The sequence below is a fragment of the Homo sapiens genome, chromosome X (assembly GCF_000001405.40).
Source record: "Homo sapiens chromosome X, GRCh38.p14 Primary Assembly".
Taxonomy (NCBI): domain Eukaryota; kingdom Metazoa; phylum Chordata; class Mammalia; order Primates; family Hominidae; genus Homo; species Homo sapiens.
Genome location: NC_000023.11, coordinates 153,041,371 through 153,112,247, shown reverse-complemented (window position 1 = coordinate 153,112,247; position 70,877 = coordinate 153,041,371). Strand labels below are relative to the sequence as shown.

General features: G+C 50.4%; 2 protein-coding genes, 1 long non-coding RNA gene and 2 pseudogenes across 5 annotated transcripts; 2 read left to right on the top strand and 3 right to left on the bottom strand.

Moving 5' to 3' along the window:
* Positions 1-19,936: 19,936 nt before the first annotated feature.
* Positions 19,937-27,865, bottom strand: LOC124905225 (uncharacterized). The gene is made up of 4 exons (XR_007068349.1): positions 27,776-27,865; positions 22,877-23,027; positions 20,330-22,376; positions 19,937-20,235 (listed from the first exon to the last, which is right to left on the bottom strand). It is a non-coding gene; the product is annotated as an uncharacterized LOC124905225 (long non-coding RNA).
* PNMA6B (PNMA family member 6B (pseudogene)) lies at positions 34,631-36,635 on the top strand (annotated as a pseudogene).
* PNMA6A (PNMA family member 6A) lies at positions 37,229-39,794 on the bottom strand. The gene is made up of 2 exons (NM_032882.6): positions 39,642-39,794; positions 37,229-39,313 (listed from the first exon to the last, which is right to left on the bottom strand). The coding sequence occupies exon 2, from the start codon at positions 39,183-39,185 to the stop codon at positions 37,986-37,988; it is 1,200 nt and encodes a 399-aa protein (NP_116271.3). The 5' UTR covers positions 39,186-39,313; positions 39,642-39,794; the 3' UTR covers positions 37,229-37,985.
* PNMA3 (PNMA family member 3) lies at positions 51,786-55,778 on the bottom strand. 3 transcript variants are annotated; one of them, XR_938508.4, is made up of 3 exons: positions 55,610-55,778; positions 53,477-55,298; positions 51,786-52,964 (listed from the first exon to the last, which is right to left on the bottom strand). XR_938508.4 is itself a non-coding variant. In NM_001282535.2 (3 exons), the coding sequence occupies exons 2-3, from the start codon at positions 55,190-55,192 to the stop codon at positions 53,704-53,706; spliced, it is 1,368 nt and encodes a 455-aa protein (NP_001269464.1). In that variant the 5' UTR covers positions 55,193-55,298; positions 55,610-55,778; the 3' UTR covers positions 51,786-53,703. The 3 variants fall into 3 exon arrangements, 2 of the variants coding, with proteins under 2 accessions (NP_001269464.1, NP_037496.4); NM_001282535.2 differs by having other exon boundaries at positions 51,786-53,766; positions 53,888-55,298; NM_013364.6 differs by having other exon boundaries at positions 51,786-55,298.
* Positions 59,743-60,906, top strand: HMGN2P48 (high mobility group nucleosomal binding domain 2 pseudogene 48; annotated as a pseudogene).

Below are 70,877 nucleotides of genomic sequence, written 5' to 3'. Positions count from 1 at the left end.
TAGAAGTTACTTGAGCACATCCATTCCTTGGCAATCACGGAAAAGAAAGTATTTTCTTCTAGCGTACCCAGAATGCTCAGCTGAGCTATCTGACCTGACCTGGCCCGGCTCACGGCCCCAGCATGTGGATTTGGAACCTACAAGCACACTGGCTCTGTTGGCAGCCCCAACTCGCACACCCAGTCTCGTCTCCCCGGCGGGGCTCACCGCTGCTGCGTGGGCCTGTGGGGACTCCTCTCTGCTCTCCCACTGGCTGCAGCGTTCATAAGTCCCCCTTCCCCCAACACGGTGCTCGGTGCTGAGTAAAAATATACACACGCACGTGGAGCCCAAAACCATATTTGTCCTAGGGATTGGCTCATGCTAGATGGGAAGAATAATCGGAGTGTGCACAAGCAGGAGCATTTGCTATTTCTTTTCCAGTCTACGATGAAGCAGGAACGTAAACTGAGTTACTCTAGTCGGCCACAACATGGAGTTCTGGTGTTTATCTAGCTGAAAGCCTGTGTAATGTGAGCACAGAGACACATTCATTCATTCAAGAAGCACTTTGGGAGCACCCACGCTACGCCAATAAGACGGCTGGGAGCCGGGATTACAAAACACCCCCGGTCAAGGTGTGCCACAAAAGATGACAGCCCCCCAGAGGGGATCCCGAAAGCAGCAGCTGGAAGTCAGTGGGATGTGTGCTAAGATCCCAAACGGGGGAAGCCACGGGACTACAGGAGGCAACGGCAAGGGCGCCTGCCCCTACCGAGTGGGCAGGGAAGGCGTCCCATGGGAACCGTTTAAGCGAGAAAGGCACTACGAGTAGGAGTTACCCAGGCTGAGGACAGGGGTGCGCAGGCAATACCAGGCAGGGACAAGCACTTCCAGACAAAAAGGAGCAGAGTCATTGGAAGGCGGGGGATGGCAAACATTTTCTGGGCAGGGCCGGAGGGTCAATATTTTCAGCTTTGCCACCTCAACTCTGCGGTCGTGGCACGAAAGCCACCCCGCAGGCACAACACAGAGATGAAGGATCATGGCGACTTGATTCCTGGACAGTGGCATCTGCATTTCCCATCACTCTTGCCTGTCCTGAGATAATACCACTCTCCCTTTGGTCATTTAACTACTCTCCCCGGGCTGGACACTTGGAACTTTCCCAGTCTTATGCTGTCACTAGCTATGCTGCACTGAAGAAGATCTTAAACATATTTCTTTCATCTATGAGAGGGTTCATCTGTCGGCTGGATATTCCTCCCACACAGTGGAGGGATCAAAGGTTCTGTGCATCTGAATTTTTAATGGATCTTGCCAAACTGCCCTCCATGGGAGTTGTGCCAATGTCTACTCCTGCCAACAACCAGTGGGGGCATCTATGTCCCATCAGGCTCACCAACACTGTGTGATCTGACATTTAGAATTTAGCCCATTGAATCAGTAAAAACAAACAAACCAACAAACCAAAAGGGATAATCTCAGTGTCTTTTGATGTGCATGTCTGGGGATGTGCATCTTTTCATAGGTTCAAGAGCCTCTTGTATTTCCTTTCTTGTTCACTGTCTGTTCACGTCCTTTACCCATTTTTCCCACTGGGTGCTTCATCCTTTTCTCTGTAAGAGTTCCTTGCGTATTGAGATAGGAGTTGGAGACAGTTTTCCCTAGTGTGTCATTTGTCCTTTGGCTTTGCTGATCGTATTAGTCTGTTCTCACATTGCTATAAAGAAATGCCTGAGACGACTGGGTAATTTATAGAGAAAAGAGGTTTAATTGGCTCACGGTTCCGCAGGCTGTACAGGAAGCATGGTGTTGGCATCTACTCTGCTTCTGGGGAGGCCTCAGGAAGCTTGCAATCATGGCAGAAGGCAAAGGGGGAGCAGGCACGTCACCTGGCCAGAGCGGGAGCAAGAGAGAGAGTGTGAGGTGCCACACACTTTAAAACAGCCCGATCTCACAAGAACTCCTCACTATCACGAGGACAGCACCAGGGGGATGGTGTTAAACCATTCATGGAAAATCCACCCCCAGGATCCAATCACCTCCCACCAGGCCCCACCTCCAATACCGCAGATGATAATTCAATAGGAGATTTGGGAGGGGACACAGATCCAAACTACATCACTGATGATGGATCGCTTTGCCACTCACAAGGTTTGGCTCGGCTTTGTACCTTTCTGTTACAGAAGAGACTTTCTAAATCTCATGAAGGAACAGGTGTCAGCGGTGGCAGAGATCCTCGTTACCCCGAGTTACTGGTGGCGAATCTGTACGCGTCTGCAGTAACTGCAATTCTCGCCTCCTCAGAAGAAAGCATTCAACTGAGGGGTATAGGGCAGAAAGGGGGACCGAGGTGAGTTCCAGAGCAGGAGTGTAAGTTTATTAAAAAAAGGTTTTAGAATAGGAAAGAACCCTTGGAAGAGATCCAAGTGGGCACCTGAAGGTCAAAGAGAAAGAGAAAAAAGGGCCTTTCCCCTTGACCCTGGGACTTTATAGGCTCACATCTTTCCGATGATTCTTCCCTTAGGGTGGGCTTTCTGCACGCACCGTGTCCTCCTTACCCTTGAGAACTGCACCTGCCCAGTGTGTTGTGGGATTTGTACGCATGCCCACCTCAGGCTTTTTCCCTTTTTCCAGTGGCGTGTGTCCGCGAGATCATAAAATACTTCAGCATTTTTGTCTCTTAATGTGCGTGCCCAGGAAGTTGCTTCTCCCTTGGGGCCTGCCTTTAATCAACACTTTAATGTTAACAGGTACGGACCGTCAGGAACTGGCCTCTGTCTGGCGCCGGCACTACTTTTAGAGAGGCGATGCGATAACTGCTGAACCGTCACCCGACATTTCCAGTGGGTAGGGGGAAGAGCCCTCACCTGCCCCACTCATGGCTAGCTACCTGTATAACACAGGGACTTGATCCTAAAGGCAGTGGAGGGCTGACACGGAGGTGTTTTCAGCAAGGAAGTGACCCGGTCATGGGTCCATGTTATTTATGAAGCTCATTCTGGCTACAGGGTGGTGGAGGGACTGGAAAGGGACTGAAATGGCCCCAAAGAGACCAGCTGGTGGCCAGGACCAGGGTGTGGAAGTTGCGGCGGGCCAAGAAGCATTTCTGAGTGGAGCTATGTGATGGGGAGAGGGTGCCGTCCAGGAGCAGGCCAGGCTTTGGGCTTGTCCAGCTGGGTCACTGTGTGGATGTCCATGATGAAGCCATGGAATGTAGAAAGAAGAGCACGGCTTCCTTTTCCTTCCTTCTTTTATTGGGGTGCAGGGGAGACAATGAGTTCTGCATCCTACAGGGACCCTTTTCTTAAACCCCACAAGGAGCTGAGTGCCACACCTCTGTGCTCCAGGGCAATGGCCTGTGCAGTGCCTGTTTCCCTCAAGAGCCTCCCCCAGGGGCAGGGACGATGCTTTAGCCGTAATGTGGATCCCTAGTGCCTAGCACAGTGCCAGGCACTGAAAAAATACTAAAAGAATAATGCTTACACCAGAGGAAGAGAGCTCCCGAGCGGAAGATAAATCTAAGTCATTAACAACAGCTCAGAGGGCAGGATCCATGCTCTGGAGGTGGCACCATAGGCCCACAGGCGGGGCTGGGCCTGGAGAATGAATGAATGGATAAGTGAATGAATGAGGTGCCAGGCAGAGAGGAGGCCTTTCTCCACCCCCTGCCAGTGTCTCTCAGGCTTCCATCCTTCCTTGGCCCTGCTCTTCTCAACAGGCCATGACCCACCCTCAGCTCCAAAGGCCACGTCCCACCCTCAGCTCCAAAGGCCACTTGCCCGTTCTGTGTTCAAACTTGAAGGTCAGTGGTCCACGGAAAGGAATGGTGGGCGGCGCATGGGTGGGGGGCAGGAGAAGAAGGGCCATAGAACCTCCCTTATTCCAACACCACTTTCTGAGTGTCTAGTTTGTGGATGTTTCATGGGATAGTAAGTACCATATTACAGCAGTGACGTGTGTGATTTAGACATATCTAGGTGTGCACTTCTTTGGTGGGGAGGTGTCTGTTGGGTCCTCTAGGGATGCCAAAAGAGCCTTAGGAGTGCCAGTGTCTGCCAGCCCACAGCGGGAGATGGAAGCAAAGACGGCCCCTTGGAGGGGCCCCGTGGTGAGCAGAGATAAGAGGTGCAGGCAGACAGGAGGAGTTTGGCTGGGTTGGGGGGATGTTTTGTGGCGGCAGCATCATTGATATAGGATGAGCTGGGCAAGGAGGAGCTGGGCAAGGAGGAGCTGCCACCACACAGAAGCAGTTACAAATCCGTAAGCTCTGCCTCAAGCAGCAGTAGACTCAGCACCCGTTTCCTGAGCGAGCACAATGTGGCCAGCAGAGTTCAAGAAGGAGAGTGGCATGGCCCCTGCCCCAGGAGGCTTGCAGCAGGGGGTACCCCTCTAAATACATCTGCCTCTGTGTGCTTCCCTCGGCTGCCGTAAGAAAGCACCACAAACCAGTTGACCCAATCACTCCACAGAAACTGATTCTGTCCCAGTTCTGGAGGCCAGAAGTCTAAAACCAAGCTGTCTGCAGGGCCGTGCTCCCTGGGAAGGCTCCAGGGGATGATCCTTCCTCGTCTCTCCCAGCTTCCAGTGGCCCCAGGTGTCCCTTGGCCTGTGGCCTCCTGGCCCTAATCTCCACCTCCTTCTTCATGTGGCTTTCTCCCCTGGGTCTCCATGTCTGCGTTTCTCCTCTGTTTGGTTCCTATAAGGACATTTGTGATTGGATTTAAGGCCCACTCGGGTAATGTAGGATCATCTCCTCTCAAAATGCTCAACTTCATGATCTCTGCAAAGACCCCTTTTCCAAATAAGGTCACATTTGCAAGATCAGAAGGTGAGGATGAGGCCATGTGTGTTTTTTTTTTTGGGGGGGGGGAGGTGCAGGTGGGGGGGGCACAATTCAGCCATGACCCTGGCCCTGTCTCAGCTTGTGCATGGCCGTGCTTCTCAGGGGTTGCCCTCTGCCTTGGAGTCCAGCCCGAGAGGCGGCGGCAGGCTTTGCCACACTCGCTGCATCTGGAGGATTTCCCTCGGCTAGAAAGAATGTGATGGGGATGAAGAGCTGACTGCCTGGAAGTCTTCGCATGCTCAGTGCCCTTGTGGGCACCTCCTGGGTCTGAACTCTCTGATATCCCTGCCCTGCCTTACAGTTCTGGAGGTCAGAAGTCCAAAACGGGAAGTTCTAAGGGACGAATCCTTTTCCTTGCCACTGCAGGGCCAGTGAGCACAGAAGTCAGGGAGAGCAGAGAGGAGAGCTCCTGGCCCAGATTAGCAGAGCCTGGCCTTTGCCTAGGGGCCCCCCCAGAATCAAACAGGGAGCCATAAGGATGCCAGAAGTATCTCCTCACCTCATCTGCAGGACCCAGCCCTTGAGCAGGGTGCACAAGACTCAGCTCGTTACTGCCTGTGGTGGCACAGTAACAGCCCCCAAAGATGTTCGTGGCCTAACCCCTGGGAGCTGCACATATGTTACCTTACATGACAATAGCGATTGGGCAGATGTGAGATGGGTGGGGAGATTATCCTGGATTGGCCAGGTCTTTACACTTGAAGGACAAGGGTCCTTAAGTGAGGGAGAGGGAGGAAGAAGAGTCAGTGTCAGAATGATGCCGCCAGAGAAGGACTCAACCGGATGTTGCTGGCTTTGAAGACGGAAGGAGTCAAGAGCCAAGGAATTCAGGCAGCCTCAAGGTGACAGGAAAGGCAAGGAAAAGGGTTCTTCCCCTAGAACTTCCTATTTTAGACTTCTGACCTCCAGAACTGTAAGACGATAGATCTGTGTTGCTTGAAGCAGCGGGTTTGTGATAATTTGTTACGGCAGCAACGGGGAACGAAAACACCACCTGCCTGCAGGTGCACATCTGCAGCACACTGCGGGGGTGGGGGTTGCTTTCACTGTGGTGAAATAGACATCACATTACATTTACTATTTTAACCACTCTAAAGTGTACAGCTCAGTGTCATTAAGTACATTTGCAATGTTGTGCAACCACCATCTCTACCCAGTTCCAAAAAGAATTTCATCATCCTCACAAAGACTCCTCCTCCCATTAGCAGTCACGCCCCATTTACTCCTCCTCCCAGCCCCTGGAAACCACAAATGCACTTTCTGTCTCTATGGATTTACCTCTCTGGGCGTTTCATAGAAATGGCTTCCTGTTATATGTGAACCTTTGTGACTGACTTCCTTGTCTTTTTTTTTTTAATTGTAGTGAACTACACATAACACAAGATTTACCGTTTTAACCATGTGCACACACACACACATGCACACACAGACACAACTCTAGTGAATATTGTTAACCACGAGTGTCATTTCTTGCTTCCTCATATCTTAGAAGGTTTCATATACTGCTTTACTTTAAGTACCTGCCCGCATGTCACTTACATATAAGGTAAGTATTATTGTTCCTGTTTTACAAATCGAGAGAGAGAGAGAGAGAGACTTAGAAAGGTTATGTGGCCCAGGAAACCAGTTACTGAGAGATTCTTCAAGATTGCAGTTTGCCTCCCTGGGCCACTTAACCCCTGACCTCAAATGATTCGCCTGCCTTGGCCTCCCAAAGTGCTGGGATTACAGGCATGAGCCACTGTGCCTAGCCTGTAGTTCTCTATCTTGAGAGAGATGACCCTCTGTTGTGAATCACAACAGGTGCAGGAGGCATGTGGCAACATGGAAAAAGAGAAATAGAATAGCCAAGAAACTGATATTCAGAAGATCATAGAAGAGGGCTCCAGTTTCATGGTTCCAAAGACTCCCTGAATAGCCCCATGACAATTCAACACCAACATGATGAAAACCAACTCATCCCTCCACCATGTGGTTTCTCCCATAGTCCCTGTCTCTGTTGGTGGCACCTTCCAACCCAAGTGCCAAGCTAGAAACAGTAGGGTAATCTGTAACATTTTCCTTTGCACTGCCATCCACATCCTATCATCCTCACTATCTCCAGTGATGGGAGGGGCTTCCATGAAGACCTCTGACATGCACTGGAGACATATTCCCCCTTGTCTTGGGGATTAACATATGGCTCCTTGTTACTTATGCAAATTTCTGCAGCCAGCTTGAACTTCTCCTCAGAAAATGTGTTTTTCTTTTCTATTGCATCATCAGGCTGCGAATTTTCCAAACTTTTATGCTGTGTTTCCCTTTTAAAACTGAATGCTTTTAACAGCACCCAAGTCACCCCTTGAATGCTTTGCTGCTTAGAAATTTCTTTCAGCAGATACCCTAAATCATCTCCCTCAAGTCCAAAGTTCTACAAATCTCTTGGGTAGGGCAAAATGCCACCAGTCTCTTTGCTAAGATATAGCAAGAGTTACCTTTACTCCAGTTCCCAACAAGTTCCTCATCTCCATCTGAGACCACCCCAGCCCAGATTTCATTGTCCATATCATTATCAGCATTTTGGTCAAAGCCATTCAACAAGTCTCTAGGAAGTTCCCAACTTTCCCACATTTCCCTGTCTTCTTCTGAGCCCTCCAAACTGTTCCAACCTCTGCCTGTTACCCAGTTCCAAAGTCACTTCCACATTTTTGGTTATCTTTACAGCAGCACCCCACTCTACCAGTACCAATTTACTGTCTTCATCTATTTTCACACTGTTAATACAGACATACCTGAGACTGGGTAATTTATAAAGAAGAAGTTTAATGGACTCACAGTTCCATGTAGGTGGGGAGGCCTCACAATCACAGCAGAAGGTGAAAGGCACATCTTACACGGTGGCAGGCAAGAAAGAATGAAAGATCCAAGTGAAAGGGGTTTCCCCTTATAAAACCATCAGATCTCGTGAGACTTATTCACTACCACGAGAACACAATGGGGAAAACTGACCCCATGATTCAATTTTCTCCCAACCAGGTTCCTCCCACAGCACATAAGTGGAACACAACACTTAAATGGAAGCTACAATTTAAGATGAGATTTGGGTGGGGACACAGCCAAACCATATCAGCATCCCATGTTCATGAACTGGAAGAAACACAGACAAGTCAGTGTAGATTCTTTTAATTGCCCCAAGGAACCTCCCAGAATTTACCTTCTCCCACACTAATCCTATTTTCCACCCAACCACTGAGGCTTCAGAAAAGCAAATCTTGTTGACATACAACTGCTTCAAAGCCTTCCAAACATCTACACTGCCTATGGGACACAAGTCCCAAATCTTGAATATAGTCTCCTTAATTCTTTGTGATTTGGAACCGCACTCCTCCACAGCTGTCCCCGGAAGCCACCATGCTCTGTCACTCCTGTAGACCTCTGAAAGCAAGCTATCCTTCATCCTATCCATTTATTTCACAAAGCTCTACTGAGTGCCTACTATGTGACAGGCACTGTGCTAGGTACCATCCTAAAGAGTTTACCAGCTTCTGATGTAGGTAGTGCTCTACAAAGGACAGGATGCCAAGGGGGCACAGAACAAGAAGGCAGTGGTTGGAGATGGGAAAACAGGAAATTCAGGAGAGCTATGTGGACCCTGGTAAAAGCAGGTGGGATGAAAAAGATCCCAGGTAGTGTCCAAGAGAGAGTTTTTCAAGACAAATAAGAGAAATTTGTAGGCTGTAAGTGGGTGATTCACTTCTCCACAGACATAAATACATCCATGGGACCTGCCAGGGATTGTAGATAAGATGCGGAAACACTAGGTGATTACGAAGTGTGGGAGGGAAGAGAGTCAACCATTGAATGGGGTGGATGTGGAGAAAAGCTTAAAGGAAACATCCTGTCCCTGGCATGTGTTACACCAGAATTGAACATGGGGGCATGAGGAGGGAAATCGTGTCCACTTGGGAAAGTTCTTTAAGGGGGTTAAAGAAATGACACCTTCTAAAACTGCAGCAACTTGGTTGGCCCACCTCCCACCCCATAAACGTGTCAGGATGGTCCTGTGTGATGTCTAAGTCCCCTCCCCAGCACTAATGTAGGCCTAGGGTGTGTTTTGCTGACAGAACAGACCCTGGGTGTGTGGCTACTCATTGTCCAGGTGAGGAGTATAGAAAAGGAGGCCATGGGGCCTGGTATAGACCAATGGGAGGGTTTGACATGGCAATGGTGACAGGGAAACCAAAAGCAACTTGCACTGTTACCAGACAACCAACCCTCAACACCAGAAAGGAAAGAAGAGGAACACCCCTACAAGCCAGGTCCATAGATAGGGTCAAGGTAAGACAACCCAAGCCAAGCTCTTCCTCTACTTCCCCATTGACTTCCCTCCCACAAGACTCCTTCCTGTCCTTACCTGGACCAAACCTTCTTCAGCCTACACCCGATCTCATAAAATTTTCCTGATTACCAGAGTAATTCAGGATTGTTAAAAACATGTTCAAACCCCACAGAAGCACACAAAGTTGAAAGTAACCATCTTCTGTCACCTCAGCAATAACTCCAATCAATTATTGGGTACAGGTCATTCAAAAGTTCCTTTTCTCTTTGTACCTGTATTAATGCTGGCACACAGTGCCTCTAGCTAGGTCTACAGCTTTCATCCCTGATACAGCATTAGCTGTCATCCCACACAGGAATTTGGTTTACAAAACCCTTATTTATCTACCCTTTGCCCTTCCTTTTTACACTGGATGTCACTGAAATTCTGCTTCCTGAGATACTGGTAAACAGCAGCATGTATATACAATTTGAGTCAAACAACTGTGGCACTGTGTTACCTCCATGTAACCCTAGGTCTTGCAAAAGTCTGAAGAACACAGCTCTGGTCTGGATAGTCTTTCAGGTCACGTGCTCTAGCCTACTCCTTCTTAGGTCCCCCGTGTGCGGTGCCATAGATATAGTGTTACAATGAGGTGTTGACTTTCTGCTACATACTCTAGGGTGTGGCCAAGCAACCACTGATAAGGAGATTAGTATGGATAGAAGGAATCCAGGTACTATTCATCATGACAATGGGAGAATGACCACAAAGGCATTTCAGAGATTTTCAAAGCTGCCCCTCCAATCACAGGCCCAGAGGACCAGGGCCTCAATTGAGGGCAGAATGGTTTAAAGCAAGGGGCCCCGGGCTCCTGTGGAACCTCAGGGCTCACTGTCCAGAGGTGCCTCAGGTCTCTGCTCCCCAAATTCCAGTGTGGTGCACCTAAGCCACCCCAGCTGTGGCTGAAGCATGTCCATGTATGACTCAGGCCATCACTCTAGAGGGGACAAGTAATGAGCCTTGACAGTGTTGACATGGAAGTGACTCTGCAGGCACACACAGCATAAGAGTTGTGGAGGCATGACGTCCTCCACCTAGATTCCATAGAATGTCTCAAACAGCCTTGGGGCTCAGGCAGGGACCAGCCAAACACATGGAACCACCATAGAGAGCCCCCACTAAGGCAAAGCCTAATGGAGCTGTGGAAGTGGGGTCACCCCTGAGATCTCAGAACTGTAGAGCCACCAGAGTGCAACTCCGGCTTAGGAAAACCACAGGCATGCAACTTCAATACATGAGAGCTGAAACATGCTCTGTTCCCAGCAAAGTCATGGGAACAGGGCTGCTCAGAACCTTGGAGACTGCACCCCCACATCAGTGTGTCCGGAAAGTGGGACATGGAGTCAAAGAATATTATTTTCAAGCCTTAAGATTTATGGTTGTTTTCCCTGTTGGGTTTTGGACTTGCTTGTGGCCTATTACTCCTTTCTTCGCTCCTATTTCTCCCTTTTGGGATGGGAATGTTTATCCTATGCCAGTCCTACCATTGTATATTGGAAGTACATAATTTGCTTGATTTCACAGGCTCATACCTGGAGAGAAATTTACCTAAGGATGAAGCATACCTTAAGTCTCATCTATATTGTCAGGCCTCTGAGCCCAAGCTAAGCCATCATAACCCCTGTGACCTGCACATATACATCCAGATGGCCTGGAGCAACTGAAGAACCACAAAACAAGTGAAACAGTCAGTTCCTGCCTTAACTGATGACATTCCACCATTGTGATTTGTTCCTGCCCCACCTTAACTAATCAATTGACCTTGTGACATTCCTCCCCTGGACAATGAGTCTCAGGAGCTCCCCACTGAGCACCTTGTGACCCCCTCCCCTGCTAACAATAGATAAACACCTTTAACTGTAATTTTCCACTGCCTACCCAAGTCCTTTAAGACTGCCCCTCTCCTATCTTCCTTTGCTGACTCCTTTCTCGGACTCAGCCCACTTGCACCAAAGTGAATAAACAGCCTCACTGCTCACACAAAGCCTGTTTGGTGGTCTGTTCACATGGACGTGTGTAACATTTGGTGCCGAAAAACCCGGAACAGGGGGATTCCTTTGGGAGACCAGTCCCCTGTCCTTGCCCTCACTCCATGAGGAGATCCACCTATGACCTCCAGTCCTCAGACAAGCCCCAGGAACATCTCACCAATTTCAAATTGGGTAAGTGGTCTCTTCACTCTCTTCTCCAGCCTCTCTTGCTACCCTTCAATCTCCTTGTCCTTCCAATTCCAGTTCTTTTTCCTCTCTAGTAGAGACAAAGGAGACACATTTTATCTGTGAATTCAGAAACCCCGACGTCGGTCACAGATTTGGGAAGACAGTCGTCCCTTGGTGTCTGATCTTCACAGGGACACCTGCCTTGATCATTCACCCACACTCCCCTCGTGGCAAGCCAATTATGGGGATGCCTGCTTTGGCTGATCACCCACATTACAGCCCAGGACTCAGCCAGGGACACCTAATGAAAGCCTGGTAGCTGCTCACTTCCCCTTCTCTACATCTCTACCTTTCTCTTCAATTTCACCTCCTTCACTATGGGCAACTTTACACCCTCCATTCCTCCCTCTTCCCCCTTAGCCTGTGTACTTAAAAACTTAAAACCTCTTAAACTAACACCTGATCTAAAACCCAAAAGTCTTATTTTCTTCTGCAATGCCGCTTGGCCCCAATATAAACTTGACAATGGTTCCAAATGGCCAGAAAATGTAACTTTCGATTTCTCCATCCTACAAAACCTAGATAATTTTTGTGAAAAATTGGGCAAATTGTCTGAGGTGCCTTACGTCCAAACATTTTTTACACTTCGCTCCCTCCCTAGTCTCTGCTCCCAGTGCGACTTGTCTCAGATTTTCCTTCTTTCTCTCCCGTCTGCTCCTTCAGTCTCCACCCCAAGCTCAGAGTCCTCTGAATCCTCCTTTTCCACTGACCCTTCTGACCTCTCTCCTCCTCCCCCGGCCGCTCCTCGCCAGGCTGAATCGGGTCCCAATTCTTCCGCAGCCTCTGCTCCCCCACCCTATAACCCTGCTATTACCCCCCCTCCTCACACTCAGTCTTGCTTACAGTTTCATTCCCCGACTAGCTCTCCCCCACCTGCCCAACAATTTCCTCCTAGAGAGGTGGCTGGAGCTAAAGGCATAGTCAGGGTACATGTGACTTTTTCTTTATCTGACCTCTCCCAAATAAGTTAGCGTTTAGGATCTTTTTCATCAAATATAAAAACCCAGCCCAGTTCATGGCCCGTTTGGCAACAACCCTTAGATTCTTTACCACCCTAGACCCAGAGGGACCAGAAGGCCGCCTTATCCTTAATATGCATTTTATCACCCAATCCACTCCTGACATTAAAAAAAAAAAAAACCCAAAAGTTTGATTCTGGCCCTCAAACCCCACAACAGGATTTAATCAACCTTGCCTTCAAGGTGTTCAATAACAGAGAAGAAGCTGCCAAGCAGCAACTTATCTCTGAGTTACAACTACTTGCCTCCGCTGTAAGACAACCCACAACCACGTCTCCAGCATACAAAACCTTCAGAACATCCAAGCCACGGCTCCCAGGGGCTCCTTCAAAACCTCCTCGTGGACCTTGCTTCAAATGCCAAAAGCCTGGCCACTGGGCCTCGGAATGCCCACAGCCCAAGATTCCTCCTAAGACATGCCCTGTCTGTGTGGGCCCCCACTGGAAATCAGACTGTCCAACTCACATCGCCGCCACTCCTAAAGCTCCTGGAGCTCAAACCCAATATTCCTTGGCTGACTCTTTCCCAGATCTCCTCAGCTTAGTGGCTGAATACTGATGCTGCCCCATCATCTCAGAAGCCCCCTGGACCATCACAGACGCCAAGCTTCAGGTAACTCTTACAGTGGAGGGTAAGTCCGTCCCCTGTTTAATTGATACAGGGGCTACTCACTCCACATTACCTTCTTTTCAAGGGCCTGTTTCCCTTGCCCCCCATAACTGTTGTGGGTATTGACAGCCAAGATTCAAAACCCCTTAAAACTCCCCCACTCTGGTGCCAACTTGGACAACATTATTTTATGCACTCTTTTTTTAGTTACGCCCACCTGCCAGTTTCCTTATTAGGCTGAGATATTTTAACCAAATTATCTGCTTCCCTGACTATTCCTGGGCTACAGCCACACCTCATTGCTGCACTTTTACCCAATTCAAGGCCTCTTTCACATCCTCCTCTTGTATCTTCCCACCTTAATCCACAAATATGGGATACCTCTACTCCTACCTTGGCAACCAATCATGCACCCCTCATCATCCCACTAAAACCTAACCACCCTTACCCTGCTCAGTGCCAATATCCCATCCCACAGCAGGCTTTAAAAGGGTTAAAGCCTGTTATCACCCACCTGTTACAACATGGCCTCTTAAAGCCTACAAATTCTCCTTACAACTCCCCTATCCTACCCGTCCAGAAACCGGACAAGTCTTACATGTTGGTTTAGGATCTTCGCCTTATTAATCAAATCGTCCTTCCCATCCATCCTATAGTGCCAAACCCGCACACCCTCCTATCTTCAATACCCCCTTCCACAACTCACTATTCTATTATCGACCTCAAAGGTGCCTTCTTTACTATCCCCTTGCATCCCTCCTCCCAGCCTCTTTTCGCCTTTACTTGGACTGACCCTGACACCCACCAATCCCAACAACTCACCTGGATTGTTCTGCCCCAGGGCTTCAGGGACAGCCCACACTACTTTGGTCAGGCCCTTTCTCATGATCTGCTTTCTTTTTGCCCATCTGCCTCCCACCTTATTCAATATATTGCTGATCTTCTTCTTTGCAGCCCCTCTTACCAATCTTCCCAGCAGGACACTATTCTGCTTCTTCAACATCTCTACTCAAAGGGGTACCGAGTATCCCCCTCCAAGGCACAAATTTCTTCCCCTAGCATTACCTATATCAGTATAATCCTCCATCAACATACACACACCCTTCCTGAAGACATTGTTCAGTTCATCTCCCAGACCCCAATCCCCACCATCAAACAACAACTCCTTTCCTTCTTAGGCATTGTTGAATATTTCCAACTCTGGATACCAGGCTTTGCTATCTTAACCAAACCACTTTACAAGCTCACAAAGGGTAATTTAACTGATCCCATAGACCCTAAGTCTTTACCCCATTATTCCTTTCACTCTCTCAGAAAGGCCCTGGAGACAGCTCCCACACTAGCACTCCCCAACTCATCCCATCCTTTTTCCTTACACACAGCTGAAATACAAGGCTGTGCTGCTGGAGTCCTCACACAGGAGCCAGGCCCACGACCTGTTGTCTTTCTATCAAAACAACTTGACCTCACAGTTCTGGGCTGGCCCTCATGTCTGCGTGTGGTGACAGCTGCCACTTTAATACTTCTAGAGGCCTTCAAAATCACAGGCTATGCTCCACTTACCCTTTACAGTTCTCACAACCTTCAAGCATTAATATCCTCCTCACACCTTTTACATTTATTGTCTGCCCCTCAACTCCTCCAGCTATATTCACTCTTTGTTGAAACTCCAACAGTAACTATTACACATGGGCCTGATTTCAACCCAGCTTCTCACTTAGCACCCAAAACAAGTCCTGAACCACATGACTGTATTTCCCTAATACACTTAGCATCTTCCCCTTTTCCTCATATTTCTATTCTTCCAATTCCAAACCCAGACCATACTTGGTTTATCGATGGCAGTTCTTCTAAACTCAATCAATTTTCACCAGCTAAAGCGAGATATGCTGTCATGTCCCACACCTCTATTATCGAAGCTGCTGCACTTCCTCCCTCCACCACTTCCCAACAAGCTGAACTGATTGCTTTAACTTGTGTGCTCTCTCTCACTAAAGGAATGCACATTAACATTTATGCTGACTCCAAATATGCTTTCCACATCCTCCATAACCATGCTGCCATCTGGGCCAAAAAAGGCTTCCTTGCCACATAAGGCTCTTCCATTATCAATGCCTCCCTCATAAAGGCCCTCCTTAAGGCTGCTCTCCTGCCAGCCAAGGCTAGAGTCATTCATTTTAAAGGACACCAGAAACCTACTGATCTTATTGCAAAAGGAAATGCTTATGCCAACAGGACAGCAAAAGAAACAGCCAATGTTTCCACACCTGCTAATATTCCAGCCCCCACTCCAGAGGACCAGTATTTTTCTTTCTCCTCTATCACTCCCACCTACTCTGGTTCTGAAAACCTCCTCTACCAGTCTTTTCCAACTCAGGGCAAGTGGTCCTTCGAGCATGGAAAATTCATTCTTCCTGCCTCACAAGCTCAGTCCATTCTTTCTTCCCTTCATGACCACTTCCATGTGGGATACAAGCCTGGCTATCCTCCTGCAGCCCCTCATCTCCTTCCCTTCATGGAAATCCATCCTTAAGACCATCACCTCTCAATGCTCTGTCTGCCATACCACCAGCCTCCAAGGCTTTCTCAGGCCTCCTCCTTTTCCTATGCATCAGGCTCATGGATTTACTCTGACACAAGATTGGCAGATTGAGTTTACTCATATGCCCTGTGTCCGTAAATTTAAGTATCTCCTGGTTTGGGTCAACACCTTCACCGGGTAGGTCGAGGCCTTTCCCAGTAGCTCAGAAAAGGCTACTGCAGTCTTCTCTTCCCTTCTAATAGATATAATTCCCCGATTTTGCCTCCCTACTTCTGTGCAATCTGACAATGGTCTGGCTTTTATTAGTCAAATCACCCAAGCAATTTCTCAGGCTCTTGGTATTCAGTGGAATCTTCATACCCCTTACCATCTTCAATCTTCAGGAAAGGTAGAATGGACTAATGGCCTTTTAAAAACACACCTCACCAAGCTCAGCCTCCAACTTAAAAAGGACTGGACAGTACTTCTACCACTTGCCCTTCTCAGAATTAGAGCCTGCCCTTAAGATGCTACAGGGTACAGTCCATTTAAACTTTTATGTGGACGTACTTTCTTGCTCAGCCCCAAACTTTTCCAGACACCAGCCCTCTAGGTGACTATCTTCCAGTCCTTCAGCAGGCTAGACAGGAAATTCGCCAGACTGCTAATCTTCTCTTGCCTACTCCACATTCCCAGCCATATGAAGACATCTCTTTTAGTACACCCTCTCACCTCTTCACTTTGCACTTCCAGTTTTGCCTTACACAAGGTCTCTTTTTCCTCTGTGGCTCATCCACCTACATGTGTTTTCCTGTTAATTGGACAGGCGCATGCACACCAGTTTTCCTTACTCCCAAAATTCAATTTGCAAATGGGACCGAACAGCTTCCTGTTCCCTTCATGACACTGACACAACAAAAAAGGGTTATTCCACTAATTCCCTTGCTTGTCGGTTTAGGACTTTCTGCCTCCACTATTGCTCTTGGAACTGGAGTAGCAGGCATTTCAACCTCTGTCACAACCTTCCATAGCCTCTCTAATGACTTCTCTGCTAGCATCACAGACATATCACAAACTTTATCAGTCCTTCAGGCCCAGGTTGACTCTTTAGCTGTGGTTGTCCTCCAAAACAGCTGAGACCTCGACTTACTGCTAAAAAAGGAGGACTCTGTATATTTTTAAATGAAGCGTTTTTTTGTTTTGTTTTGTTTTGTTTTGTTTTACCTAAATCAAACTGGCCTGGTATATGACAACATAGAAAAACTCAAGGATAGAGCCCAAGAACTCACCAACCAAGCAAATAATTACACTGAACCCCCTTGGGCACTCTCTAATTGGATGTCCTTGGTCCTCCCAATTCTTCGTCCTCTAATACCTGTTTTTCTCCTTCTCTTATTCAGACCTTGTGTCTTCCGTTTAGTTTCTCAGTTCATACAAAACAGCATCCAGGCCATCACCAATCATTCTATATGACAAATGCTCCTTCTAACAACCCCACAATATCACCCCTTACCCCAAAATCTTTCTTCAGTTTAATCTCTCCCACTTTAGGTTCCCGCGCCACCCCTAATCCCACTCGAAGCAGCCCTGAGAAACATTGCCCATTATCTCTCCATACCACCCCCAAAAGTTTTCACAGCCCCAACACTTCACCACTATTTTGTTTTGTTTTTCTTATTAATATAAGAAGACAGGAATGTCAGGCCTCTGAGCCCAAGCTAAGCCATCATAACGCCTGTGACCTGCACATATACATCCAGATGGCCTGGAGCAACTGAAGAACCACAAAACAAGTGAAACAGCCAGTTCCTGCCTTAACTGATGACATTCCACCATAGTGATTTGTTCCTGCTCCAACCTAATTAATCAATCGACCTTGTGACATTCCTCCCCTAGACAATGAGTTTCAGGAGCTCCCCACCGAGCACCTTGTGACCCCCTCCCCTGCTAACAATAGATAACCACCTTTAACTGTAATTTTCCACTGCCTACCCAAGTCCTATAAGACTGCCCCTCTCCCATCTACCTTCACTGACTCCTTTCTCGGACTCAGCCCACTTGCACCCAAGTGAATAAACAGCCTCATTGTTCACACAAAGACTGTTTGATGGTCTCTTCACACAGATGTGTGTAACATAAATCTGATTTGGATGAGATTCTGAATTTTAGACTTTTGAGTTGATGTTAGCATAAGTTAAATCTTTGGGGAATATTGGGATGAAATGAATGTATTCTGTATGTGAGAAGGACATTAATTTTGTGGGCCAGAGGGGCAATGCTATGGACTGAATGTGTTCCCCAAAGCTCATGTGTTGCATATAATCCCCACTGCAACAGCGTTGGGAGATAGGAACTTTTGGACAATATTTAAGTCATGAGAGCCTAATGGATTAATGCCATTAAATAAAAAGGGTTTGTTAGAGTGGGTTTGTGCTGTTCTGTTCTTCTGACATGTGAGGACACAGCATTTGTCCCCTTTTGCCCTCATGCCTTCCACTATATGCTGATGCAGCAAGAAGGCCCTCACAAGATGCTGGTGCCTTGAGCTTGGACTTCCTAGCCTCCAGAACTGTGAGAAATAAATTTCTGTTCTTTGCAAATTACCTAGCCTTAGGCATTTTGTTATAGCAGCACAAAACAGACTATGACAATAACTTATAGTTTGCATCGTGTTACTAACTTCAAGATTGTTTTATTATAATTCAGTTTTGCACCACATTTTGGCAAGAAAATTTAACTTTGGCAAGGAGATAGGAAATCCCTCTCCACTTCTCCTCAGGCTAGGAAATGTCCCACACATAGTTCTAAAGCCCACAGCTCCCAGTATTTACTGTCTAAGCTGCCTCACTGGTGACAACATTCAATTATTACAAGGCAATCCCTAAAAGGACTATGTGTCTTCTGAAGTAAGCTAAATCAGTAGCAGGTGTATGACAGGCACAGCTGGTGAAGGTAAGGGGACCAAGGAGCATTTGGAGGAGGGCCAGAAGTAGGCAGAGCTAGAGGGAGCATAGTAGAATGTGACAAGTGTATACCAGGCAAACCGAGCATTTTCAAAAAAAAAGAAAAAAGCCTGCATTCGTCCAACTCGGTAGAGAGGCACAAGAGAACGAAGTTGAGGGCTTGTCTTTTGGGATCTCTTTCAGGGACTGGGTCAGATGCTGAGTACACATTTGCAGAATTCCTCAAAATAAGGAGACACAGTCCTATTAATCAGAAGAAGAAAGAGGACCAAACATGCAGTCCTGATTCTGATGGGAGGCAAAGCAAGCATAACTTCAAGAAGAAGAGTGACAAAAACAGGAGAAGGCAGAATAATTTGGGGGGTAAGAGTCTGAGGAGGAAGTAAGGATAAGCTCCTGCTATGGAGTGACTATTTGTGTCCTCCCAATTCATATGTTAAAATGCTATCCCCCAACCTGATAGTATTAAGAGGTGTGGCCTCTGAGAGATTATCAGGTCAGGAAAGTGGAGCCCTCATGAATGTGATTAGTGCCCTTACAAGAAGTGGCAGGAGAGAGATCTCTCTGTCTTTCTGTCATGTGAGAACACATCAAGAAGACAGCCAGAAAGTGGGCCCTCACCAGACACCGGATCTCCTGGCATCTTTATCTTGGACTTCCCAGCCTCCAGAACTATGAAAAATAAATCTTTTTGTTTTTTCTTTAAGCCACTTAATCTATGGTAATTTGTTCTAGTTGCCTGAGCTAAGATAGCTCCTGAGTGCAAATAGAAGGGTATGCTTTAGAGAGGAAACTATAAGGAGTTGGTGAGTCTAGATGTCCAAGTTAAAGGCCTATGATCCTGTAGGACCCATGTCATTAAAAAGGGATTCTAGGAAGGAAAAAAAAAAAAGAAATGGACAATAAACACTTGGAAAGAGATTTCTTTTCCAACTTTTTAGAAATAAAAAATCAATTTTCCCCCTTTCAAATTGGCAGAGATTAAAAACACAGTACATGCTGGTAGGGTATGATGAGATATACATTCCAATGCTCTGCTGTAAAAGTATGAACTGGAAAAAACTTTTTGGTGAGCAATTTGTAATATTGGATCAAGCACCTTGAAAATTCCTATTCTGGGATTTATTCTAGAAAGAGCTGTGCAGAGAGACATAAGTAGAAAGATGTTCATAACAGTGTGAGCAGTCACTGTGAAAGGGGGAAATTAAAAAGTCTGACAATAGAAAAAGATTAAATAAATTATATATCTACATGATGAAATAGTCCACAGTCATTGTAGATCATGATTTTGAAGAATTTTTAATGACATGTGAAAACAGTTATGATACAAAATTAAACAAAAATTAATATACAAAATTATATACAAGTACATAGCATGATCTTTTCTTTATAGTTATATATATAACTATGCATACATATATACTTATATATGTAAGTACTGGAAGGGAATACATCAAAATATTAGTTACTTTTCTCTAACAGGTGATTTTATTTGCTTCTTTCTTCTTTTCTAAAATGAACACAAGATACTTTATGATTAAAACAAACCCCATAAACAAGAGACATTATTTCCAAATTAGGAAGAGGAGTTCTGGTCTTCTCCAGCCTGAAGGTTAAGACTTCTTTGAAGAATTCAACTCCACTCAAATATTCCTCATTGCCTTGAACAGGAAAGCAGATGAACGCTTGTTCTGGGATGAGTTGGTTGAGCTCAGCCTTGAACAAAGAGCAGGGGGCAGGGATGTGGGAACAGAACCCCATGGCAGCCCTGGAGTATGCGTTCAAATACAAGAAAAGGAGTATGTCCTACCAGACAAACACACGGAGGCATCTCATCTTAATTCTTCAACTGAGATGGTGGGGGAGGAGCAGATGCCACTGGCCGGTCACAGAAGCAGATGGGTTAGGACGGTCTAGAGCATGCAGCACCTGTGTGGACACCTGTGTGAACTGGTGAGAGAAAGTACATTGGCTGAGGTGTAGCTATGAGCCTCCATAGTCAAGTTGAATGGGTTTGGTTCCTGGCTCAGCCACTTACTTGCTGTGTGAACTCAGACAAACTACTTACTCTCTCAGAGACTCAATTTCTTCACCTACTTACTCTCTCAGAGACTCAATTTCTTCACCTACTTACTCTCTCAGAGCCTCAATTTCTTCACCTGTAGAGTGAAGATAATGAAACTTGCTACGTAAGGCTCTTTGGAAGATTAACTGAATTATATTTGAAAAGCAGATATGATTCTGCATGCCTGGCACACTGCAAATGCTATGCAAGTGTTTGTTGTTGTTATTATTTGTTCCCATGATCGGACATACTAACATGGGACAACCCAAAATACAAAGAGTGAAAGCTAAGGGCTAAGGAGCTCAATGCTGAAAAGGAGGAGACCCTCAATCTTTCAGAAAGGCCCGAAGGAAGTAGAAACAACAGAGAAACCCAAGCGAAGATGAGGAAATTAAATGGATCCCCACCCTAAAATCGTGTTCATCTTCCTGACAGGCCTGATGGATTTTGAGAAAATGTTGCCAGTTAACTTTTTAAGACCAAATCAACTTTCTTTTACATCTAGTTGAATGACCCAGGATTGTTGTGAATGGAAAGGAAATAATGTATTTTAGATATCCTGCACTTCATCATTTGCCCACTCCTAGGAAGCTATCCAAAGGAAATAGCCTGACAAGTTTACAAATATGTAGTATAAGGTCATTCATTGCAGGGTTATTTAGAATAATGAAAATCTGGAAACAATCTAAATAGCTATCAATAGTGGACAGGTTAAATAGATTATGATATGTTGATGCAGCGGAATACTACACAGTCACTAAAGAGAATGGATATTTGCCTATACCTATATCTTATTAACTGACATGGAAAGATGTCCATGACACGTGATTGAGGACAAAATAACAGGCAGAGGACCACAGCACACACAATAGTGTTTCCACATCTCCACACATGATGGTGCGGAGCCAGCCTTGGAAGAATGCTCACTCAAACGTTGATAGTGATTGTCCCTGGGAGGTGGGATTTCAGGACTTCTGTGTTTTCTTTGTGTCTCTGTATTTTTTTTAATTTCTGAAATGAGCATATATTATCTTTGTAATAAAGCGAATCTTATTGGGTAAAAAAAATCCATTTGTTAAATGAATGAATAAATGTCTTAAAAAACACTAGATACACAAATAGTTTTCTTTGTCACCCACTTCTCACTCCTTTCTTTGGGGTTAAGCTGCCACCATTAAACATGCTGTACTTGAACCTGAATGTAAACGTCAATGTCCTCTGAAGGAGAATGCATGGAGAGCATCTCATCATGATAAATGGTGAATGTGGGTAAGTACCAAAGGCCAACAAAAAGCCCATGCAACATTTAGAATCCTTAAAATGTTCATTTTTTCTTGTAAGAACTGGAATTTCAAACCATAATTCAATCCAGGGCCCCCAAATGGACAATTTTCACTCTTTTATGAATGGGTCAGGTATGAACAATACAAAGCAAATAGAAAACCACTCTCACCAGCAGAACTTGAAAAAGCCCATGCGCTCCTTCACTGACTAGAAAGGTGTTGACTTACGAGGCCTTCAGTCACTCACCTGGACAGGAGCCTCACAGCACTTATCTTTCCAGCATTCATGGTTCTTCTGCTGACTCTAACTGGGGTATCATCTCTGGTTTGGAAATTGGAATCTCTGGTTTGGGGTTTTGGTGGGGGGGGGAATGGAGACTTAGCTCTTTGTGCTGGGACACAGAGGTGTCCTGGAGTTCCACTCCAGTCACTTGGTATTCAAGGGTAAAGGTCATTCTAGGAGAGCCGAGAATGTTCCAAGATTATCTCCACAGGGCTGAATGTGATTTCTGAGAAAGGGTGGAAGAAGGGATAGGGATGAGCATGGCAGCAGGGTCTGGGAAACTGTCAGCTGCAAGGAACAACTGGATTTACCCTCCTGGACAGAAGCAGAATCTCAGGTCATCTCGGATGGATCCTTATAGGAGCACCCCTGGCCTAGAAGTTCAGAGGACTGGGAGACCAAACCCTCCGCAGCAGCTTAAGTAAGTTTATCAACAACTCCATTTGGCACTGGGCTTTCAACCAGAAAGAGAAACATAAATAATCTGATTTTGGCTGCCAAGGAAATGGAAATCTGACCCTTGGCTCTACAGCCCCAGCTCGGAGGGTCTATGGGAAGGAATGCTGTCCTTAACCAGGAGGATCAGGGGCCTGTAGCTCACAAACATCCCATTCCTCCCTATAGCCTTTTGAGCAAGGCCCAGGTACAACCCTCTCCTGACAGAAGTCTAAGGGTACAGCTGTAAATATCACAGACTCCTAAAAGGCCCAAACCATTCCTACTTACTCTGAGCCTCCTCAGGGAGGGCTGGAGTTGGCAGCATTGTAGGAAGAGGTGAAGATGGACAGGAGGTGGTCCAAAAGTATTCAAGGGCCCCTCTGCACCAGTTCAATGCCAACTGAGCACGTGCCAGGCTGAGTGCTTCACTCTGTGGGAGCTATAAAAAGGAGTAGATACATCTCTGCTCCTGAGAAGAAAGTCATTTCATTAGGAAGAAAAGAGTTAAGGCAGATTCCAATGATCCCCTATGTGCTAGCATAAGGACATGGGGAATTCTTTCAGAGGCAAAAAAAAAAAAACACCTAGCTTGATTTGTCCTTGGGTGTATACTGAGTGCTCTAACCCTAGTCCTAGTTGTACACTGAGTGCTCCAACCACAGTCTTAGGTACACATGAGTATTCCACCCCAGCCCTAGGTGTACACATGAGTACTCCAAACTCAAACCTAGGTGTACAATGAGTACTCCAACCACAACCTTAGGTGTACACTGAATGCTCCAACCACAGTCCTAGGTGCACAATGAGTGCTCTAACCCAAGCCCTGGGTGTACACTGAGTGCTCCAAACCCAGCCCTGGGTGTACACTGAGTACTCCAGCCCCAGCCCTAGGTGTACACTGAGTGCACCAACCCCAGCCATGGTTGTACACTGAGTGCTCCAACCCCAGCCCTGGGTGTACACTGAGTGCTCCAACCACGGCCCTAGGTGCACAATTAGTGCTATAACCCCAGCCCTGGGTGTACACTCAATGCTCCAACCCCAGCCCTGGGTCTATACCAAATGCTCCAACCCCAGCCCTAGGTATACACTGAGTGCTCCAACCCCAGCCCTAGGTGCACAATGAGTGTTCCAATCGCAGCCCTAGGTGTACACTGAGTGCTCCAGCCACAGCCCTAGGTGTACAATGAGTGCTTCAGCTTCAGTCCTAGGTGTATGCTGAGTACTCCAACCCTAGCCCTAAGTGTATTCTGAGTACTCCAATTCCAGTCCTCTCCAACCCCAGCTCTCTACCTGCTTGAGACATGTTTGTCCGGTGAATGATAAAAGCAATTTGAGCAGGAAAGCCCTGAGTACAAAGTCAACTGGCTAATTTTATGGTACAGGCCGTATGGTGGAGAAAGAATGAAGGGAGAGAAGTGGGGTGGTGAGATGGTGATTCTGGGTGAATGAGAGTAGCTTGATAGAAGAGGTGCTCTCGTAAGGAGGGTGAGACTTGGATAGGATGCTTCGTATCTTTGGTCCATGGCACCAGCAGTCCTTGCAGAAGGGATTCGGTACCCTTCACATCCACTGCTCCGAGGGGAGCTATCCCAACTGCCCTGGGCTTCATCTAGCTTTCTATTGGATTACTGCCACTGTCTTGTGACTGCAACCTCCAGTCTCGCATTCTATCATTCCAATGTCTACATTGCCACCAGGGTGACCCTTCTGAAATGCAAACCTAGGCACAGCAGGTTTCTGTTGAACAACCTCTGTAGGCACACCTAGGATGAAGTCAAATTCCTTCAAGTGGCATTCTAGACCTTTCTCAGTCTACTTGTCTGACCTCATTGCCTCCCACTCCTGATCCTGTAGACCCTATGCTCTAGGAAAACTCCTTTTCACTGTTCCCTCAATACATTATGCTCTTTTATGTCTCCAATGCGTTTGCACTCATCTTTAAAACCCTTCAAGTTCAAAGGCAGTTACCATCCGGTCCTAAAAATGCCCCCACTGTCTTCTCAGGGATTTAAAACATCTAGAAACCCAAAATTATATGTATACATGAAAAAAAGAGACTATGATAACAAAAATAGATATCCAAAAGGACAAAAACTAGAAGGAAATACACAAATTTGAAATCACCCATGTAAGTAATAGGGTTATGAACAATTTATTTTTCTTCTGTAAGTTGTTAGTGTTACTGAAACATATTTTTTAATAATTAAAAAGGACAGGGCAGGCGCAGTGCCTCACGCCTGTAATTCCAGCACTTTGGGAGGCCGAGGCGGGTGGATCTCCTGAGGTCAGGAGTTCAAGACCAGCCTGGCCAACATGGTGAAACCCTGTCTCTACTAAAAATACATAGATTAGCCAGGTGTGATGATGGGTGCCTGTAATCCCAGCTACTTGGGAGGCTGAGGCAGGAGAGTCATTGCTTGAACCCAGGAGGCGGAGGTTGCAGTGAGCCGAGATTGCACCATTGCACTACAGCCTAGGCAAGTTAAACTCCGCCTCAAAAAAAAAAATGGAAAAAAAGAAAGAAAAAGGATAACAAGCACAACAAGCAATGACATACCAAATGATAGCAAGGACTTAAGTAAAGAGTCCACCTTCAGGACAAGTATTCAAGTGAAAGAACAAAGTAGATTGGATTGACCACAGACACCCTCACAGAAGAGAAGAGTCGTGAGTAAGCAGTGGGATTCAGAGGCAGGGGACAGGGGGTCTTAGCTAGCAGATGGCCTGAACCATGTCACAAAGGATGGGATGAGTGGTTGGCAGACAGACAATCAAGACTGCTGCCTATAAAAAGTGAGTCAAGGCCCAGAACAGGCTGGCCCTAGGAGTACAGGCAAATTCATGGAAGTCAGACATCTAAACAAGAGATGATCTGATCATACTTGGTATCTGGAATTGCCACCTGTGTGGTTGGTACCTGAGAACACACCTCAGGTGCTAGAGCCTTGGAGCTTCTAAAGGAGCTCACTTTTTCGGAGCTGCACTCTGGAGTCCCAGTCATTTCTACAGGAGCAGACAAGTAGTCCCGGGTTCAGCAAACCCCGTTCCCCACAAGCAAACAGAGGAGGTCTCAGTCCCTGTGTCCCCAAAGGCCAATAAGTAAAAGTGAACAAACCAGTCCCCAAGAAGGAAGACTAAAGCTAGTGCTGTGAGGTTAATATTGGCCAACATGTTTACACTACACAGCTGAATTTTTTCATTGTATTATAAAAGCAATTGAAAATACAATTTTATACATGGGGATATTAAAAACGAAGGAGGTGTATCCTCTCTAGTCCATAAAATGCAATTTAACTCCATTTGTTCTAATGTCTGTGAAAGAACTGATTCCTTTACACTACATCTCTCTCAATTTCTGTGCTTTGGGTGTGTAAGTCATGCTTAACAAATTAGCATCAATGATGTAAACCAATAATCTGTCTTATTCAGACGTCAGGGCCTCTTAAGTCCTTGCACCTGTTCATACCTCCAAACACAAACAATGAAGATGAAGGAAACCTGAAACTTACTCATTTATTTTCTGTTCTAAATCCACTTACCTGATTTTGAAAAATATATCCTTACAATGACATTATTAGGTTTGTAGATCTTATATACAATATGATTTTTTTAAGTTTGCTACTTTGAAAATTTACCTGAATTTCTTAATTTGAAAACTTACCTAAAATCTCTAGAACTAAATGCTTTCTTTATTGTGACTAATACAACAGTAAAAGATGAAACTCTCTCCTGCCTGTTTTCCTGATATTTGGTGAAAACAAGTAGCTGGCACCACAGAGTAACCAACCATTTCCTTGGGGTCTCTGTACAGGCCTGAGCAGGCTGCAGCCCATTACTGGACTACGGAAAACACTCCGGGAATCCAGGAGTGACTACCTGCGCTAACTGACCAGAAAAAAGTGGGGGCTTTTTGTCTTTTTTCTTTTACATATTGGCATGGTTCAGCGAATTCAATCTTTGAAACCTTTCCAATGTGCTAAATAATGGATTATTGGAGGGCTTTCTAAGGCCCATTAATGGTTTCTCACTTAAGTCACATGGGGACCATCATTCTGCTAGCCTTCCAAGTAAAAACAAAACATCAGGTCACTTTGGATCTTCCCTCCTCCACACACCCTATAGTCTTACCCTAAATTACCACTATGACAGAGCAACCATCATCTGCAAATTTTCCCCACTTCCCAATGCCTACACTATTGTCCAGTGATACCGGTAGCCAAGGGTGTGGATATCAACTTTGAGGACATTGTACTCAGTGAAAGAAGCCAGACACAAAAGGACAAATAGTGTAGGATTCCACTCACAGGAGGTCCCTAGAGTGGTCAAATCCATAGAGACAGAGAGTAGACTTGTGGGTGCCAGGGGATGGGGGAGAGGTTGGGGAGTTGGTGTTGAATGGGGACAGTGTTTCTATTTGGGGAGATGAGCAAGTTCTATGGCTGGATGGTGGTGATGGCTGCACAACACTGAATGTGCTGATGTTATTGGACTGTACACTTAAAAAGAGTTAAGATGGTACATTTTATGCTATGTGTATTTTACCAAAATACAAACTTTTTTTCAAAGGGTATAGACAGCACCTAGGTTCACTCTGTGCATGAAACCTGGACCTTTGCCCCAACACACCCTTGGCCTGTCTTCTCACTAGTCCCTGAAAAGGCTGTGCTCATTTCTGTCCCTAAGCCTTTGCTCTCCTCTAGCCTGGAATGCCGCTGCCTCTCACTTCCAAGTCTCCAAATGCAGCATGCATTTCTCCTTCTTTTGTCCCTGATATCACTTCGTGTTTAAACTTCTGATATGGGCAGTTAATTTTGCAGTTTCTTGTCATTTCATCATTTTATGTTCATGGCTTGTCCCACACCCCCTGCCTGAAAACACCCTAAGTTCCCCGATGGCCCCGGGCTGGGTATCACACTTCGCATAATAGAAAATGTTGAAGCACAGAGCAGCTCTCAAAGGTGTGATGAATGATCAAATGGCAGGTGGAAAGGAGAAAATTTTAGCCAGATGTTCTATTGTGCCCACCTTCCTCTGAGATGGGCAATTGATGGAAGTGAGGGACTTGAGGCTTAAGCTCCTGGGGAGAAACTATAATAGGTCAGCAGACACTCCGGGGCAGAGGGGGACAGTGCATCCCCAAGAGTTAAAGGAGTCCTAAAGGAGGAAAACCAAACCCCAGCTCACCCCTGAACAGACTGTCAGCCCATCAGCCTTCCCTCTTCTGAGGAATGGTGGAATCCTTTTGGGGAATGGTGGAACACTGGGAAGGCAGTGCTGGAAGAGGAGGAAGAAACCGTGAGTGATGAGTTATTGCAAAAGAAGAAGGTAAACTATCAAATCGGTAACTGTTTATACTGATCAGTCATTGAAATGATAACACTTTTGGATATGTCGAGTTAAATAAAACACATCATTAAAATTAATTTCACCAGTTACTTTTAAATAAGGCAAAATTCTTCTAAATGAGGCTACTAGAAGATTTTGAAAACACATAAATATCTTGCATAATGTTTCTATTGGACAGTGCAGCCCCTGAGGGGACACGGCCCAGTACAACACGCCGTGGCAGCCTGACATCCCCAAAGCAACCAACGCCTTCTTCTCCCCAAACCACACTCCTCCAGAGGGACTTGACTTCAATGAGTTGAAGACTGTGCCACAGGCAACCAGCTGTGTCAAGGACCAACGCAGAACAAGCTCACACTTATTCAGCCCAGCAGGACCCTGAGTCTGGGAAGCATGGCGTGCCACATCGGGTTGTCCCTCAGAAAAACCCTGCTAGGTGGGAAGGAGCCACCTGCACCTGTGAGGCTGCGGAGGACAGGCTAGGGGCAGGGCAGGTTGTACGTGCATGTGCATGCGTGCGTGTGCGTGCGTGCGTGCGTGTGTGTGTGTGTGTGTGTGTGTTTCAGTGTGTGTGTGGGTGGGGCACAGCCAGACAGAAGCTGAGGAAGTACTGCTCCCCCCACCCCAGGTAGGGGCAGCCAGCCAGGGAATGGCAGGGTCATATGGCAGGAGGCAGGTGCTAGCCTGGCAGCCCAAGGGCCTGTCGTGGGCTCTGGGCAGGGCAGAGAGCCGTCGGGAGCAGAATCAAAGAGGGCATTGGAGGAAGAAGCTTCTGAGCAGTCAGAGCAGGCCGCGGCCGGTGGGGAGCTGGCCCGAAGCCACAGACTGGGGAGCTTTGGCCCTGCCTGAGGTAGGACGGTAGGGAGGAGCCCCAGGCTCTCCCTGGAGGACACAAGGGGGCCCCCGTTGGCTGTGCAGAGCCTGGGCCCTCGGACATTGTGGTGCACAGCAAAGAAGCCCTTCTTGGTTCAAGAGCAGACAATGCTCCCACTCAACCTGTGGAGGCTGTAAGGGACACGTCCGAGGTCAGCCAGCTGGGAGGCAACCAGGTGGGGAGAAACACACACGGAGACCTCCTCTGCGTCCCGGCCTGCGTTGGAGGCACTCAGCAAGGCTGGCTGTCCTTGGGACTTGTTTCTCAAGAGCCAGTACTACAGCAGGTGCTCTACGGAGGCGTCTGGTCACCAAGCAACCCAGAGCCTTCTGTGAATCTTGATTGCAGCATCTCCAATCAAGTGCCACCTCACAGTACAGTGCTTCCGTGTTTATCCCTTCAGGTGTCCAACATCTGCTGGGCACGCTGGCTCTGTGCAGTGCCTTCTGCTGGCAATCAGGGGGACCAAGCCAAAAAGATGGAAGCCTCTGGGAGCCAAACCAAGCAGGGGCCACCTATACAATTCCTCTACCTTTACCAGGGAGTCTGCCTGCCCACAGGGCAGGGCTGGGTGCTGCAGGGCAGGGTGGGGAGGGACGGGAAGATGGAGAGTGGCAGGCTGGCGGGAGGGAGGAAGAGGGCAGAGCGAATGTCTACCTGGGTGTCACACGAGCCACTTGAATGTGACCACGGCCACAGGAACTCATCCCCATGCCCGTCACCCCTCTTTCCACAAAAGGCAAGAGGAAAGACAACTGCCAGCATGATCCCCATGTCAGACAAGGGTCCTGCCTTCCACCCGGTCCACACACAACAAGGAACCCGGGACCCTGCCTGAGCCCTCCCCGGGCCTTCTCCCTCTCTAGAGCCTGTATCTTCTGCTTTCCCTTAGACCCTCCTTGCCCAGCCCCGGGGTCGGGGGGGCCTGGACTTGGGCTGCAGCCCCCTCGCTGCTCCAGGCTTCCCATCCTGCTGATTAGTTCCCCCAGACGTCTGGCCGGCCGGTCTCAGCATCACCACCTCCTGGCTTCAAACCCATCGGGGCTCCCCACAGCCCTCAGGATAAGGTCCCGGTACCCTGGCAGGCTGGAGCAGGCTGACAGATTCAGGCACTTGCTGGAAAGAAGGCACCGAGAGCCTCCTCTGGGCCACACTCTGTTCTAGGTGCTGGGGATCTCAGGGTAGGAAACGCTGTACTACGGTTTGAACGTTGTGTCCCTGCCAAAATTCATGTTGAAAGTTAGTCCCTAACGCAGCAGTGTTAAGGGGTGAGACCTTTAGGAGGCAATGAGACCATGGGGGCAGAGCCCTCGGGGATGAGAGGAGTCCCTTGTAAAAGGCTGGAAAGCACTAGGTAAGCCCCCTTTTTGCTGTTCCCTCCCCACGACCATGTGAGGACACAGGCACAAGACACCATCTTGGAAGGAGAGACTGAGCCCCCACCAGATGCTGAACCTACTGGTGCCTTGATCTTGGGCTTCCCAGCCTCCGGAATTGGGAACAAGAAATTTCTGTTCTTTTGTAAGTTTCCCAGTCTCCAGTGCCTTGACTTTGAGCTTCCCAGCCCCCAGAATTGGGAGCAATACATTTCTGTTCTTTGCAAGTTACCCAGTCTCAGGTATTTTGCTATAGCAGTGCAAATGGGCTAGACACACAGGCAAGTCCACCCCACCTTCTGGGGCTCTAGCTTGCCACCTGGGGAGGGAGCCCCTGATACCCAAAAGCAAAGACTCAGACCAGCATTTCTCACGTGCCGACACATGTACTGATGCCGCCAATAAGAATATAAACCGAGGGCACGTGATTTGTGTGTCCCAGCAGAGGGGGCCTATGGGAGGAGGGGACAGTTCAGCTGAGACATGAAGGAGGAGGAGGTGCAGGAGGAGGGGGAGGAGGAGGAGGGGGAGGAGGAGGAATAGGAGGAGGAGGAGGAGGAGGGAGAGGAAGAGCAGGAGGAAGCTGCTGCCACAGAAGGTTCTTGGGCCTGGATGGCTCACACAGAGGAAGGAGGGATGGCAAAGGCCGAAGGTGGGAACAAGCCCTGTGCTTTGGGGCCAGCTGAACAGGCCAGATCGGCAGGAATGTGGTGAGAGGAGCTGGGGGCATGGCAACATGGGGTGGATTTCGGGGAAGGAAGGAGAGCATCAGAGGAAGCCAGATCCCCAGGAGCAGCGTGGGGGGTGCTCTTGACCAGGATGGGGACTTTGAGATTACTCTAAGGAGATGGGGTGCCACAGGGAGGAGCAGGGTCTGGTGGTGTTGCAAAAAGATCACCCTGGCTGCTGAGGGGGTGTTGGTGGAGCAGGGAGGAAGCGGAGTGGAGGCAGGGAGAACAGGAGGCAGGGCGGGCCAAGGACCACGGAGATGAGAAGGGTAGCAGTCTTGGAGCAGAGTCAACAAAATCCAATGATGGGTTAGATTTGGGAGTGAGGAACAAAGGAGAGGGGAGAGAATCTTGGCTGCTTTGTTTGAGTCACCAGGTAGGAGGCAGAGCCCTTTGCACAGAGGGGGAAGCCCGGGGACAGTGTAGGCATGGTGAAGGGGACGAAGCCCTCCGGTTTGAACATCTTAGCTCTGAAATGTCTGCGGGGCATCCACGTGGGCAGATGGATGGGTACGTGCGGAGCTTGGAAGAGAGGTCACGTCCAGAGACAGAGCATTCATCGGAGGTGCCGTATGTCCCAGGGTTGAGGCTGGGAGCCCGCCCCCACCACGCTTAGATCCAGCAAAGTAGGAGGAGGAGGAGGAAGGTCCAAGGGCAGAGAGGCAGGTAGAGAGGGAGGAGGTCAGCCCAAAAGTGGGGTGGGGGAGAGGAAGAAGCTGAGAAAGGAAATGGTTTTGAGAAGGAAGGAGAGTCAACTGTGTTGAGAGGTGGAGACAATGGGGACAGAGGACTGACAAAAGAAAGACAGTTGACGTGTCACAGCCCAGCCTTGCCCGGGGTTGGCGGGGGGCAATGGGTGTCCTGCAGCGTCCTGGACTTGGAGTCAGCAGGTGCAGAAGGAAGGAGAGTGGGAAGAGACAAGGCCGAAAACAGGAAATTAGTTGCGAGCCGGCCGGTGGGCTGGCTGGGCCAGTTGGAGACACCAGACCCACAGATGTTCCCAGGGCGGGGGCGGCCGAGGCGGGGGGGGGGGAGGGGGGGGGGGTCGGTGCCCTTTCTGAAGAAGGACTCCAGAAAAATCACGGCTGAAAACAAGAGAGAGGACAATATGTGGTATAAGCCGTGACAAGTCTAACACTAAAGGTTCGATAGACAGACACTCTCACAGCAGAGGTAAAGAGCAGCAGTTTGCCTGAATGAGAACAAGCAGTCTTGGCCCTCAAGGGGGAGAAGCGGTGGGGGGCAGGGGGGCGGGGAGGACTGGACACACGAGCCCAACCGGGGAGGCTGCTTTGTGACAGAAGACATGCGTTTCTTCGCTGACCCCACGTTTACTACCTGGGAGGTAGAAAAGCCTGGGGAGCAAGACCATGCCAACCTAAGTACCACACAGAGAGGGAGCCTCCCTATAAGAATGGTATTCAGAAATAGGCACTGCAGTGGGGACGCGTGCGCCCTAGTGAACTATGTGCATATTCAGGCAGGGGAAGGCAGACAAAGGTTTTTCAGGACAAGTGAAGAGGATTACATAATTGTTTTGACATAATGATCTTTGGCTACAAGGATGAATAACAAGGGTAGCATTGGTCAGGGGCTTGGACAGGAAGTTGCTGGGCAGGTGTCCTCACAGAAGTATTATTTGTGTCAGGTTGCAACAGCCTTTGTGCAAATTTGTGGGTTTTGCAGTCTTCCGTGATAGCTTTTGTTATCAGGCATTCGTGCATGGGAACCCTGCCTAGGTGGCCCTCCACAGCTCTATTTGTCAGGTTTTTGGATTTTTGTTTGCTTGAACAACAAGTGACTCCATCTTGATTCTGAAACCTTTCACAACCATACGGGCAAGCCAAAGTCTAATTGTGAGGCCCACTCCAATGCGACCTGCTTCTGGGCAACGTGATAGACTGGCCATGGCTTATATCACAAAAGGAGAAAGGCTTCGATCTTGACGCTAGGAACTTTCTCCTGGAAACGGGCCAATGACGCCTGTCATCTGCGAGATGAGGAGGAAAGGAGCAAAGGAGATTCACAGAAGAGGAACCAGGAACGGCCAGTGAGAGGATGCACGACCTCGCCACCGCTCGGGGAAACGCAAGGCACACAGCGATGAGGTGGTGTCTCTCCCCGTGGGATGGGCAAGCAGGCGAGGCTGGACAGGACCAAAGGCTGCTCGGGCTGTAGGAACCCAGGACCGCTCCCACGCTGCCAGTGCGAGGGAACATGGGTTCAGCCACGCACCGGAGGTCACAGATGAGCAATGCTTGGTTGTGGCGTTGATAGGCACAGCCCAAGTCCCAGCAGAGCCACTGCCTGCTGTGCACCCCAGAGTCTTTCTGGCTGACGGTGGTGGCTCAGACAGGCATGCGGGATGCCACTGGCAGCAGTGTCTGCAACAGCCAAACAGTGGGAAGGACCGGAATGTCCATCCCCAGGGTCATAGACAAATACTCTGGGGCTGTGATTCAGCAAGGAGCTTGGGCGAGCTGGACGCTTGGGGGAAACCTTGGCCAGCAAGTTGCCAAACAGGAGGTCAGGCAAGGAAAGAGAAGGGGATGAGGGAACGACACCCAGAGGTGTGACCCCGTGGGAACCTGTTTGCCACCTGCCTGGTGGAGATGCTGTTCACATGGCCCCAGCCTCCCATGATGGGTCAGGTGCAGGGTGGTCAGATCCACGGGCGCAGAATCTCTGTTTTGAGCGGAGGCTGCTCTGCCCTGGCGCAGTGTCTAGCCCCGGCAACAGAGGACTGGGGAAGGACCTATGGAAGGCTGACTCAGGCCCTGACAGACGGAGGTCTCCAGGGAGGTACGACACCCATGCTGCCCTCAGGGCCAAGAGAGCAATGTCCCAGAGCCCATCAGGCTGGTGAGGGCACAGGGGGCAGGGGACAAATTGAGTAGCCCACTCCGCGCGGACTACCTTTCCAGGCACACACTCAGGCAGAGACCCAGACTCGGGACTTGCGGCTGCAAAACGGACGAGGCCCGGGCATACTTGGGTGCTGGGTCACCCTCCTAGGTGCTGGCTCCTGGCACCAGGGCAGCAAAGTGCTTCGGCCGGAGGGCTGCGGGTCCCTGAAGCCGGATGGGCAGCGGGGAGATGGCAGACCCTCCGTAGGATGGTGTGCGTGAGCTGCGTGAGCGCCTGGGGCATCTCCTCCACGGAATGGCACCCGCACCAGGTGCCCCTGGCCTCGCCTGGCCTTGCCAGCCAGAGGACCAGTCCTGGACGGGGAGGGGGAGGACAAGAGCAGGTGCACAGGCCCCAGAACCCGGCTCCCTGACCCTGGCCAGAACGCAGAGCTGCCGGACGCACCTCAGACCACTCCCTGGCCCTCTGGTGGGCACGCCGGGGTGCACACCCGTCGCCCCGCTGGCGCCTGCCTCCGGGGCACGTGCGGGAGGGGCAGAGGCCTGGACCAGGAACCGCTGTGGTGAGAGCCAAAGGCGCTGGGACCTGCGGCCCACAGACCTTTGGACACCCCGGTGGGGGTGGGGGTGGGCTGGCGCCTGTGTTCCCGGGACCCGCGGCGCGAGGGGAGTGGGGGTGGGGCTAGGGGATAGGAGCAGGTGACGTCACCCGGGGTCCTGGGGCGCTCGGGAAGGCGGCGAGAGCCAGGCCACGTGACCCGCCCGCGGCAACGGCCCTGCGCTCTCCCGGGCCGGCGACGCGGAGGGGTCCGCGCTGCACCGCCGCCGCACCCCGGCCGCGTGACCGCACTGCAGAGAGCGGCTGCGAGCAGGCGCCTGCGCACCGGCCCAAACGCCGAGCGAGCGAGGGAGAGGCACAGTCAGAGGGAACGCCCGCGCGGGGAGCCAGGGGCGCCCGACCCCGCCGCCGCCGCAGCGGCGCGCAGCCCCCGACGCGCCCTGTGGGGACCCGGACCAGGAGGGACCCTGCCCCGGGAAAAGGTATCAGACCCACCCGGGGAGGGGGACGCTGGGTCCCGGGAGACTCCGCCGCCCCTCGCCTGTCCGCCCTAACAGAACTGAAGCAGCCTGCGGGGCAGCGGTCCGGGGTCCGGGGTCCGGGGTCCGGGGTCCGGGGGCGGCGCGGGGATGAGGCCAAGACCCGCAGGGACCACCCCCCCGGGGGGGCGGGGCGGGACAGGGGCGGGGCCTGGCTGCAGAGGCGCGGCCAGGGGAGGAGGGCGGCTGGGGGTGGGAGTGGACGTGGACGTGGACGTGGGCGTGGGGAGGGGTGGGCATTAACCTCGCTCTCGCCCGCTCGCATTCACAGGCTGTGGAGACCTGGGCTCCGACCCCAGTTCATCCCCCCACACCCCCGCCGCCCCGTGCCACCCTGGTCCGCGCTGGGAACCCTATCCTGCCCCTCGTGTCAGCCCGGCACTGGCCAGAATCGCGGGCATGGCGGTGACCATGCTGCAGGACTGGTGCCGGTGGATGGGGGTCAACGCTCGCAGGGGCCTGCTCATCCTGGGCATCCCGGAGGACTGTGATGATGCCGAATTCCAAGAGTCCCTCGAGGCTGCCCTGAGGCCTATGGGACACTTTACAGTGCTAGGCAAAGCGTTTCGAGAGGAGGATAATGCCACCGCGGCCCTGGTCGAGCTCGACCGGGAAGTCAACTATGCTTTGGTCCCCAGGGAAATCCCCGGCACTGGGGGCCCGTGGAACGTGGTCTTTGTGCCCCGTTGCTCAGGCGAGGAGTTTCTCGGTCTCGGTCGCGTGTTCCACTTCCCGGAGCAAGAGGGGCAGATGGTGGAGAGCGTGGCCGGCGCCCTGGGTGTGGGGCTGCGCAGGGTGTGCTGGCTGCGATCCATCGGTCAGGCGGTCCAGCCCTGGGTGGAGGCCGTGAGGTGCCAGAGCCTGGGTGTGTTTTCCGGGAGGGACCAGCCAGCCCCAGGGGAGGAGTCCTTTGAGGTCTGGCTAGACCACACCACCGAAATGCTGCATGTGTGGCAGGGGGTCTCGGAAAGGGAGAGGAGGAGGAGGCTGCTGGAAGGCTTGCGTGGGACCGCCCTGCAGCTCGTGCACGCGCTCCTGGCGGAGAACCCCGCCAGGACGGCGCAGGACTGTCTGGCGGCCCTGGCCCAGGTGTTTGGAGACAACGAGTCCCAGGCGACCATCCGGGTGAAGTGTCTGACCGCTCAGCAGCAGTCAGGCGAGCGTCTCTCAGCTTTCGTGTTGCGGCTGGAAGTGCTGCTGCAGAAGGCCATGGAGAAGGAGGCCCTGGCCAGAGCATCCGCCGACCGCGTGCGCCTGAGGCAGATGCTCACCAGGGCCCACCTTACTGAGCCTCTGGATGAAGCACTGAGGAAGCTGAGAATGGCCGGGAGGTCTCCAAGTTTCTTGGAGATGCTGGGGCTCGTTCGGGAGTCTGAGGCATGGGAGGCCAGTCTAGCCAGGAGCGTGAGAGCCCAGACACAGGAAGGGGCCGGTGCCCGGGCTGGTGCCCAGGCTGTTGCCAGAGCCAGCACTAAAGTAGAGGCGGTCCCAGGAGGTCCTGGTCGGGAGCCAGAGGGCCTCCTCCAGGCAGGAGGCCAGGAGGCTGAGGAGCTCCTCCAGGAGGGGCTCAAGCCCGTCCTGGAGGAATGTGATAACTAGGTTGGGGCTGGGGAGGCAGCCCAGCGCGAGTCCTCCCCGGGCAAATAGGCTCCGAGGGCCCCGGGGCCTCCTCTCCTCCTCTCAGGCAGCAGGGCCCTGGAGACAGGCGGAGGCCGGGCCAGGGCCGGTCCCTCACCCCACATCGGGATCGGGGCCAGCTGTGGCCTGGGTGGGGGCACCTGAAGATGTCTGCCCCCCACTCCTTGTCCTGGGTTGGGAGAGGCAGGGGGAAAGAGGCCCTCTCAAGGGTGTCAGCTGCCTGGGTCTCCCAAGAGCGGTCCCCCACCCGCGGAGTCCTCCACATGGCTCCCGTGTGGGCCTCTGACTTCATGCCCAGGCCCTCCTGGGGCTCTTCCCTGACCTTGGCTTCCAGCCTGAGGTTACACATGTGGCCACTCTGACCCTTCTGAAAGCCCTGAGCGCCGCCCCCCCCACCCCACCCCGCAGTGCTGTCAGGGATCCTGGATACCAGGACCTAGCCTACTGTCCCTCTGCCTGTCTGCAACGTCCAAACCACCTACTCCTGGGAGGTGATCAGCGTGCCCTGGGAACCCAATCAGCCCCTGCTCAAGACTACCACGCCATCCCGTGCAGCCCAGGGGACCACACAGACCCTCAGGGACCAAGCACCCCACACACCCCGATGTTAGCCCAGCCACTGTGGCACCTCACCTCACCTTGTCCCCAGCCAACACTGCACCCCGCACCCCGCACCCCATGCAGTTTCCCACAGCAGAGGCGAGGCCGGCTGGAACACTGAATGAAATTTATTGAAGAGAGATATGTACTGAAACCGTTGAAGAGAAGGGAATCACAACACAGAAGCTGCAAATGGCCACCACAGGACACAGGTCGGGACCCCCCTCCTCCTGGGGGAACACCCACCCCAGGTCTAGGAAACTCAGTAACAAGTAACAACAGGGGTGGAACGCCAAAGCACAAAGTTCACTGGGGAAACTCAGACAGCCCCACTCCATCCCGGGTCCTGTTCTTTCTCCCACAGTCATGGTCACCATCGCTGTCACGGGATGAGTGTCCACTGTGCCCTGGTGCCTTCTTTCCGCCATCTCCCGGGACTGCGCTGGGGTCCTCTGGGGAGGAGCTGCTCAGAGAAGAACACACACGGCTCCACAAAAACAAGCAGCCCCTGGCCTAGATCTACGCAGGGAAAGCAGAGGTGGTGCTCACGATACGGGAGAGCAGTGAGCACAACCTGGGCTCCCAGGAAGCTCACAGCACGTGCCCCTGGCACTGGAGGGGCGCCTCCCCCCACCCCATTTGGTATTAAATGTGGTCATCTGGGTCACCGGGAAGGTGGTGGTGGGCAGGGCCCCTTGGGGGGAAGTGGGGGGCCCCGATCCCGATGTGGGGTGAGGGACCGGCCCTGGCCCCGCCTCCGCCTGTCTCCAGGGCCCTGCTGCCTGAGAGGAGGAGAGGAGGCCCCGGGGCCCTCGGAGCCTATTTGCCCGGGGAGGACTCGCGCTGGGCTGCCTCCCCAGCCCCAACCTAGTTATCACATTCCTCCAGGACGGGCTTGAGCCCCTCCTGGAGGAGCTCCTCAGCCTCCTGGCCTCCTGCCTGGAGGAGGCCCTCTGGCTCCCGACCAGGACCTCCTGGGACCGCCTCTACTTTAGTGCTGGCTCTGGCAACAGCCTGGGCACCAGCCCGGGCACCGGCCCCTTCCTGTGTCTGGGCTCTCACGCTCCTGGCTAGACTGGCCTCCCATGCCTCAGACTCCCGAACGAGCCCCAGCATCTCCAAGAAACTTGGAGACCTCCCGGCCATTCTCAGCTTCCTCAGTGCTTCATCCAGAGGCTCAGTAAGGTGGGCCCTGGTGAGCATCTGCCTCAGGCGCACGCGGTCGGCGGATGCTCTGGCCAGGGCCTCCTTCTCCATGGCCTTCTGCAGCAGCACTTCCAGCCGCAACACGAAAGCTGAGAGACGCTCGCCTGACTGCTGCTGAGCGGTCAGACACTTCACCCGGATGGTCGCCTGGGACTCGTTGTCTCCAAACACCTGGGCCAGGGCCGCCAGACAGTCCTGCGCCGTCCTGGCGGGGTTCTCCGCCAGGAGCGCGTGCACGAGCTGCAGGGCGGTCCCACGCAAGCCTTCCAGCAGCCTCCTCCTCCTCTCCCTTTCCGAGACCCCCTGCCACACATGCAGCATTTCGGTGGTGTGGTCTAGCCAGACCTCAAAGGACTCCTCCCCTGGGGCTGGCTGGTCCCTCCCGGAAAACACGCCCAGGCTCTGGCACCTCACGGCCTCCACCCAGGGCTGGACCGCCTGACCGATGGATCGCAGCCAGCACACCCTGCGCAGCCCCACACCCAGGGCGCCGGCCACGCTCTCCACCATCTGCCCCTCTTGCTCCGGGAAGTGGAACACGCGACCGAGACCGAGAAACTCCTCGCCTGAGCAACGGGGCACAAAGACCACGTTCCACGGGCCCCCAGTGCCGGGGATTTCCCTGGGGACCAAAGCATAGTTGACTTCCCGGTCGAGCTCGACCAGGGCCGCGGTGGCATTATCCTCCTCTCGAAACGCTTTGCCTAGCACTGTAAAGTGTCCCATAGGCCTCAGGGCAGCCTCGAGGGACTCTTGGAATTCGGCATCATCACAGTCCTCCGGGATGCCCAGGATGAGCAGGCCCCTGCGAGCGTTGACCCCCATCCACCGGCACCAGTCCTGCAGCATGGTCACCGCCATGCCCGCGATTCTGGCCAGTGCCGGGCTGACACGAGGGGCAGGATAGGGTTCCCAGCGCGGACCAGGGTGGCACGGGGCGGCGGGGGTGTGGGGGGATGAACTGGGGTCGGAGCCCAGGTCTCCACAGCCTGTGAATGCGAGCGGGCGAGAGCGAGGTTAATGCCCACCCCTCCCCACGCCCACGTCCACGTCCACGTCCACTCCCACCCCCAGCCGCCCTCCTCCCCTGGCCGCGCCTCTGCAGCCAGGCCCCGCCCCTGTCCCGCCCCGCCCCCCCGGGGGGGTGGTCCCTGCGGGTCTTGGCCTCATCCCCGCGCCGCCCCCGGACCCCGGACCCCGGACCCCGGACCCCGGACCGCTGCCCCGCAGGCTGCTTCAGTTCTGTTAGGGCGGACAGGCGAGGGGCGGCGGAGTCTCCCGGGACCCAGCGTCCCCCTCCCCGGGTGGGTCTGATACCTTTTCCCGGGGCAGGGTCCCTCCTGGTCCGGGTCCCCACAGGGCGCGTCGGGGGCTGCGCGCCGCTGCGGCGGCGGCGGGGTCGGGCGCCCCTGGCTCCCCGCGCGGGCGTTCCCTCTGACTGTGCCTCTCCCTCGCTCGCTCGGCGTTTGGGCCGGTGCGCAGGCGCCTGCTCGCAGCCGCTCTCTGCAGTGCGGTCACGCGGCCGGGGTGCGGCGGCGGTGCAGCGCGGACCCCTCCGCGTCGCCGGCCCGGGAGAGCGCAGGGCCGTTGCCGCGGGCGGGTCACGTGGCCTGGCTCTCGCCGCCTTCCCGAGCGCCCCAGGACCCCGGGTGACGTCACCTGCTCCTATCCCCTAGCCCCACCCCCACTCCCCTCGCGCCGCGGGTCCCGGGAACACAGGCGCCAGCCCACCCCCACCCCCACCGGGGTGTCCAAAGGTCTGTGGGCCGCAGGTCCCAGCGCCTTTGGCTCTCACCACAGCGGTTCCTGGTCCAGGCCTCTGCCCCTCCCGCACGTGCCCCGGAGGCAGGCGCCAGCGGGGCGACGGGTGTGCACCCCGGCGTGCCCACCAGAGGGCCAGGGAGTGGTCTGAGGTGCGTCCGGCAGCTCTGCGTTCTGGCCAGGGTCAGGGAGCCGGGTTCTGGGGCCTGTGCACCTGCTCTTGTCCTCCCCCTCCCCGTCCAGGACTGGTCCTCTGGCTGGCAAGGCCAGGCGAGGCCAGGGGCACCTGGTGCGGGTGCCATTCCGTGGAGGAGATGCCCCAGGCGCTCACGCAGCTCACGCACACCATCCTACGGAGGGTCTGCCATCTCCCCGCTGCCCATCCGGCTTCAGGGACCCGCAGCCCTCCGGCCGAAGCACTTTGCTGCCCTGGTGCCAGGAGCCAGCACCTAGGAGGGTGACCCAGCACCCAAGTATGCCCGGGCCTCGTCCGTTTTGCAGCCGCAAGTCCCGAGTCTGGGTCTCTGCCTGAGTGTGTGCCTGGAAAGGTAGTCCGCGCGGAGTGGGCTACTCAATTTGTCCCCTGCCCCCTGTGCCCTCACCAGCCTGATGGGCTCTGGGACATTGCTCTCTTGGCCCTGAGGGCAGCATGGGTGTCGTACCTCCCTGGAGACCTCCGTCTGTCAGGGCCTGAGTCAGCCTTCCATAGGTCCTTCCCCAGTCCTCTGTTGCCGGGGCTAGACACTGCGCCAGGGCAGAGCAGCCTCCGCTCAAAACAGAGATTCTGCGCCCGTGGATCTGACCACCCTGCACCTGACCCATCATGGGAGGCTGGGGCCATGTGAACAGCATCTCCACCAGGCAGGTGGCAAACAGGTTCCCACGGGGTCACACCTCTGGGTGTCGTTCCCTCATCCCCTTCTCTTTCCTTGCCTGACCTCCTGTTTGGCAACTTGCTGGCCAAGGTTTCCCCCAAGCGTCCAGCTCGCCCAAGCTCCTTGCTGAATCACAGCCCCAGAGTATTTGTCTATGACCCTGGGGATGGACATTCCGGTCCTTCCCACTGTTTGGCTGTTGCAGACACTGCTGCCAGTGGCATCCCGCATGCCTGTCTGAGCCACCACCGTCAGCCAGAAAGACTCTGGGGTGCACAGCAGGCAGTGGCTCTGCTGGGACTTGGGCTGTGCCTATCAACGCCACAACCAAGCATTGCTCATCTGTGACCTCCGGTGCGTGGCTGAACCCATGTTCCCTCGCACTGGCAGCGTGGGAGCGGTCCTGGGTTCCTACAGCCCGAGCAGCCTTTGGTCCTGTCCAGCCTCGCCTGCTTGCCCATCCCACGGGGAGAGACACCACCTCATCGCTGTGTGCCTTGCGTTTCCCCGAGCGGTGGCGAGGTCGTGCATCCTCTCACTGGCCGTTCCTGGTTCCTCTTCTGTGAATCTCCTTTGCTCCTTTCCTCCTCATCTCGCAGATGACAGGCGTCATCGGCCCGTTTCCAGGAGAAAGTTCCTAGCGTCAAGATCGAAGCCTTTCTCCTTTTGTGATATAAGCCATGGCCAGTCTATCACGTTGCCCAGAAGCAGGTCGCATTGGAGTGGGCCTCACAATTAGACTTTGGCTTGCCCGTATGGTTGTGAAAGGTTTCAGAATCAAGATGGAGTCACTTGTTGTTCAAGCAAACAAAAATCCAAAAACCTGACAAATAGAGCTGTGGAGGGCCACCTAGGCAGGGTTCCCATGCACGAATGCCTGATAACAAAAGCTATCACGGAAGACTGCAAAACCCACAAATTTGCACAAAGGCTGTTGCAACCTGACACAAATAATACTTCTGTGAGGACACCTGCCCAGCAACTTCCTGTCCAAGCCCCTGACCAATGCTACCCTTGTTATTCATCCTTGTAGCCAAAGATCATTATGTCAAAACAATTATGTAATCCTCTTCACTTGTCCTGAAAAACCTTTGTCTGCCTTCCCCTGCCTGAATATGCACATAGTTCACTAGGGCGCACGCGTCCCCACTGCAGTGCCTATTTCTGAATACCATTCTTATAGGGAGGCTCCCTCTCTGTGTGGTACTTAGGTTGGCATGGTCTTGCTCCCCAGGCTTTTCTACCTCCCAGGTAGTAAACGTGGGGTCAGCGAAGAAACGCATGTCTTCTGTCACAAAGCAGCCTCCCCGGTTGGGCTCGTGTGTCCAGTCCTCCCCGCCCCCCTGCCCCCCACCGCTTCTCCCCCTTGAGGGCCAAGACTGCTTGTTCTCATTCAGGCAAACTGCTGCTCTTTACCTCTGCTGTGAGAGTGTCTGTCTATCGAACCTTTAGTGTTAGACTTGTCACGGCTTATACCACATATTGTCCTCTCTCTTGTTTTCAGCCGTGATTTTTCTGGAGTCCTTCTTCAGAAAGGGCACCGACCCCCCCCCCCTCCCCCCCCCCGCCTCGGCCGCCCCCGCCCTGGGAACATCTGTGGGTCTGGTGTCTCCAACTGGCCCAGCCAGCCCACCGGCCGGCTCGCAACTAATTTCCTGTTTTCGGCCTTGTCTCTTCCCACTCTCCTTCCTTCTGCACCTGCTGACTCCAAGTCCAGGACGCTGCAGGACACCCATTGCCCCCCGCCAACCCCGGGCAAGGCTGGGCTGTGACACGTCAACTGTCTTTCTTTTGTCAGTCCTCTGTCCCCATTGTCTCCACCTCTCAACACAGTTGACTCTCCTTCCTTCTCAAAACCATTTCCTTTCTCAGCTTCTTCCTCTCCCCCACCCCACTTTTGGGCTGACCTCCTCCCTCTCTACCTGCCTCTCTGCCCTTGGACCTTCCTCCTCCTCCTCCTACTTTGCTGGATCTAAGCGTGGTGGGGGCGGGCTCCCAGCCTCAACCCTGGGACATACGGCACCTCCGATGAATGCTCTGTCTCTGGACGTGACCTCTCTTCCAAGCTCCGCACGTACCCATCCATCTGCCCACGTGGATGCCCCGCAGACATTTCAGAGCTAAGATGTTCAAACCGGAGGGCTTCGTCCCCTTCACCATGCCTACACTGTCCCCGGGCTTCCCCCTCTGTGCAAAGGGCTCTGCCTCCTACCTGGTGACTCAAACAAAGCAGCCAAGATTCTCTCCCCTCTCCTTTGTTCCTCACTCCCAAATCTAACCCATCATTGGATTTTGTTGACTCTGCTCCAAGACTGCTACCCTTCTCATCTCCGTGGTCCTTGGCCCGCCCTGCCTCCTGTTCTCCCTGCCTCCACTCCGCTTCCTCCCTGCTCCACCAACACCCCCTCAGCAGCCAGGGTGATCTTTTTGCAACACCACCAGACCCTGCTCCTCCCTGTGGCACCCCATCTCCTTAGAGTAATCTCAAAGTCCCCATCCTGGTCAAGAGCACCCCCCACGCTGCTCCTGGGGATCTGGCTTCCTCTGATGCTCTCCTTCCTTCCCCGAAATCCACCCCATGTTGCCATGCCCCCAGCTCCTCTCACCACATTCCTGCCGATCTGGCCTGTTCAGCTGGCCCCAAAGCACAGGGCTTGTTCCCACCTTCGGCCTTTGCCATCCCTCCTTCCTCTGTGTGAGCCATCCAGGCCCAAGAACCTTCTGTGGCAGCAGCTTCCTCCTGCTCTTCCTCTCCCTCCTCCTCCTCCTCCTCCTATTCCTCCTCCTCCCCCTCCTCCTGCACCTCCTCCTCCTTCATGTCTCAGCTGAACTGTCCCCTCCTCCCATAGGCCCCCTCTGCTGGGACACACAAATCACGTGCCCTCGGTTTATATTCTTATTGGCGGCATCAGTACATGTGTCGGCACGTGAGAAATGCTGGTCTGAGTCTTTGCTTTTGGGTATCAGGGGCTCCCTCCCCAGGTGGCAAGCTAGAGCCCCAGAAGGTGGAGTGGACTTGCCTGTGTGTCTAGCCCATTTGCACTGCTATAGCAAAATACCTGAGACTGGGTAACTTGCAAAGAACAGAAATGTATTGCTCCCAATTCTGGGGGCTGGGAAGCTCAAAGTCAAGGCACTGGAGACTGGGAAACTTACAAAAGAACAGAAATTTCTTGTTCCCAATTCCGGAGGCTGGGAAGCCCAAGATCAAGGCACCAGTAGGTTCAGCATCTGGTGGGGGCTCAGTCTCTCCTTCCAAGATGGTGTCTTGTGCCTGCGTCCTCACATGGTCGTGGGGAGGGAACAGCAAAAAGGGGGCTTACCTAGTGCTTTCCAGCCTTTTACAAGGGACTCCTCTCATCCCCGAGGGCTCTGCCCCCATGGTCTCATTGCCTCCTAAAGGTCTCACCCCTTAACACTGCTGCGTTAGGGACTAACTTTCAACATGAATTTTGGCAGGGACACAACGTTCAAACCGTAGTACAGCGTTTCCTACCCTGAGATCCCCAGCACCTAGAACAGAGTGTGGCCCAGAGGAGGCTCTCGGTGCCTTCTTTCCAGCAAGTGCCTGAATCTGTCAGCCTGCTCCAGCCTGCCAGGGTACCGGGACCTTATCCTGAGGGCTGTGGGGAGCCCCGATGGGTTTGAAGCCAGGAGGTGGTGATGCTGAGACCGGCCGGCCAGACGTCTGGGGGAACTAATCAGCAGGATGGGAAGCCTGGAGCAGCGAGGGGGCTGCAGCCCAAGTCCAGGCCCCCCCGACCCCGGGGCTGGGCAAGGAGGGTCTAAGGGAAAGCAGAAGATACAGGCTCTAGAGAGGGAGAAGGCCCGGGGAGGGCTCAGGCAGGGTCCCGGGTTCCTTGTTGTGTGTGGACCGGGTGGAAGGCAGGACCCTTGTCTGACATGGGGATCATGCTGGCAGTTGTCTTTCCTCTTGCCTTTTGTGGAAAGAGGGGTGACGGGCATGGGGATGAGTTCCTGTGGCCGTGGTCACATTCAAGTGGCTCGTGTGACACCCAGGTAGACATTCGCTCTGCCCTCTTCCTCCCTCCCGCCAGCCTGCCACTCTCCATCTTCCCGTCCCTCCCCACCCTGCCCCGCAGCACCCAGCCCTGCCCTGTGGGCAGGCAGACTCCCTGGTAAAGGTAGAGGAATTGTATAGGTGGCCCCTGCTTGGTTTGGCTCCCAGAGGCTTCCATCTTTTTGGCTTGGTCCCCCTGATTGCCAGCAGAAGGCACTGCACAGAGCCAGCGTGCCCAGCAGATGTTGGACACCTGAAGGGATAAACACGGAAGCACTGTACTGTGAGGTGGCACTTGATTGGAGATGCTGCAATCAAGATTCACAGAAGGCTCTGGGTTGCTTGGTGACCAGACGCCTCCGTAGAGCACCTGCTGTAGTACTGGCTCTTGAGAAACAAGTCCCAAGGACAGCCAGCCTTGCTGAGTGCCTCCAACGCAGGCCGGGACGCAGAGGAGGTCTCCGTGTGTGTTTCTCCCCACCTGGTTGCCTCCCAGCTGGCTGACCTCGGACGTGTCCCTTACAGCCTCCACAGGTTGAGTGGGAGCATTGTCTGCTCTTGAACCAAGAAGGGCTTCTTTGCTGTGCACCACAATGTCCGAGGGCCCAGGCTCTGCACAGCCAACGGGGGCCCCCTTGTGTCCTCCAGGGAGAGCCTGGGGCTCCTCCCTACCGTCCTACCTCAGGCAGGGCCAAAGCTCCCCAGTCTGTGGCTTCGGGCCAGCTCCCCACCGGCCGCGGCCTGCTCTGACTGCTCAGAAGCTTCTTCCTCCAATGCCCTCTTTGATTCTGCTCCCGACGGCTCTCTGCCCTGCCCAGAGCCCACGACAGGTCCTTGGGCTGCCAGGCTAGCACCTGCCTCCTGCCATATGACCCTGCCATTCCCTGGCTGGCTGCCCCTACCTGGGGTGGGGGGAGCAGTACTTCCTCAGCTTCTGTCTGGCTGTGCCCCACCCACACACACACGGAAACACACACACACACACGCACGCACGCACGCACACGCACGCATGCACATGCACGTACAACCTGCCCTGCCCCTAGCCTGTCCTCCGCAGCCTCACAGGTGCAGGTGGCTCCTTCCCACCTAGCAGGGTTTTTCTGAGGGACAACCCGATGTGGCACGCCATGCTTCCCAGACTCAGGGTCCTGCTGGGCTGAATAAGTGTGAGCTTGTTCTGCGTTGGTCCTTGACACAGCTGGTTGCCTGTGGCACAGTCTTCAACTCATTGAAGTCAAGTCCCTCTGGAGGAGCGTTGGTGGGGCATTGGTTGTGGAGGCCGGTGGCAGTGGGCTGGGTGGTTCCATGGGGCTCAGGGTACAACTGCATTGGTGATCAGTCCTCTCTGCCTTGGTTTGGGATTGAAATGGCCTTCATAGCAAGCTCAGCCCGGTGCTTGCTCCCAGTGAGCTTGCCTGCAGCTAGATGCCATCAGCATCATTCCTCCCACAGCTGCCTTCCAGCTCCCTTCCTTCCTGTGTGTGCCACTGGCTCTTCCAACCCATGGGGCACACTCACTCTCCTCCCAAGGAGGCAGTGTCATCTGGGCATGGCTGGCCCTTTCTGCCAGGAGTCCAGGGATTCCTGTCAGAGGCCCCTGCTCCTGCTCTTTCTGCCCTCGAGCCTGCCGGCCCTCCTCACTTTGACTTTGGAGTTTGGATGGTGACTCAGCAGTCAACCAGCATTCAGGGGCAGGGCCACGGTTTCTGGGAGAGAAGCCTGCAGATGGCTGCACCCTGGTTCCAGGGACTCGTGTCCCTGTCCTCTCCTGGAGGACTCCGGGGTCCTGGCTTCCCAGGTGCTATGTGTGTTGAACGGTGTCTCATATCACATATCAGAGTGAATTTTGGGACCATGGTTGCCAAGGAAATATCAAGGTTTGGCTGGAGTTGGCCCCATAAGTGTTCTGTGCTGTGTTTCTCTGTTGCCTGCTTCCAAATTGCTCCGTGAAGTTCAGGCCATTCGTCTGTGTCCTTTTGGTTGGTTCTGTGGAAGATAGTTTCCTCGTTGGTCTAGTTAGCCACAAGAAAAAGATGCCCATGGTTTTCTCAAATCATGAGTTTGTGAGCACTGGGCAGTGATCAAGTTCCCTGGGGGATGCCACAATAAATTTTCCCTGTAGGCAAGACTTTAGGAGCAAACCAATAGGATAGCTCATAGTCATAGCTCACAGCAAGCAAGTTGCCTGCTTGAAGGATGGGCCTATGCTGTGAAAGTCTGTTGGAACTGAGCATATCAGGGTTCTCTAAATGGATAGAACTAATGGGATCTATATACATATATATATACACATATACATATATATATAAAAACTATATATACATATACATATATATAAACTATATATATATACACATATACATATATATATATATATGGGAGTTTATTAAGTGTTTATACTCCCATATATATATATGGGAGTTTATAACCATATATATATATATGGGAGTTTATTAAGTGTGTGTATATATATATATATATAATATATGTGGGAGTTTATTAAGTATTAACTTACACGATCACAAGATCCCACAATAGGCTGTCTGTAAGCTTGAGGAGCAAGGAGAGCCTGAGTCTCAAAACTGAAGAACTTGGAGTCCGATGTTTAAGGGCAGGAAGCATCCAGCATGGGAGAAAGATGCAGGCTGACAGGCTAGGCCAGTGTCTCTTTTCACATTTTTCTGCCTGCTTATATTCTAACCTCGATGGCAGCTGATTACATTGTGCCCACCCAGTTTAAGGGTGAGTCCGCCTTTCCCAGCCCACTGACTCAAATGTTAATCTCCTTTGGCAACACCCTCACAGACACACCCAGGAACAATACTTTATATTCTTCTATCCAATCAAGTTGACAGTATTAACCATCACACTGAGCTGGGCTGAACTGTGCCTCCTTGAGGACATACCACACTTTCTGGTAGAAATAAGGCTTTTAAGGGTGTCAGCTCAGAGGAGAGAAGGCAGCCAGCAGCACATGGCCTCCGGAAGATCCCAGGCCGTCCCTCTTGTGACACAATGTGACCCCATGGCCTGGAGTTTTGGATGGGGGGATGGGAAGAAGGTGAGTAGTGCTAGCTGACAAGAGCTACCTCTAGGGGCTTTTTGATGATCAGTCAAAACTCTAGTTTCCCAAGGGGAAGTGTGGCTCAAGACTGGAAAGAGACCCTGTCCAACAGAAATCTCCTTGTCTCCTGGCTCTGGTGTCTCTCCAACCTCAGCAGATGAGAGCACTCAGTAGTCCCTGGATTTAGCCAACATCTCGATCTCTGTAGCCACCTCTGGTGTATACGAATGCCCCCTCCAAGCTATCCCTAACACTGCTTCCTCGCTGACTTTTCTAGTTCACAGACATGAGCAGGTCATTCCTATCCTTCACAAATATCAGGGCAGTGGTCATTCCCTGAAGACCCAGGTGCCTTGCTGCACTTCTAGGGCAGAAGTCCAAAGTTGTTAGCAAAGTACTTAGCATTACAGACCCTTCGTGGCCCTGTCTGACCTCCCTATGGAGCTATTGTCTTCTCCTTGCCTCTCTGTCCATCACCCTGGGACCCAGCCACACTAACTTTCACTACAGCCTCCAAATATCTACAGATCATTCAACCCCATTCATCAAAGAGTGAGTGCCTTGGCTGTGGAGAGCTCACCAGGACTGCAAGTTTTGAGAGAAGGGAAACAAATGATGTAGGGCCAAAGATCAGCCCAGATATCAGCTTAGAAGCACTTACAGTCTATGGCAAAGCAAAGGAAGAATGCAAACAGCATGTGGCATTCTCACTGAGTTGTGCAATTGAATGCCACTGGGGTTTCTAGAATTTGCAGTCACTGTACAGAAGAGAAGGGAAATGAGCAAAGAAAGAGCTCCAGAGCACCTCACAAAGTTCCCACTGAGTCTTTGGCTGCATACTAAGTTCTGCTCAGATAGAGACACCACAAGGTTGAGCACAGAACACCTCCAAAGCTGTGAGCTGGACAATTGTCAAAGCTCACACAGTGTTCAGAGATGTTCAATTTCCCACCAGCCACAGTGGAGAGACCACATTGAAATAGCTGGGCATTCAGTACAGAGCCTAGAAATGCCACACCTCGGGAGCAAGTCTAAGGTAGAATGAAAACCCACATTAACAAAGTTTAAAAACAAGGCTTCAAAGGCTTATGCTGCTCTGTAAGTAAACAAACTGCCTGCTGGAACAACTCAACACAGAATTAATGGAAACAACAAGACCAAGATATTTTACATCCTAACCTAAAATATCCAGATTTTACACAAAAACTTCTAGACATGGGAAGGAGAAAAACGTGACCCACACCAAGGAGAAAATGTTTCAATAGGCCCAGAAATGGCAAGGACGATGGGATTAGCAGATGAGAACTTAAAGACAGTTATTAGAAGTAAATGTGTTGTTCCAGAATTGAAAGAGAAACATGAAAATGATGAAGAAATGATTAAGGAAGGATCTCAACAGAAAAACAACACCGATAATGGAGAATCAAATGGAAGCTTTAGAAGTGAAACATGTAGAAGAGAGGAGCCCTGTGATAGACCCACAGGTACAAAGTCAAACAGTTTTTGACCAACACTCTAAATAAAATCAATGTCGAAAGGAAAGTCTTTTCAAATGCATCTTGACCCCACACCAAAAACTAATTTAGGTACTTTTTTTTTTTGAGACAGGAGCTGGCTCTGTCGCCCAGGCTAGAGCACAGGCTCAATCTCCTGGGCTCAAGAGATCCTCCCACCTCAGCCTCCCAAGTAGCTGGGATAATAGGCATGCACCACCACACCCAGCTAACTTTTGGGGTTGTTTGTTTGTTTGTTTTTTGAGGCTAAGGCTGGTCTCAAACTCCTGGGTTCAGGCAATCCTCCCACCTTGGCCTTCCAAAGTGCTGGGATTACAGGTGTGAGCCACTGCACCCAGCCAATATAGGTATATTCTAAGACCTAAATGCAAAAGCTACAACTACAGAGGTTCTAGAAGAAAACATAGATCAATATGTTTGCAAATGTGGGCCAATGAAAGATATCTTAGGCAAGACCCAGGCAGTGGTCATTGTAAAAAGAAACAAATGATGCAATGGACTTCATTATAATTAAACCCATCAGCTTATGAACAGACACCATTAAGAATATGCATAAGAAAGACACAACTGGTAAAAAGTGTTCCCAGCACACATATCAAAGTACTTGTATCCAGAGTATTTTAACAACTTGCACAACTCTAATAAAAAATTTAAAAAGCCAGGTAAAAACTAGGCAAGGGACTTGAACAGGCACTTCGCTAAGGAAGACAGATAGCTAATAAGCACATGAAAAAGTGCTCGATATTATTAGTCATCACAGAAATGCAAACTAATGCCTCAGTGAGATACCACAGTGAGTCACCCAACAGAATGGTTAAAAGTTTAAAGCTGGCAATACAAGATTTTTTGGAGTACCCTAAGAAACGAGCACTGCTCATTAGAGTATAAATTGTCACAATAGCTTTGGAAATCTGTGTGAAGTTTCTTATAAAGTTAAATATACCACTACCCTGTGGCCCAGCCATTCCATTCCTAGGTATTTACTCGGGAGAAAGGAAAACAAAAGTCCACAGAGATTCATACGAGGATGTTTCTATCAGCTTTAATCACACAATAACTGTAACACATATCTATTTTTAGATTAGGGACCTTAAAATAGATACTGCACTTGATCGTAGCCAAAAGGCCAAGAAGCCATGTGAACCTTAAAAATAGGAATGTGCCAGGGGTCAGAAATGGATGATTAGCTAGTAGGCCCAGCTCTAGGGCCATCAGCCTAGAGGCAACAAAAGTCTCACTGCTGTTTGGTGGCAAAGAAACTTCTACCTCTCTCTGCCTTCTTTCCAACCCTCTTGATCCCTTAAAGAAATAAAAAAAAAATCAATCACCCAACATTTGCACTCACACGAAAATTCACACACCCTCTCATAAACTGTCTCATACACACTAACACACATACTCACACACTCACCCATTCCACACATTCACGCATATGCACACACAAACTCATAAACACACTCTGAAACACACATTCACTCATGTGCACACTCAACAACACAAAGTCACCCACACATTCACTGTCATACACACATTCACACACCGTCTCACTCTCACATATTCACATACTTTTACTAACACACATATACATTAAACACATAAACATACATTTGACCACTAACACACATTCACTCACACACAAAAACTGATGCATACTCACACTCAAATACAAACACACATTAACATATTCACACACCATCTCACACACTCACATATTCACACATTCGCTGACACATGACACACACAAACTCTCCTACACTCACTCTCACACAATCACTAGTACGCATACTCACACATATTCACCATCTCACACACACTCACAGAGATGGGCCTGGTTTTGATGCTCCAGGTGTGGAAGCCCAATAGTGATACAAGGGATCCTGGGGCCACTGGTCCAGCCTGCTGTCCCTCACCCTTCCTTAAATATGTTATTCATTTCTGAGAAGCTCAACCAGTGCCCTGAGGACCCAACCAGCCACTGCCTGGGCCTACCAGTGTCCTGTCTACTGGGACTATCCAGCCTGCTCAGCTGGGTTTCTTTGCCTGGGTCCGTGGGCCGTGAACCCTAGCTCATGACCAACATGCGCAGATAGGGCATTCTAGAATGCCTTGCAGACCGAGCCCCAAGTATACACCAGTGTTAACAAAGCCACTGTGGCCCTCACTCCACCCCAACCCCATGCCCAGCCAACCTCATCCCCAGTTTCCCACAGCAGAGGCGAGGCCGGCTGGAACACTGAATGAAGTTTATTGAAGAGAAACACGTACTGAAAACGTTGAAGAGAAGGGAATCACAACACAGAGAGAAACTGCAAACGGCCACCACAGGACACAGGTCCCACACAGGTCCCGGGCCCCCTCCTCCTGAGGTTCCTGGCAAGACGCCTCATCTGCTCCTACTCCTGCTGCAGCCCCCGCTGCCAACTCCCTCCTTCCTGAGGGCCCCGGGGTCTGCCTCTTGCCAGGAAGGTAGACTCTGGCAGTGTCCACTGGCTTTAGGGAGTCCCCTCCCAAGCCCATCTGCTGGGGCAGGGCCCTGCCCTATGGCCCGCACAGGACAGTCACAGGACACTGGAAAACACAGCAGGGAACACCCTACCAGGTTAAGGAAACTGAGTCATGAGTAACAACAGGGGTGGAACACCAAAGCACAAAGCTCCTCGGGAGCCTCAGGCAGGGCAGCCCCGCTCCGTCCTGGGTCCAGTTCTTCCTCCCACAGTCACGGTCACCATCGTGGTCACAGGGTGAGCGTCCGCCTTGCCCTGGTGCTTCCTTCCTGTCATCTCCTGGGACTGTGCTGGGGGACTCCGGGGAGGAGCTGCTCAGAGAAGAACACACACAGCTCCACAAGAACAAGCAGCCACTGGCCTAGATCTACACAGGGAAAGCAGAGGTGGTGCTCATGACGCGGGACAGCAGTGAGCAGAGCCTGGGCTCACAGGAAGCTCACAGCATGTGCCTTGGGCCCAGAGGCGGCCACCTGGGTGGGTGCATAGCACACTACTTTGCACAGGAACAACGGCTAGCGGTGGGTGGGCGTCTGCTGGACGCGTGGGTCACTACAGGGGCCTACACAGGTGAGGATGAGCTTCCTGGAACAGGGGGCAGCCTGTCCCGGGAACAGTGAGTTGGGGGACCCCTCTTGGGAGACCCAGGCATCTGGCACCCTTGAGAGGGCCTCTTTCCCCCTGTCATCTCCCAGCTCAGGGCTGGGGGAGTTTGGGACAGACGTCTTCAGGTGCCTCCACCCAGGCCATGGCTGGCTGCTTAGGGGATGCCTCCAGGCTGGATTCCCCAAGGTGGCAGGGTTGTGGCTGGCCTTGGAATTGGCATTGGCATCTGTTGAGTTGCTTTGGCCATGGCAGCCCCAGGTTCTCCTTGCTTGATCTCTCCAGGAGTCTGGTGGCCCTGTACAGAAACAAGCAGAAGAAACAAAACCCTACCAAGTCCTCCCTTTTCCTCCTCCTTTGCAACAAAGACTTCCCTTCACAGCCACCCTGGTCCAAGTCAACTGTGAGGGCACTGGCCTGCCGGGTACCCAGTACCCCTGCTGGGGGTCTTCTCATCAATCTTTGGTCTCCTTGCCTGCACAACCTCTGGCTGGCACTGGGCTCCCGGGGCCTTAGGGTCTCCTGTCCTCACTGGCACAGGGCCTCCAGGGTGCTGCCTTCCTGGGGCTCCCCTAGTGCAGTGTAGATGATCCTGAAGACGGGATGGACCCTGTGGCCTCCCCTGCAGGGCTTTACCTCTGCCCCCCAGCTCTTCCTCACCAGCCCTGGCACCTGCTGGCAGGGGCAGGCCCCAGGTAGGCTCCTCCAGGTCCCATGTGGCCTGGGGGCCAGTGGGCATGTTCAGCTCAAAGTCCACAGGGTGGGTATTTAGGGGTGGTTGGATGAGCAGGACAGAACCCCCAGCCGTACCTTCTTCAGCTTCTGCTTCTTTGGGGTCCCCATCTGAGGCCCAGGCACCCCATGTGCTGGATGCAGTGGCTCCCTGCTTTCCTCTCCAGCACCTCTTCGGGGACCTGGACCTGACCCCCACTGAGCCTGTTGCCAGGTGGTCTTGGTTGCTGAAGTCCCTTCCAGCTGGCCAAGGGTGAGAAGGCTTGGCCTTGGTCTGGCTGCCCTGTCCCTCTGCCCCACTCAACTCATCTGCTGTTTGTCTGGGCTTCTCTTTCCCCTCCTTCCAATATCTCTTTTGTCTCCTTGGCCTGTGGTAGGAAATGTTGCCCTGTTCTCCCGAGCCTACTTGGCCTTGGACTTGGGATGGCTCTTGTCCCAAGCCCAGTTCCCGTTTCCCGACTCAACTGCAGCCTGTTTCTTCTGCTTTACCAAGAGCAGGTTGGAGGGGTTGATGCACTGTACCCTGATGTGGCCGTCTTCCCCACAGCTATAGCAGAATGTGTGGCGTTTCCGTTTTCTTGAGCCTCGAGAGCCAGCCCTTGCCACACCACCCCTTCGGTGTTGGCCTCTGCCCCTCCGGCGCCGGTAGCCCTGGGAAGGCCTCGCATCAAAACTGTTGCCAGAGGCAGGGAGAGGTACTGCCCCAACCCCAGTGATCCTGGCAGGTGGCCTTGGGGCTACTTCCAGCCCCTCCAGACTCTCCCTATCTGGACCTAAAGTGGCCTCCCATTCCTCCTCCTCACGCAGGAGCTTCACCAGGGCCAGGAAACCAGGAGGCTTCCTTCGCTGTTTCATCAGCTTAAGCTTATCTCGGAGTTTGTCAGGAAGGGTGGCCCCACTTAAGACTCGTTTCAGGCGAGTCTGATTCACGTTTCTACGTGATACCACATTGTTTTCTACAGCTCTTTGGAGCAGGGGTTCCAAACGTAACACAAAGCTAGATACTTTCTCTCCTGCCTCCTGATAGGCTTTACACAACTTCACCTGGGCAATTTTATGGCTCTCCACAGGTCCGAACACCTGCTGCAAGGCAGCCAGGCACTCCTCCACAGTTATGGAAGCATTGCTGGCCCGGAGCCCACTGACCACCTGGAGAGCAGGGCCCCGTAAGCATTCCATCAGCCTCCGCCTCTTTTCCCCCTCGGGCACCTGCCACATCTGTAGCATCTCAGTGGTGTGCTCAAGCCAGGCATCAAAGGCCAGTGCACCTGGGATGGATATGGTGTTCCCAGAAAACACTCTTAGTTCTCGGTACAACATTTGTTCTAGCAGAGGCTGCACTGCTGCCCCCAGAGTCTGGGCCCAGGTCCAGAACTCTGGTGATATAGTCACTCTTGGAGCCGAACAATTGGTGTCCGACCCGAGGACTCGGTTCATATCTGACACGGTCCGCCTCTCCTCCTCTAAGAAGCGGTTCAGTCTGTTGAGAAATTCCCCATCTGAGTTACGGGGTTTTACAATCACTTCCCAGGGCCCCCCCTTTCCTGGTATTTCCCTTGGGAGCAAAGCATAGTCGATATCTTGTGCCAGCTCCAGTAGAATCGCCTGGGCGTTCTCCTCCCTCCTAAACATCCTGCCAATCACCCTGTATCTGCCCAGGTGCCTGCAAGCCTCCTGGAGTGTCTCCTCAAACTCATCCTCGCCACAGTCCTCGGGGATCCCCAGGATGAGCATGCACCTCCGGGTGTTCAGGTGTTCCCCCCGACACCAGTCCTGTAACAAGGTCAACGGCATGTCCTCGAATCTCTGCGGATACTAATTTGGGGGGAGTGATCAGGGCGTGAGGCACATATCTGGATCAACTCCTAGGGTGATCGCAGAAGGCCCAGGTCTCCACAGCCTGTGAATGCGAGCAGGGCGAGAGCGAGGTTAATGCCCACCTCTCCGCACGCCCACATCCACGCCCACCCCCACCCCCACCCCCAGCCGCCCTCCTCCCCGGGCGGCGCCTCTGCAGCCAGGCCCCGCCCCTGCCCAGCCCCCCACCCCCACCCCCCGTGGGGTCTCTGCGGGCCTCAGCCCCCTCCCCGCGCTGCCCCAGGACCCTGGACCCCTGCCCTGCAGGCTGCTTCAGTTCTGATAGGGCGGACAGGCGAGGGGCGGCGGAGTCTCCCGGGGCCCAGCGTCTCCCTCCCCAGGTGGGTCTGTTACCTTCTCCCAGGGCAAGGTCCCTTCTGGTCGGGGTCCCCAGAGGGCTCTCCGGGGGCTATGCGCGGCGGCGGCGGCGGCGGCGGACGGGGGTCGGGCACCCCTGGCTCCCAGCGCGGACGTTCGCTCAGACTGTGGCTCTCCCTCGCTCGCGCAGCACGTGGGCCAGTGCGCCGGCGCCTGCTCGCCGCGGCTCTCTGCAGTGCGGACACGGGGCGGGGGCGCGGCGGCGGTGCAGCGCGGACCCCTCCGCGTCGTCCGGGAGACCGCAGGGCCATTGGCGCGGACGGGTCACGAGGTCGGGCTCTCGCCGCCGCCCCTGGGGGCCCCAGGTCCCCGGGTGACGTCACCTGCTCCTCTCCCCTAGCCCCCCCGCCACGGGGGCCCCCGGGCCCCCGGGCACACAAGCGCCCGCCCACCCCCATCCCCACTGCGGTGGCCAAAGGTCTGTGGCGGCCAGTCCCCGTGCCTTTGGCTCTCACCACAGCGGTTCCTGGTCCCGGCTCCTGCCCCTCCCGCACGTGCCACGGAGGTGCCAGCGGGGCGAGGGGTCTGCACCCCGGCGTGCCCACCAGAGGGCCAGGGAGTGGTCTGAGGTGCGCCAGGCAGCTCTGCATTATGGCCAGGGTCAGGGAGCCGGGTTCTGGGGCCTGTTCACCTGCTCTTGTCCTCCCCCTCCCCGTCCAGGACTGGTCCTCTGGCTGGCGAGGCCAGGGGCACCTGGTGCGGGTGCCATTCCGTGCAGGAGATGCCCCAGGCACTCATGCAGGTCACGCACACCACCCCAAGGAGGGTCAGCCATCTCCCCGCTGTCCATCCCGCTGCTGGGACCTGAGGCCCTCCGGCCAAAGCGCTTCGCTGCCCAGGTGCCAGTGGACAGGTTTACCGGGACCTTTCCGGTTTTGTGCGCTGCAAATCTAGTGACTTGGGAAACCACTTCCAGGACTTGGAGCCCAATCCCTTGGGCCTGCCCTTCCTTGGCAGCCGTGCGCCGTGGGTTCTATTGTATCCGTTTGATCCCAGGGCAGCAGCCAAATGAAGAAGGGAGTGACTGTCCCTCAGGCAGTGGGCCCAGGTGTTCTGTGGGTCCTGCCTGCTCTGCCAGCCGCATGCTCAACTCCTATTCACACAGCTTCAGCTCCTCTCCAAACACAACGAAAAGGGGCTTGTGGTTGATTTTCAGGCCAGGTTCACCCATCCAGCCAAGTCTGGGAGGCCACCTTGCAGTGAGTGGGGCACAAAACTGTCCACTGACTTCCTGCCCCACCCTGAGTTCTGCTCGTCAGCCTGGCACTTGTCAGGGACCAAGAAGAAATGGCCCCAAGGGCTTTTTCCTGGTCAGACAGAATTCCTGAAACATCTTTACAGGAGTTATTTCATTTGCTCCTCACCAGAACTCTGAAGCAGGTATTAACATTATCCTGATTTGACTCATGAGGCTCAGAGAGATTAAGAGACATTTTCAAGGTCACACACCGTATTGAAGGTAGAATTGAGACTGGATTCTAAATTAGTGCCCATCAGTCTTTGGGTAGAATTGGGACTATTTCTCCCCTGGTTGCTTCATGCCTATTAGAATTTATTTCTCTCATTTTTGTCCATTCACAGTCCCTTGCTTTGTCACTCCAAGGGCTCAACCAGCTTCAAACTGAACCTTCATCTGCCCAACTTGCAGGGGTGGAAACAGAGGTTCAGAGAAGGGACACTACTGGCCCAAGGTCACACAGTGAGTAAATGACAAAGCTTGAGATGTCAAGGGGAGATGCCAAGTATTCATGCCAAGGCAGAGGGGCGTGTCTGGAATGTCTCCGGAAAGAAGCCTGTGAAGTTCCCAGACAGACGCAGTGATCTGTGGATGTTCTGGGCATTGGGAAAAAAGGATTTGGAAACACTGGTATCAAGACAATAGATGTGAATATGTCCAATTTGAAAAGTTTTAGAACTCCTTTATATTGGAGTTAACCTTTGCCCTTGAAACCAGTGGAAATGTCTTAATTACTTTTGCTTCCCCATCTCCTTGCATGGTAGATAACACAGCAGCACCAAAGTTGGGGAACTGATGGATAAACATTATTACTTGTAAAGTGAAAAACATAATACAGCATGAAGGAAGCAACCTCCACCGGGGTGGCCTTGCCCTGGCTTAGACCAGTAGTGACTATCGGGGTCACAAAAGGGGCAGATTCATGGGCCCCACCTCTGCAATCTGATCTGCTGAGTCTGAAACAGGCCTGGGAATTTTTTAAAGAGTTTCTGGTAATTAAATACTTTATAAAATACATTCTGCAATATTTAACATACAAAACGTACTTAAAAAGTACATCCAGTACTCCTGAATGTAGTAACTGGATGAAGACATAAAACACTGCCAGTGAGGGTAAGCGCCTGCAGATTCCTTCCCTGTTGTCTCCCACTCTTGTCCTCCATGTGCATTTCTTCGTGCTTTTTCTGCAAATGACTATATCCCTAAAAAATTGTCTTTGTCTCTTTTACACTTGGCAGAAATGATATCATACTATTCATAGTCATCACTGTATTAACTAATTATTGTTTGTGAGAATCACCATTTTGATATAAGCAAATTTTATTCCTCAATTTTCACTTCTGTATAGTATTCCATTGTGTGTGTGTGTGTACCAAAATTTATCAATTTTCCCATTGACAGATATTTAAGTTGTTTCCCATTTTTACTATCAGAAACAATGCTGCTTTAAATATTCTTGGAGAGTTCCTCTAAGTTATGTACCTAGCCATGGCATTGCTGAATCAAAGACTATCTTTAGTATTCAGAGACATTGCCAAATTGTCTTCTGGGTTGCTGTACAAATTTATGTTTCCATCAAGCTCCATATCATCACTAACATTTCATATTGTGTGACTTAAATGTTGTTAATCCTGAGGAATGTCAATTGTTATTATGCTTTTATGTAGAATTTCTATGATTATGAATTAGATTTAATACCTTGGTTGGGGGGGCATTTTTTATTCCTCTTGATTGAAATTCCTATTTTTGTCTCAATTCTCAACTGGGGTGCTTCTCTTTTTTAATTCTTTCATAGGAGTTATTTATTTACTTTGGATATTTCTTCCCATTAAGTTACTATTCCTGCACAACCAGCTACCCAAAACATACTGGCTTAAAACAACCATTTTATTCTGCTCACAATTTTGTAAGTGAGAAATTGAGAGAAGGTTTAGCTGGGCAGTTCACTCATGGGATCTCTCATGTGGTTGCATTGAGATATGAGTTGAGAATCAAGTCTAAAGACTCAACAGGGCTGGGCACCCAAGATGGTTCATTCATATGGCTGGCATTGAGTCACACTTTTGGTACTTGCAGCCCAAAGCACGCTAATTTTTATAGAAGCTCAGATAACAATAGCTCCTCTGAATCATCATTATTGGACCAATTAAGTTTTTTATTTGGACTTTAAGAAATTTCTCTGGGAAAATACACAAATGGACAGAAATTACACCTCTTAATTTAAGACTGTTATGGGTTGAATTATGTCTCCCCATACCTCAATTCATATGGTGAAGTCCTAATCCTTAGCACCTCAGAATGTGACCTTATTTGAAAATAGGGTCATTGTAGATGTACTTAGTTAACATGAAATCAAGCTGGAGTGGTGTGGGCCCCTAATCCAATGTGACAAGTGTCCTTATAGCAAGGAAATTTGAACACAGAAACATGAAGATGCTCAGGGAGAACACCATGTGAAGATGAAGGCAGAGATTGGGGTGATGCTTCCACAAACCAGTGAATGCCAAAGATTGGCAGTAAAGCCCCAGAAGCTAGGAGAAAGGTCTCTGAGCAGATTCTCCCCCACCACTCTCAGAAGGAACCAACACTGACAATACTTTGATGGTCTTCTGGACTCCAGAAATGTGAGACATTCCATTTCTATTGCTTTAGCCACCTAGTGTGGTACTTTGGTACAGTCACTCTAGAAAACTAATAAAAAGATTAAACTGCAAATCTTCGAATGGTAAAAATGCTGAAAGGTTTCTGAAATGGAATCTGGACTAGATGGCATAACTATTTAATAATGAGGATACATGAGAGCCAGAGGAGAGCAAAGGAATTACTTATAAGATAAAAAAAATAAAAAAATAAAAAAAAGAATCTGGAAGTAAAGAGACAAGAACGACTCCCCAGAGTGGCCAAAGCCCGTGCACCACTGCATCCCTCCCCCAGAGCCTATGTCCCGCCACTATCACCACCATCCCCAAGAGAAAGGCTGAAGGGGATGCTAAAGGAGATAAATCCAACATGAAGGACAAACCACAGAAAAGATCCAAGAGGTTGTCTGCTAAACCTGCTTCTCCAAAGCCAGAGTCTAAGCCTAAAGAGGCCCCTGCAAAAAAGTGAGTGAAGGTACCCATAGGGAAAAGGGTAAATGCTAATGCTGGCAGGGAGGGGAATAACCCTGCAGAAAATGGAGATGACAAAACAGACCAGGCACAGAAAGCTGAAGGTCCTGGAGATGCCACGTGAAGTGTCTGCATTTTTGATAACTGTACTTCTGGTGACTGAAGAGTTTGAAATACTATTTTTTATCGAGTTTTATAAAAATTCATAATTTTGTTTTACTTTTTTTAAGCTATGCTGTTAGCACGCAGAGCACTTCATTGTTGTTTGGGGGGAAAGGGGCATAGGTCACTAATAGAATGTCTATGAAGCTGGATTGATGTGGGGAAAACACATTTCCCTTCTAGGTTTGAGAGACTTCCTATTGGTTCCCAAGAGGAGAGATTCCCTGACTTTGACACACATGGCCACCTTGGCACAAAAGCCTTGGTATGGAAAAACAAATTGTTTTTATGTCCTCTTCTCCCTTTCCACCTTTCATCATAGACTTAACTCACTCAAACCCAGACACCTGTTGGGACCTGAACCCAAATAATTGGTTACCAGTGTGTCAGGCAATCTGGACTTGCCTGTGATGCCACTGAGATGGTGCCCCTCAAAAGAGCAGCGGTTCTGTTTCTAGATTGTGGATCATCAGATAAATTCTGCCATTTTCATTTCACTTCCTGAAAGTCAGGGTCAACTCATGAAAGGTTGTTAAAACAACATGCTAAATGAGAAATGTCAACCTTCACTCTAAACTTTCCCTGTTCAGAGCATCAGATGAAGTCTTCATTGGGTTTTACAGTGGCTTTCTGATTTTTGGTAGTCCATTGAAGTAGGGAATTTGAAATGTTTTATACTGTGAATGACTGCCCATGTCCTGCCTGAAATACCATGATTGTTTCTGGAAAGTATCTTTAATAAAGCTAGATACAGTTTGGCTTGGGGAAAAAAAGAATCTTTCTTTTACAGGTTAGATTTAAGTAACAGTTGGTCACTGTCTGTTCCCTTTTCATTTGCCTCATTGTGCTCTAAATAAGAACTTTTACATTGTTCCTGACCAACAGAAGGCCAGGGCCCCCACAAGAGCAGGCCGTCCTTGATTGTAGGATGATGTAAAGTTACAATTACCAATTCTTTTTAATCATAAAATTCCCACACAAACAGATAGTGATTATGGGTCAAAGTTTTATTTAACTAATCAGTGAGGGAGGAGCAGAATGAAGAGCTGGTTCGAAAAGATTTGAAGGACTTATAGTTTTGGGGGAAAGAAATGATGAGGTAAATTGCTAAGTTAAATTCAAAACTGATTTACTCCTTGAGACAATAAGGCCATGGCACTTATTTCCCATTCAGGAAAAAAAAAATCACACCTTTGTTACTTTACAGAATTGTAAAACATTTGGGCTAAAATGAATTTTAGTCAATCAAAGTTAAATTTCTGGGAACAATCAAGTGAGTCCAGAATTAGAAAATTATCTAGCCCAATATTAAAAAGTCAGAGTCATCATTTTGCAGCATTTTAAATTTAAAAACTTTAGAGCTGTTTTAGGTTACCAGCAACACTGAATAGAAGGTAGAGAGTTCCCATGTACCTCCTCTACACTGCTAACACACAACCCCTGCCACTACTGACATCCTGCACCAGAGTGGTACATTTGTTACAACTGATGAAAATACATGGACAAAGCATTGTTGCTCACAGTCCATAGTTTAATTAGGATTCTGTATTAGTCTGTTCTCACACTTCTATGAAGAAATACCCGAGACTGGGTAATTTATAAAGAAAAGAGGCTTAATTGACTCACAGTTTCGTATGGCTAGGGAGGACTTGGTGGAAGGGGAAGCAAACACATCCTTCTTCACACAATGGCAGAAGAGAGAATGAGAGCCAAGTGAAGGGGGAAGCCCCTTACAAAACCATCAGATCTCATGAGAACTTACTATCACAAGAACAGTATGCGGGAAATTGCCCCCATGATTCAATCATCTCCACCTAGTCCCACCCTTGACACGTGGGGATTATTACAATTTAAGGTGAAATTTAAGTGAAGACACAGAGCCAAACCATATTATTCCACCCCTAGTACCTCCCAAATGTCATGTCCTCACATTTCAAAATACAATCATGCCCTTCCAACAGTCCCCCAAAGTCTTAATTCATTCCAGCATTAACCCAAAAGTCCAAGTTCAAAGTCTCATCTGAGACAAGGCAAGTCTCTTTCGCCTATGAGCCTATAAAATCAAAAGCAATTTAGTTACTTCCTAGATACAATGGGGATATAGGCATTAGGAAAACACACCTGCTCAAAATGGGAGAAATTGGCCAAAGCAAAGGGTCTACAGGCCCCACACAAGTCCAGAAATCTAATAGAGCAGTCATTAAACCTTAAAGTTCCAAAATGATCTCCTTTGCCTCCATGTCTCACATCTAGGTCACACTGATGCAAGAGGTGGGCTCACATGGCCTTGGGCAGCTCTGCCCCTGCAGCTTTTCAGGGTACAGCCCCCTTCCCAGCTGCTTTCACAGGCCGGTGTTGAGTATCTGTGGCTTTTCCTGGTGCCATGGTGAAAGCTTTCATTGGATCTACCATTCTGGGGTCTGGAGGATGGTAGCCCTCTTCTCACAGCTCCACTAGGCAGTGCCCCAGTGGGAACTCTGTGTTGGGGCTCCCACCCAACCCCACATTTCCCTTCTGCACTACCTGAGCAGAGGTTCTCCATGACGGCCCCACCCCTGCAGAAAACTTCCTGGACATCCAGGAGTTTCCATACATCTTCTGAAATCTAGGTGAAGTTTCCCAAACCTCAATTCTTGACTCTCTGCACCCGCAGGTGCAATAGCATGTGTAAGCCTTCAAGCCTTGGGGCTTGCACCCTCTGAAGCAATGGCCTGAGCTCTACATTGTCCCCTTTTAGCCATGGCTGTGATGCAGGGCACCAAATCCCGAGACTGCACAAAACAGCAATGGTTCCCTGGGCCTGGCCCACAAAACCATTTTTTCCTCCTAGGCCTCTGGGCCTGTGATGGGAGAGGCTGCCATGAAGACCTCTGACATGCCCTGGAGACATTGAGGAGGAGCACATAACCTGTAATATTCCAGTGCTGGTAACTGGAGCCTGTAATAGAATGGTGCTTTGAATGGAGGTACTATTGAAAATTATGAACAGTCACAAGGAGAAATAAGTGGAAGATAAGAGTGAGCAATGGAACTTGCTTGCTTCTAAGTAGGAAGAAAGTGGGCAATAGTTTCATGGAAGAGAAACATGGCAGAAGAGGACATGGCTTTATTTATTAGATATTTGGGCCCTCTTGAAAATCACAAACTAGAAATGTTGTATAATATTCACGTTCCATTGCATTTCAATTTGTAGGGTTACCTTTTTATACGGTAAGCTTTTGGACATTGGAGCCCCCTTGGTGTTTGTCCTGGGGGAAGGTGAGCTTTTCCTCATTTCTGGCTGACACATTTACTTGACTTGGCCAGTCGGGGTCACCATAATGCCACTGTAGACTACATGATAACAGGAGGGTCTCCATGAATGAGGTTGAATTTGACACTTCCGGGGAAGACACAGGAGATACAGACATGGTGTAGGCTTCAGAGTGTTGTCTAGCTTGCCTTTAGGATGGCAAAGAGGATTGGTCTGTGGAGGCAAAATGTCAGATACTTCCCCTTTGAAATCAATAACGTTAGGCCTGGATTATGACCAGCTGGGTTATCTTCATATTGGCCATCAGTTTATATAGGTAATCGCTATATTGGAAACCCCAGTCAACTCATGGAGACATGAGGTTCTGTCCATGCCTACACAGTATTGTCATGAGTCCCAGCCTTATGCAATGATCTTATGTATGTGTGCATGTGGGCAGGGTGGGCAGGGTGGTGGCGATGTGTTAGTAGCTGGTACCTGACTTTTTGTTTTTGGTTCTCTGGTGTAGTACTCTTGGAAATTTCAGAAATACCAGGTTTCTTATCAGTCACTAAGGAAGGCCTTCCATTTCACACTTTATAGATGTCAGGTGTCAAAGAGTGCAAATTCATGGACCAGTATAGTTTTCTCACCAAATGTCCTTTGGGAGCTTAGCATCTCCATTCTAAACCTTCCTGTCTTTCACTTTTTTTTTTTCTGAGACATGGTTTTGCTGTGTTGCCCAGGCTGGAGTACAGTGGTGTGATCATGGCTCACTGTAGCCTTGTCCTCCTGAGCTCAGGCAATCCTCCCACCTCAGCCTCCTGAGTAGCTAGGACTACAGGTGTGTGCCACCATGGCCGGCTAATTTTTTTGTATTTTTTATAGAGATGGGGTTTCACCATGTTGCCCAGGCTCGTCTCAAATTCCTGGGCTCAAGCAATCTAACTGCCTTGGCCTCCCAAAGTGCTGGGATTACAGGCATGAGCCACCATGCCTGACCCTGTCTTTCACGTCTAATATCAACAGTGGTTCTTAGCAACTAAGGGGGCTGGAGAAAGAAACACACCCAGGGAGATTGGTCATCCCAGCATACAACCTCTTGATTGCCCCAGCACAATTTTCAGTATACAAGGTTTCCTTGCTCCTATAAAGGAATGATTCACAAAACCTAAACTCCATACTTCAGTGCTAGCTTAAAATTACCAATTTATGCCTAGTGTTCCATTATTGGAATGCTAAGCATGTGGGAGTTATTTATATCCTACTGCTCAAGGTCATCACCAAGGTCTGATTGCAAAAATTCAAAAAATTGCAACCTCAGGCATAAATGGGTTAAATCAATATCCCTTAAAGAAAATGAAAATATCTTTTGTAACCAATAGTCCGTAACAGGAATCTAAAGCATCCTTCCCCTAATAATTTACAATAATTATATCTAAAACCTCAGTCCCAGTGACATGAGGGTGGAGCTAAGGGATGATTGGAAGCATAAGGGGCATTTTCCTGGGTGACTGAATGGTGGTTCAGGAATTCACCAGGGTGTGGGTATGGGTGGCCTTTGCCAAAACTACAATATTTCCTGAAATGCAGGGTTTGGAAATGTGAGGAATCTAGTTGACCTCCAAAAGACTATACTTTCAGCATTTTTTATAGTAATTTTGCAATTTATGTGCCAGGATTCTATGGCCACATATACTTGTGTCCGTGAAGCCACTAGGGAACCAGGCAGAGAGCTTCTGGTCCCTGGGTGGAATAGTTAAAGAGCTGAAATATTAAATGCAACAGCACCATTAGCTGCCAATCCTCTGCAGCGGCAGCTTCAGTGCCTTATATCTGCATGGGATCCAATGTCAAATCACGGAGTCTCTTCTAGGTAGACAGCAAGCCAATGCTCAGATCAGAGAGCCTTTTGGGAGCAGTATCTTTGTTAAAACCTAACAACAAACTAGGGTTAGATCTACTTATGTAAACCTGTAAAATACTAGAAGCTGGTTTCAAAATTAAGTAATGGGAATTCTTGAAATTCTTAAACTGCATTGCCCAAAATAAGAAAAAGTTCAATAGTAGAGCTGATGACAGTTGACTAAATCACAGATCTGAAAGTTAAAGATCAAGGAACTCTCCCAGAAAATGCAAAAAGACAAAGAAGTGGAAACGAACATAAGGAAAAGAGCACTAACAGAATTTCCCAAAAGAGATTACAGAGGAAAAAGGAAGCCACTTTTTCCCCTTCCCATGAGGGGGCCCCGGGGACAGACCCTTTTCCCCTTCCCATGAGGGGGTCCCGGGGACAGCACCCTTCCTCCACACATTCCCAGCCACACACTGCTTTAGTGGACCACACATGCTCGTTTCTACTTCTTTGTCTTCCTTCTGTGTTCTCCAGCAGGTAAAAACTTATTGCAGAACGTTGTAACTTGGCTGAACCCCCTTAAACTCTGATTAGGACATCAGGATGGGCTGTGATCTGACCATAGTCGGACTGTATATGTACCATGCACACATACTCCTGGCATAAATCTGGGGAGCCCTATCTGTTTCTTAGCATTCTCTGGGGAGAGCAGTTCCTGAACCATCCAGGCTTGGGGGCTGCAAAAGGAACAGCAGCATGCCCAACACCTCTGAACCCTCCTCCCCATACCCCCCCTTCACCACCAACTGCAAGTCTAGGTGCTCAGCTATCTTGAGGACCATCCACTGCTGGTGGGAAATCCTAGCATGGGCACATGCCTTGGGGTCTAGGCCCAGGCCATTGTGAGCTCTGACAGGTTAAACCTCCCCTCTGCTGCCACCTGTGAGATCACCACCGCACCTGAGATGCCACCTTGGTCTGCTTTTGAAGGTGTTTGAAACACTAAAGAGTGTCTCATATGATAGGCAGGTAATTTTCATTAAATGTTTGGAAATGTTTGGCTGATAAGGCCAATATTTGAAGGTCTGTGGGAAGTTGATGTGGGCAAATCTCCAAACTGGGGCTCAGCCTAGGAGGGTTCTTGTCTTCATGCATGAACAAATTCAAAAGAAAGCCGACAGAGTAAAGTGAAAGCAAAATAAGTTTATCAGAGCAACAGAGTACAGGAAAATGGTTGCTCCATAGAGCAGGGCTGCCCCATAAGCACAGTAGCCCTCGTGGATTGCTGGCTAGCTATATTTATAGCTACTCCTTAATTATATTCTAAATAAGGCATAAGTGATTCATGAATTTTCTAGAAAAGGGGTGGAATCAAGAGTTCCTCCCCTTTTAAACCATATAAGGTAACTTCCAGGCACTGTCATGGCATTTGTAAACTGCCATGGCACTGGTGGGAGTGTCTTTTAGCATGCAAATGTATGACAATTAGCCTGTAATGAGCAGTGGGGGCAACCAGAGGTCCCTTTCATCCCCATCTTGGTTTTAGCTGTTATGACTGGTTTCTTTACTATAACATATTTTGACCAGATCTTGTTTTTATCAGTGGGGTCATGACCAGTGCTCAGAAAACAAGTCCTGCTGATCTCCTACCTCAAAATTACTTTGTTAAATGCATAGAATATGCATTCAGATGAATCTTGGCCATTTGTCTTCTATTATTATTGTTATTAATTGGCTGCTTTCAAATTTATGAGATTAATGATAAACAAAAATTAAACAAAGTACAAATAGCAACTGATACTTCTCTGCCTGCCTTCTCCCCTTCCCCTGAGCCATACATATAGCCCCAGGCAGCCTCCAGGGTGATCTAGGATGTCTTGGTCCCTAGCCAGTCTCTGCCTCCATTTATCCAGCATCTTGCCATACCCAGCCACCCCACCTCCCCTGAATTTCTCTTGCACTACTGTGAAGGCGGATGCACTCCAACTCTAAGATTCAGTTAGAGTGCCATTAATTAAGAGTTTCTTAATATTGTTCCTGGGATCATGGACCTCTGGCTGAGCGTTCCCCTAGAGTGCTCCCTAAAACGTGAGGGCCATGTAAACTGTATTCTCTGTTGCCCCCCTTTTGCCTAGCTCACAAACCACTCACGGGGGAGTAAACATTGATCCAGACACTCAGCTTCCTCCTCATGTTCTCTTTCCATTCCTCAGTAATAGGAAGACTCCCCAACGTCAAAATCTCCATGCTTCCATCCACAGGCTCTGGGAGGAAGGAGCTGGGGGAACTATGTGTATGTGGTTAACACCTGAAGAGTTCGATTAGGTCCTGTATGAGTTTCCTGTGTGTAATAATTTGTTAAATTATTGGCTTAAAACAACAGAATTTTATTCTCTCACAGTTCTGGAGGTTGGAAGTCTAAGATCAGTATCACTGGGCTGAAACAAGATGTCAGCAGGGCCCCACTTTCTCTGGAGGCTCCAGGGGAGGATCCATTCCTAGCTCTTTCAATATCTGGTGGCTGCCTGGATTCCTTGGTCTTAAGGCCAGCATTTTCAAACCTCTCTCTCTTCCCTCATCATATCACCTCCTCCTGTATGTGGGTGTGTGTGCAGACAATCTGCCTTTACCTCCTTATAAGGACAAGTGTGATCGGATTTAGAGCCCACCAAGATAATCCAGGATAATCTCCCCACCTCAAGATCTTTAGCTTAATCACATTGTAAAGACCTTTTTCCCAAATAAGGTAATATATACAGATTCCAGGAATTTGGACCTGCTATCCTTGGGGGCCATTATTCAACCTACCACAGGTCCCAATTTGTGCCCTGGCTCTGGTCCAACCCACGATGCCCACCCCCACCCGTAGGGTAGCAGTGGATCCTACCAGCTTACAGAGTCCTCTCCACAGCCTCCCTTCCCCTGATCGCTTCCTTTGGAAAGTTCCTGCAGATACTTATCTAAGAAACTCTCACAATAAAACACAGTCTTGGCTTTCTGGTTGAAAAATTCTTTTTGACCCTTATATGTCTCTCCAACCTAAGAACTAATAGTTCCTGGCTCCAGCCTGGATGAAAAGGTTGGATTTTACAGCTGTCTGTTGCTAACAGCCCTCCATAGGAATAGGCTCAGATTTTTCACATGCCTCATAGTGGCACACTTGAAAGACAAACAATCTTCTCTCTTATTAATATAGTTCATGTCACATGATATAAGTTCACTGTTATAGCATGAAATTCTTGATACAAGTTATACAGGGGTGAGAACAGAGAGGAAAAGAGAACCTGAAGGAAATACAGAGACCACCCTGCCATCTTCACCTCTTTATGTAATATTGTGCCTAATTAGATAGATGTACACCAAACTTATCAAAGTATTCACTGGCCAGGCATGGTGGCTCATGCCGGTAATCTCAGCAATTTGGGAGGCTTAGATAGGAGGAAGGCTTGAGCCCAGGAGTTCAAGACCAGCCTGGGCAAAATGGAAAGATCCCAACTCTTCAAGAAATAAAAAATTAGCTGGGTGTGGTGGCATGTGCCTGTGCCCCCAGCTACTTGGGAGATTGAAGTGGGAGGATCACTTGAGCCTGGGAGTTCGAGGCTGCAGTAAGCTGTGACCACACCACTGCACTCCAGCCTGGGCAACAGAGTGAGACCCTGTCTCAAAAAAATAATATATTTTTTAAAACCACTTACTGCTGAGAAGGACAGTGAGGTTTAGGAAGTGATCAAAGAGAACTTTTTATTTTTACTTGATTTAATTTTGTAAACATTGAATGAATGTTTTGTTTGTCCAACTGAAAACACAAGATAAATACGTATGCACTAACACAGAATGATTTCTATGAGTTACCATTTAAGACAAAAAAACAAGACACCAGACAGCACTTACAGGATAATCTCACTTAAGTAAAATAAAACCAAATTATATATGCATATATTTACATGTATGAGTGTTAAAGGAATAGGCAGAGTTCTGGAAGGATGCTGACTGAGGAACTCACAGTGTTCATCTCTGGGGAAGGAAAGGGATGGAGTGGAAATGTGACTTTCAGTATTTCTTCTATATATCTCCCTGTTGTTTGAATTCTTTACAATGAAAATGTAGTCAGGAAGTATGATGGCTGGTTTTACGTGTCAACATGGCTAGGCTATAGTTCCCAGTTGCTTGGTCAAACTATCTAGATGCAGCTGTGATGCTATTTTTTAAAGATATTATTAACATTTAAATCAACAGACTTTGGGTAAAGCAGATTGCCCTCTTCCACAATGTGGATGGGTCTCATCCAGTCAGTTGAAGGCCTTAAGAGAAAAGACCGAGGTCCCTTGAATAGAAAGGAATTCTGTGTTCAGACAGCCTTTGGACTCAAGCTGCAACATTAACTCTTCCCTGGGTCTCCAGCCTGCTGCCCTACTCTACAGATTTCAGACTTGCCAGCCCCCAACTCACAATCATGTGAGCCAGTTCCTTAATGTCTCTCTCTCTCTCTCTCTCTGTCTCTCTCTGCCTCAACAGGAGATACATCTATCTCTCCTATTGATTATGTTTCTCTGGACAGCCCTAACTGATACCAAGATGAGAACATAGAAAAGGAGTCATTTTTCCATTCAGGACTCTGCTTCAAAGACATGCTCTTGAGCTGAAGAGACCTGGCTTGAAATGCTGCCTTTAGTGACCCTATCTGTGTTCTTGACCGATTAAGTTGAACTTGATGAATGTCTGCTTACTTCTCTGTATTAACGAGAGGAGTCACAGGAAAGACCATTTGCATTACTGATGCACATTGAGCATGACCACAGTTCAGCAAGTACCATTTACTGTTATTAATAATATTTATTTTTCATTTTATGCTAAGAAAACTATCGAAAACAATTTAAGGGTTTTGAGCAGTGAAGTGATATAATCTTATCTGTTTTTTAAAAAAGAATTCTTACTGCTATATGGGGAATGCCTAAGTGGGAGGCAAGAGTGGATGCAAGGAGAGCAATGAAGGAGGTCGTTGCACTAACACAGAGGAGTGATTTGGACTAGGATGGTGGTGGAAGAGATAAAGAGAAGTGGAAGTGTTTGAGAACATTTAAGGAGTAACAATTTTATTGATTTGACTTCTGCTTAGGGGTATGAAAGAGTAGCTTTTGGCAGACAAACTCTCCTATAGAGAACAACAAGAAAAGCCCGATGAAACATGACAAAAGGATCAGTTTAAAGGCACTGGAGACCTATTAAAATGATGAATACTTGAGGGGCCAACATGCAGGAAAGAAGAGAACCATGAGAGGGTGAGGTGGCGCTACAGACACTTCCAGGTGCAGGGAAGGAGGCTGAGAATTGAGGCTTTACCTAGATGGCCACGGCTGGGGGTCAAACACCCAGCAGAGATTTCCACAGTCTCACAGGGCTGGAGAGACAAACTTCGTGGTCTAAGGAGCCAAGATTCCAATGAGAAGTGAGAGATGGAAGACTGTGTCTGTCACACTGTTGGCTTGCTACACAAGACCAATATTGAATTATGAAGCTGTATGTAGTAAGAAGCTAAGGAGCCAAGAAGAAAGCCTTTTGAAAATAGGACAAGCAAAATAAATAAAAGCATTCATATCAGAAAGGAAGAAGTACAACTGTCTTTATTTGCAGGTAACATTTTCTGTGTA

Bases quoted from the DNA above. Each gene is read 5' to 3' on its own strand.
- PNMA6A (NM_032882.6), bottom strand. From the start codon at position 39,185: ATGGCGGTGACCATGCTGCAGGACTGGTGCCGGTGGATGGGGGTCAAC.
- PNMA3 (NM_013364.6), bottom strand. From the start codon at position 55,192: ATGCCGTTGACCTTGTTACAGGACTGGTGTCGGGGGGAACACCTGAAC.